A 72,089-nucleotide genomic window follows, 5' to 3' on the forward strand; every position below is an offset into this window, starting at 1 on the left:
ATAGGAAAATCAAGACCATGTGTGAGTAAACTGTGCTCCACATCTCTTTATGGGAATTGACATCCATTGATTTTTGAAAGTATACACTTTACCTGAACTCAAGAATGTTTTTAAACAAGGTTTCCTCACAGTCTCATCAGCATCAATCACTCAATAATTAGATTCAATTAACATGTCCCAAATGCTGGAGGGGCTGTCAATAGTGACAACATTTAGTGCAGCTAATGTACAAAAATTAAAATGTGTGCTCTCCATAGCATTAAACTACATATCATATTCATCTTTACTTCTCTAATGTTTCTTCTTAGGAACCTTGAGAATTATGTTTTCCTGTGGTGGGTCATACCTATGAACCTGTTTTAAAGGGAAGTTTACTGGTGGACTACACAGTATGAAGACAAGACAATCAGCTCATAATAAAAGTGAAAAGTTTCCATACCCAAGCCCTCTTTCCTGTCATGCTTGGTTGAAATTAGGTTTGCTGGAAGAAATCATCTTTAAGGATGAGAGAAGGGTAGTTTGAAAGATGAAGTGTAACATTCTTCATGATATGAAAGTGTAACCTCTGCCTCTGTCAAGTAAGGGGCATAGGATAAAAATAAAACCTAAGTACAGTCATGACTTTAATATTTAGTGACTCCCTGTGCATGAAGCAAAATGCAATGATAGGAGTGAAAGACAGAAAGCAAACACCAACACAGTAGTGTGAGGTCTGAGACGATGCTTGCTAGTACAACATATTGCCACCTTACTTTCAGAATAAAGTTTGCACATGAATTACCAGTTCCAAATTGACTAATTCACTGACAGAAATAAATTCACATATAAATATTAATCAATGTAAGAAAAACACAAAAATAAGGAAAACATAATTCATCAACATAAACATATCGAAGTTACCACAGGGTAAACAACTTCGACCAACGTCCCACCAAGATTAAAATAGGTATAAACACCAATTTAAAAAACCTGTTTGAAGGTATGAGAGCTAATAAGATAGGAAATGTAGATACACTAAGAGGTCAAACAAGTGTTGGGGGCTACTTTTCCCCAATTTGGAATTCTGGAAATGAGAGTAGAAAGGATTAGCTGCACAATCGACAGCCTTTTAGGTATGGAATACAGTGACTGAAGTCTGGCACATAGTAAAAATAAATGAGACTCGAGGATAAAGGATGACCTAAATGAAACCCAAGAGAAGAAAAAAAAAGGCAGTAGGGTCAGATCCATATGGGCTCCAGATATTGGAGGATCCGTCTTTTAAAAGAATGATTACTTTTTTCAGTAAGATTGCAAACACAACTGGTAATTATCATTAGAGAAATAGACAATCTCAAAATAATGAAAATGTCAGAGATAAAAGATACAGTAACTGAAATTAGAAAGACATGAATCAGTTTAGCAGCAGAATGAACACAGCTAAATGAAAAGAGAATAACTGAACTGGTAGACCAAAAGAAAAGGTTCAAAATAAAGAAAACATTATAGAAAATATTTGTGAGAGTAAGCAACTCAGAAGGCACAAATGAAGGCCTGAAGTGTATGTAATTTGGACTTGAGAAAAAAATGGGACAGAGGTAATATTTGCAAAGAAAATGGCTGACAGCTTGCCAAACTTGAGAGAAGATACTGAACAACATATTTAAAAGTACTATGAAACCTAAGTAAGATAAATAAAAAGAAAAATGCATGTAAACACAACACATAAAACGCTGACAACTAAAGACAGAAAATATTAAAATCAGCCAGATTAGGAGTACTTTCAAAGGAGCAACAATAATACTTACAGTTAATTTCTCAATGAACACAATGGAATTAAGAAGAAAATGGAATGATAATTTCAAGATCCTAGAAGTAAATAACTGCCAGAAGAGAATTTCATATCAAAATTTAAATATCTTGCAAGAATGAAGATGAAAATCAAAACTAAAAGAATATCTGCTATGAGCCCCACTAAAGAAAATGTTAAATGCTATTTTCAGGCAGAAAGGAAATCATAGCAGATAGAAGCTCAGAAATACAAAAAAAACTATTGAAGAGCAACAAAATATTAAGTATGTGGATGACAACTAATGAATATTGACTGTGCAGATGAAAATAATGTTTTATTTCATTTAAGATAGACATAAATTTCACAACACCAAAGATGTTGTCTGGAGTGGCTTGCATTATCTGGGGATAGGATAGAAGTAATAATAAAATTAGGTTTGATAACTCAGGCATGCATGTTGAATTTCTACTGCAACCACTAAAATAGTAATAGTAACAGTGTCTAAAATGCCCAGTGCTTAAATAATAGTAACAATGCTTAAAAGTGTATAAAAATGGGAGTTTTATATTTTATATTTACATTCTAAATGTAATAATAGAGAATAATAAATCCAAAATAAGGCAAGAAAGAAAGAACATCAAAAATGTATTCATATAGAAAGTGTTCAGTAAAATTAAAACTTTAAAACCAAATATATAATAAATCTCATTTAATGTAAGAGAAAGGATTTTCTGAATAAATAAAGCCAAACTCTGAGTACAAGAAAGTTATGTTAAATATAAGGAAATACAAAAGTCACAAATACAAGGATACAAAGAGATAACCTATAGAAGCACTAGCTTGAAGAAATCTATTGTAGCCAAATGAAAATCTGATAAAACTTTATAACCAAAAGCATTATGAGATAGAAACCATTGCAACAATGAAAGTTTCAAACCATTAAGAAAAGCATAATTCAAAGTTTTTATAATTGAATAATATAGCTCAAAATACATAAAACAAATGAAATTGACAGAACTTTAAGAAGATATACTCCTAAGGGAAGAGAACAGTATATGCAAAACAAAGGTAAAGAAATTTCTCTAGAAGAAAAGCTACCTTAAGGAACACAGAAAATTTCGTAAGCAAATTCTTTCCACTTTAGAATAAAAATAAATTCAATAAAATAAAATTTAACAGACCGCATACTAGAAAATACAGACTTTGATGAAAATGGATGTTGCAGAACTAAGTAAACAATTTAAGGACAAAAATATACCAGTTCCATGTTAAAAAAATAATTTGGAAATTAAAAGGACTCAAAAAGATAAATGAGATAATCAGTGTAAATGAAAAGGAAGGGGGTAAGGTACTTTAAAAGTTAGAAAGTAGATAACAGAAATAGAGGACAAATTAATCAGATCAAATCACTGATTTTTTTGTTAATCATAAAAGCTAATCTATGAAACAGGGAAAGTATCCAAAAAGAAAACAGAAGAAAATCTTCTTCACCAAAAAGGAGTATTTGAATCTAAACATAAAGGGTGTATATGTTCTAAGATAGATCAATAAGGTATGACTAACCCAGAGACATATTCGCATTAGATTCCTGAACTTCAAAGTCACAGAATAAATTCTTCAAGTATCAGACAAAAAGAAATTACTGCTTGAATGGAGGAAAAAAATAAGCTAGTTTCAGACTTCTCTACAGCAATGTTAATGCCAGCAAACAATAGAGTGATGTCCATAAAGGTCCGAGGAAAGGTGGACAGGCAGTCTTTTCCTTCCTGTCCTCTATACTCCTGAGATGGATTTGACTTTTCAATGGGAACTTCATTCAATACTAAAGGAGAAGAAAATAAAATTAATGAAATACAGGAGAACCTAAAATCAGACAAGTTGCTATATTCTCATGACAAATGGAAAAGAAGAGGAAATGTTATGCAAACAAACAATGACCCTTAAGAATTTCTGACCAAAACATTAACTTGGCCAAAGCAATTTCTATGGCTTTGACACACAAGCTTAATAATTGGGGATATTCCTTCAAAGGGCAGCACTCGAGTCAGTTTCAACAGGTGAACCCCATCACTGGGAAGTAGAATGCAACTCGCTGAGAACAATAATAGGACCTACCGCAAGATATGTCACGGATTCCCTGAAATGTACTACTCATCAAGGTTCTTATGTCAGTAACGAACACTTTATCCAGTTTGCAAGAGACAACAGGAGATAACAGCAAAATACAGAAATAGATTTTGTACTTCAAGAGTACAGGTTATTAATAAACCAAAAAGGACACAAATGTTACCTTCTATAAGGAGGGCTCACTTAGAGGTTTACACAGAATTGATTAACCAAAAAGTACTTTATTAAAAGTTCACAGAAATTGATGTGATTTTAGACATTTAGAAAATGTTTAATTGATAATGACAAGATTACTAAGACATACAATGGTTAACAGAGGCAACCCTCATTAAAATGATGAGGGTGAAATATCCATCTTCCTAATTCCTAGTCCTTATTTCCCAACCACCATTTCTACCCCCTGTTTATGCTCCCCCAATGTCCTTTCCAGTCTGAGTGTTCTCTCTCTGTCTCTTGCCTTCTCTGGGCCAGGACATGTATCTTCCTCCAGTCTGCTCTTACCAGAAGTGGGTTTTTTTTAACTTTACGGAAAAGTATGGCACACTTATGACCCCCTTCAGGTTCTACTCTTCTACACTCCAAGGGCAGTGACCAGTCTGACTTCCAACACCATAGACTAGCTTTGTATGTTCTCCTGTGTGTCTAGCTTCTTCCGCTCAACATTACCTCTATAATGGTAGATCACTCATCCTAATCAATGTTAAGAATTGCACTGTGTGAATAGGTCACAATGCATTTACCCATTCTACTGTGAATGGCATTTGGGTAGTTTTCAGTTTGGAGCTGTTATGAATGGGATTACCATGAACATTCTAATTCATGTCTTTCAGACAACTCACTTTATGAGTTTATTTAGATCTATACCTAGGACTGAAATAACTAGGTCATAGGCTATGTATATATTTAGCTTTAATAGTTTTCAAAAGTGGTGTGCCATTCACATTCATCCATAAAAGACTTAACAGTTGGCACAGTATTTCCAAAAGAAGCAGGCTTTGAACTCTGATCTCTTACGACACTCTGACTTTGATCTTCTAATTCTAAGCACAGTGCTTTTTTCACTCAGTGAATTCTAAACCCTGCTACACAACTTTTCCTCTCACCAATACTTTGTAGTCTTTTCTTCTAATGCCACCCAGATGGTGGACAGCCTTTCATCCATGGCCTTCTCTCCCCAGGATATTTTTGCCTTAAAGTGGTTCAGTGGAGACTCCAAATAGCAACTGATTGTAGGGCTTTAAGTATCCCTAAACGTTCAGTCTACAGGAAGGAAATGGAAAGAGGAGAAAAGGAAATCATTTCAGTCACAGCAATCTGAACTCGGCAGAATCACTCAAATCCTGGACAACTGTAGATCTGAATAGAACCATCCCCCACAGCTAACATCACACTAATGGTGAAAAGCTCAAAGTTCTTCCTCTAAAGTCAGGAACAAGACAAGGATGCCCACTCTCACCACTTTTATTTATCACAGTGCTGAAAGTCCTAGCTATGACAATCAGACAAGTAAAAGAGATAAAAGCATCCAAATTAGTAAGAAAGAAGTAAAAACTGTCACAATTTGCAGATGACATATACTATGTATAGAAAACCCTGAAGATTCCAAAACAAACTATCAGAACAAATAACTGGATTCAGCAGTTGCTGAATACAAAAAATACACAGAAATCTGCTGCATTCCTAAATACTAACAATGAACTAGCAGAAAGGGAAATCAGAAAAACAATTTCATTTACAATTGCATCAAAAGAATAAAATACCTAGAAAAAGCCTAACCAAGGAGGTGAAAGACCTGAACTCTGAAAAATTGCATCAAAAGAATAAAATACCTAGAAAAAGCCTAACCAAGGAGGTGAAAGACCTGAACTCTGAAAACTATAAGACACTCATGAGATAAATTAAAGACTATACAGATAAATGGAAATCTATCCCATGCTCATGGATAGGAAGAATTAATATTGTCATAATGACCATGTTGCCCAAAGCAATTTACAGATTCAACACAATCCCTATTAAAATGTCAATGGAATATTTCAATGAACTAGAACAAATAATCCTAAAATTTATTTGGAACCACAATGACCCCAAATAGCTAAAGTAATCTTGAGAAATAACAAAGCTGGGGGTATTGCACTCCCTGACTTCAAGCTATACTACAAAGCTGTAATAATCAAAACAGTATGGTACTAGCACAAGAACAGATCCATAGATCAATGGAACATAGTAGAGAGCTCAGTTATAAACCCATACACATATGGTCAATTAATATAGGATAAAGGGTCATGAATATACAATGGGGAAAAGACAGTCCCTTCAATAAATGGTATTGGGAAACTGGACAGCTACATGAATGAAACTGAATTACTGTCTAAGTCCATACACAAAAGTAAACCCAAAATGGATCAAACACCTGAATGTAAGACATGAATCCATAAAACTCTTAGAAGAAAACATAGGCAAAATTTTCTTGAATGTAAACATGAGTAATTTTTTTCTGGACACCTCTCTCTGGGCAAGGGAAACAAAAGTAAAAGTAAACAACTGGGACTACATCAAACTAAAAAGTTTCTGTACAAAAAAAAAAAAAAAAAAAAAAAAAAAGTTTCTGTACAGCAAAAGAAACCATCAACAAAACAAAAAGGTCACCTACAGTATGAGAGAACATATTCATAAATATTGTATTGGATAAGGGGTTAACATCCTAAATATACAAAAAAAGCTCATATGCCTTAACACCAAAAACCAAAAAACCCAATTAAAAAATGGGTAGAGGACCTAAATAGACATTTTTCCAAAGAAGATATATAGATTGCCAACAAACACATGAAAAGATGCTTCACATCACTAATCATCAGGGAAATACAAATTAAAACCACAGTGAGATGTCACCTCACACCAGTCAGAATGGCCACTAACCAAAAGACAATAACAAGTGTTGGCCAGGATGTGGAGAAATGGGAAACTCCTACACTGTTGGTGAGAATGTAAACTGGTGCAATGATGTGGAAAGCTGTATGGAGTTTCCTCAAAAAACTAAAAACAGAAATACCATTTGACCCAGTAATTCCACTCCTAGGAATTCTGAAGAAAACAAAATCCCTGATCTGAAAAGATATATGCACCCCTATGTTTATTGCTGCATTGTTTACAGTAGCCAAGATATTAAAATAACCTAAGTGTCCATCAATAGATGAATGGATAAAGATGATGCGATACATATACACAATGAAATATTATTCAGCCATAAAAAGAAAAAGAAATCCTGCCATTTGCAACAACATGGTTGGATCTAGAGGGTATTATGCTCAGTGAAATAAGCCAGGCAGAGAAAGACAAATATCATATGATTTCACTTATTTGTAGAGCATAAATACAAAGCAAAACAGGATGAACAAAACAGTAAAAGACCTATAGACACTGAGAAGTGACTGGTGGTTACCATGGGGGAGGGGTTTGGGTGGGTGAGTGAAATAGGCGAAAGGGATTTAAAAAATAAAGAATGAACCATCCCTGAGGAAACATAGCAGGAAACAGAAAGTTGGTATTTTTTCACATGAACTACAAGGCAAACTCTTCGGAAAGGTATAAATCCTCAGTCTCTTAAATAACGCACAGGAGCAGAAAGTGGGCCTGAGCAGTGAAATTAACCCACAACCCTCCGTGTCCCAGCTGGGAGACCGGGAGCACGTATCTGCCGCTGGTTCTCTAAGGTGGCTGGTTACCTGAGCCCAGTGCATGAAGACACTGAGCAGAGGCTGAGAAAGGTGATGTGGACACTGAGCCGGCCTCTGATGGCGCATTCATGTGTGGATCTGTTCCCCACTCCTGTGTTAAATTCAAGAGAGTGATTTTTACATATTTAGATATTTTCCATTTATCCTTGTCAAATGCCTCATTCTGAATGCAGCTGAAGGTAAGAGTACTAATTAATTGTGAATCACTCCAATACTTGGATATAAGGCCTCTCGAGCCTAATGTGCAAATTTATGTAAAAACAATGTGAAAATTAGAAATTCATTGGCACAGTTTTTTAGCCAGAACTGTAGCACGCTGTCTAGTCAAACAGACTGCTCATTTGCAAGTTGTCTATATGCAAAGCATTCTGCCCCTGGGAGCCTCAAATCTCCTTAGCAAGTCTGTCTGAAATTTGAGAAGAGCTTTGTTCCCAACCTCCTTCCTGCTCTTGTCACTGTCTCTCCTCTGCTTTCAGCAGTGTGGACACAAGGCTAAGTACAGACTTCACCTGGGGGCCCAAAAACAAGCAGGGCCCCGAACAGGAAGCCCACTCGGGGAAGGTCTGGATCGCTCCTGCCGATCCACAGGGCTCAAATTTCCCTTTGCACAGCAGACCTGGTGAAGGAGAGAGGCTGAGGCTGAGGTCCCAGGCTAGCTCTTGGACTCTCAGGCAATGTTTGAGAGGAAAGCAAGGCAATTGCTTTGAAATCACAATACGGCATGTGTGCTCAGCTCAATTCCAGTTCTGACCCCGGCCACACCCAGGAGCTGGGGAGAAGAGCCAGCCTGGCAGGTGGCACAGCACAGCGGCAGGGGGAGCGTTCAGCTCCTTGCCCTTGGTTGGCTGGCACCTGAGCCAAGAAGTGGGCCAGAGGCCAGTCCCAGGAGATGCTTGGAGAGGCCAGCAGGGCAGGGCCCAGTCATTCCAACCTAGGAGTGGGAGGGGAGCCCTCCTGGGAATTGCCGAGCTAATCATTTAGCTGTGGGCACAGGAAGGATGAGGGGATAAACAGATTTCCCAGGAACCTGCAGCAGCCAGACACAGCCAAGGGCAGCCCACCCCGGCAAGCAAAGACAGGCAGTGGGATGTGGCAGCTGGAGAGGACACTCCCGGGACAGAAGCTGCGCTGCCAATGAGCAGGGAGCACAGTCGCCCCTTGACATGGCTCACGGTTTTCCCAGCAGCACAGTCCAGATTAAAGGCCATCCCCAGGCCCCTGGTGGCTGGGACGTCTGACTCGGTTGACTCCTCTGCTTGGTGGCCCACAGCTCATGTTTACTCAAGTTATGAAAGGTTAATTTCCCATATCTAGTTGCTCTGTAAATGCTGCATTGACTTCTGACCAGTAAGTTCAATTTTCACTAGCTTGGGTATTCTAGGTATTGGTTAACATCAGTATTCTAAGGCCTTGATACTCAAAGGTGTGGTCATGACCATCAGCTCTGAATGTGTCAAAAAGGCAGACATCCCAGGGCCCACCCTAGACTTCCAGAATCAGATTCCGCATTTCAACAAAAACACCCAGGGATTCATCTGCACACAGAGTTTAGAGAAGCTCTGTCGTAAGGTATTCTCTCCATCTCCACCAAGCCAGACTGCATGTCAGGATTTCCAGTTGTCAGCTGACTTACCTTGAAGAAAGTACTTCACTTCCTCCACCCTCAAGTCCTCATCAGCAAAATGGGGGTGCTAATTCTACCTGATTTAACATCTAAATGGAATGATAAATTAGAATTTGTCCTATACATTGTAAATAATGATTGAAATATTCAGTTTTGTTCTTATGCAGTATCGTGACTCAATAGTTGGATTATAAATGCCTGAACACAGGAACAATCTCTCCTCTACCTCTTTTTATATCTTACCTGTACACTGAGTACAATGTACTGTCCGTAACGAGGTTGACTATTCGACATTTACAAAAATCAACCTTCCTTGGAACCTCTGACTGCCTCCCCCCCAAAAAAACCCTGATTTTGATTGCTGACTCAAAGCACAAAGAGCTCCTGTCACTTTGACCTAATCCTCTGAGGTTCACCCCTCTAAACAATTGTATTTCTCTATCTAGAAAGCACTTTGTTTCTATGGCGACACACATAATTGCTTGTGTAAGTAACTGAGGGTGGCTCTACTACTCAGCCACCTGCACTGCAGAAAACACAGAAAACATTCCACAGATCACTCTTACATAGGTCTGCATCTAGGTGGTGCAGGCTTCCCAAATTTACATGTATTTTATGAACCATAGACCACTAGGAGCAGACAGACTGATAAGGTGGGAAAACTATTTGGGGGAGTAAATTGGAGGTCTGGGTTCCAGTTCAGAGCCCGACACTATTTTGTAGTTTCAGTTGGCACAGGACCCTTGACTCCAGGACCCAATCCCCACCCCCTATTTAAATGGAGATGAGTGAACAACATGTTTTTCTACTGCTTAACCCCTCCAATGTTCTGCAATAGTCTGAATTTATTTTAAGTATCACTTATCTGAAATTATTAACAAACCATCCCAGCATTAAACATTAACACAGGTCTTTGTATATGTCACGGTTCATTATCATGCCAATCAATGATTAATTACAATTATCTGTCTGGACCAATAAGTTAGCAGGACTTTCATGATTCATAATTTGTACTGTGTTGTAATGTTACCTCTCGAAACTGACGTACTAGCACTTATTGTTTTTTATGGCCTTTCTGAGATGGCTTTTAAAAGAGACAGCAAGTGACACATGTTTAGGAAGGATTTGAAAGTTTGCTGTGGTTGGAGTAGGCATTATTTATCTGGCGCGGAGCGGAGGACTGGTGCCTCGCTGGACTTCTGCAACCATCTCAGCAGCCAAGCCAGCAATGAGTCATCCAATGGGCTGTGAGGCCAGTGCGACAGTTTGCGATGGGGCATCCTGCGTGGTACCTGAGAGCAATTTCAACGCCATTCTGAGTGTGGTCCTGAGTACCGTCCTGACCATCCTCCTGGCTTTAGTGATGTTCTCCATGGGATGCAACGTGGAAATCAAGAAATTCCTAGGGCACATAAAGCGGCCGTGGGGCATCTGCATTGGCTTCCTCTGCCAGTTTGGAATCATGCCCCTCACAGGATTCGTCCTGTCGGTGGCTTTTGACATCCTCCCTCTCCAAGCCGTAGTGGTGCTGATCATGGGGTGCTGTCCTGGGGGGACTGCCTCCAATATCTTGGCCTATTGGGTTGATGGCGACATGGACCTGAGGTAAGGTGTCCAAACCTGCACATACTTTATCATTGAATTAATCTTTTCAGAAGCCTCTGTCATTATGAGTGCCCATCGGAGCTGCCACCGATCTAGGATCCAACTAAGGAATTAAAGAGGAGAGAATAAATGCATTCACTCACCTTCCTTGGAAGCCACCATAGCTCTTGGAATTGGGGGTTATATTTTGTATCTGTGTTTCTAATCTAACTAAGTTAACAGGGAGTTGGAAAATACCTTTGGAAAGAGATTCAAAGTTTTTCAAAAATGAAATCCTTTCCAAGCTGTATGCTGCAACTGAGACACTTTTCCTTGTTGCTACCAACAAAAAAACAAAATAAAAAACCTTTCTTTGCAGTGATGAGGAGCTCTGAGCAATTATGAAATCAGATTGTTCATTATACGTTAGAACCTAGTGAGACAATGATCAACACCAAATCCATCCAGGTCTTTCGACAAGCTTTTTCTCAATATAAAGCCTAAGAAAGAGTTTGTGCATTTGCTTCACTTCTCCTGGCATTAAAATAAAGAAAAAAGACACAGAAGCTTCTTTTTTTTTTTTAATTATGCTTACCTTACTTTTAGATGAACAGAAAATAATTTCTCTGCTTCCCACAGAGTGATCTAAATTGCAATGTTTGCCCAAGTCATCCTGTGCTAGTCTGAACTGGCACTAGAAACAAACTAAGGGAAATAAGACGAAGCATTAATGTGACGAGACTGAGAATTTAATGCTTCAAGTTGAACAGACAAATATCTTTCCCTTACCTCACAATTCCTCATTTCCTGTGAAAGCTATGCACTTCTGCACACCAGCCAGGTGTTAATGGAAGGTGAGCTTATTAAATATCGTATAGTGGGCCATCAGCTCTGTTAATCACCAGGTACTATACTCAAAAGAGAGAAGCTCAAAGTGGAGAAATGTAACCACTGCAAACGTAAACGTGTGTTCCAGGTTGAGCCCAGCCTAGCGGGCACCTGGGAGCCTGCCACCTCAGCTGGGCTGATGCTGATTTCCCCAGGAGCTTTAGAAAAGCCATACAAACAGTGTATCTTCACATGTCATGTTTTTTGCTTGAGGAAATACTGTGTCTTTCTTACAATAGATTTCTTTTTCTCTAAAGAAAATCCTGTAGGGAACACAGGATGGCAAGCGCTGTTCAGGTTTAGTTACGCTGTGAACCATTGTATAGCAATAAGGTCGTTTTAGACATCACAGGACCTGGACAGAAGCACACAGAGGTGAGAATTCTAGAAGTAGCACCTGCTGAGCTGAGGGCCATGAACTAAAGGGGATATGGGGCTTTGACTTCCACTGAGTGAATTTTACATAATATTTGCAACTTACCAACAAAATGGAACATTCTTGCACCCCAACGTAATGCCCCATGTGTAATCATTTTGTAAGTAGGAAAGTGCATATGATGTTGCATTGTTAGGCCATTGAAATGGATTCCTTTTTGCAGGAGGAATCTAATCTGAAAGCTCCAATTGACAGTTTTGTGTGATTTTAAGGAAACCTTATTTGTCTTGAAGCAGGAGATGATTATGTAATCCTGTCTACTTCAAATAACAATTCCTGTAAAAATTATTAGAAATTAAGAAATAGAACCAAAAGCAGAATTTGAAACCTTGGTGGAAAGCATCCAGTGGAATCAGGGCATAAGAACCCTTCAGAAGAAGTCAGAGTAAGGCCTTTCGTGGGACATACGGCATTGGAAATTTTCCTTTTAATTCTGGAAAGTGTGGGATAACGCCAACACCTCTGCAGACCAATAGCTACCTCTCTAGAAGTTTCTCCTATCCAGACCTCAGCCAGACTCTGCACACCCAGCATAAATACCACTTAATCTCATGAATGTTCCTCCCACGGAACCTGCGTATTCTCCTAGCTCTACAGCTCAGTCGTGTTATTTCCCAACACACGGGATGATGCGCAGGAAGTGGGGAGGGGAACGAGGCGCTAGCGGGGCAAGTGTGCACCTAAAGCTAAGACGACAGCTCAGAAGCACAGCAGCCTCTGTGCTGCTCACCTTAGGGGACAAACAGCCCTGTAAACACAACCACCCAGAAGACTGGGCTCTATTTCAGCGGAACAAATTACAACGCTTATCGCAATGACCCATAACCATGGACGTAAGGTTAAATTTGCCACATTGTAAGATGAAGACATGATGCATCACATAAGTTAGAGGAAACACCATTCAAATATTTCTTTAAAGCAATTAGGAGAGTCACACCTCAGCTATTGGGAAACAGTTTTCTAACACTTGATATTGTTCTGGAGTGAGCACTGGATATTTAAAGTCTCATGATAATCTATTTAGATATGATCCTATCTACTAAATATATTTCTAATTCCATACTTCTGGAACTTGACCTTCTCCATTTCCACTTGAACTCTAGCAATGGCAGCCAGGATATGACTGTTTACACCAAAAGCTATGGGCACTAGCTGGACGGATCCCACACAATGTCAGCCCAACAACCCCAGCTGGCTCTGACTTTCCTGGATATGGTTTCTCAGAGAAGAAACCAAATCATCCCCCGGCCCTATCATCTCTTCTGAACCTGGGAAACTATTGCCTTTTGCAATCTCTAGTGACTTAAAAAAAAAAGCACAAATAGAATAACAGAGAATTACTTTTAACAAAATGACACACCTTGCTCATTGAACTATAGCAAGGGATATGTCAGCTCCTTCTGGGACCTTCCTGGCCTGGCAAGTTGCTGCGGGCACCTGATCTGTGCACATGTGTTCTCACCTGTTCTCACTATCCCCTGGCATCTTCTGCTCCAAATGTCTCAGGGCTGATGTTGTCGGGTGAGTCTGCTGGTGGCTGAGACCCCAGTTCGGACCTCCTCTGTGTCAGCTCTTCCCCTGGAGTTCCCCATTTACAGCCTCTCCTTTCCCAGCAGCGGCCTCAGCCGCACATGCAGGGGCTTTTCCTCCTCATTCCCCCTTCTCTGACTTCCTCTTGGGGGGATCCCTGCCTAGGCACCTTTCCTCAGTTCCCCGAGTCCCCTCACTGCCACCCACTTACACTCTCCCTTTCATTATTTCTCTAGAGTTAATAGTTTCTAGATTTTCTGACCACATCCTTTCTTCTCTGGCTACATAATTGCCTCATTTTTCATATTTCAACTCAGCACTCCCTGCTATTTTAGTTGCTCAGGATCTCTGGCCCTCTGGCTTATCACAAACACAAAGCAGCGCCTCCCATTTCAACCACATACATGTCCAGCTCTGCTCCACCAACTCTACAGAGTTTTTCCTTTACTTTCCCTCAGAGTGACCAAGCTTTATTTCTCTCATGTAGCATTTTATTTTTATCCTACTAGTTAATATTTCCTTGGTACCATTATGAGTCACTGATAGTACAAGCAGCCTACATTCCTTGGTGGTGTAGTTAATCCTCAAAATAATCCTTGGTCCACTTATGTGTGGGTTCTTTTCAGTAAATTATGTTGGAAAATTTGGGAGTGGACTTCGAATGATTTGAAAAACGTTTTCCTTTCTCTAGCTTGCTTTATTATAAGAATACAGTATCAATTCCTGTAACATACAAAATATGGATTCACTGTTTATATTATTGGTAAGACTTCCAGTCAATAGTAAGCTACTAGTACTTAAAGTTTGTGGGGAGTCAAAAGTTATACTGGGATTTTTGATTGCATGGAGGGTCAGTGCCTCTAACCTCTGAGCTGTTTGAGGGTCAGCTGTATTCCTATCACCTGTCACATCTCCACTTTTTAGCACCATCTGTACACATTTCTTTGCAACTTGGTGTTCCCCTTCTGATTGCAACCTTTTGCACTGCTTATCACCGACTCTATCAAACTCCTCGACGTTCACCACCTTCTTCTTTACTGCTTTCATTTCCAAAAAGAAAAAAAAGAAGAAAAATTCTTCCTGGGAGTTAAAAGAGCTAAAGCCATGAATTAAAGACAAGGGATATTTTTTCTTTCCTTACATTTTCTCTTATTCCAATATACAGGCATGGTAGCATTTCTATTGTTGACATCCATGCTCTTTATAACACTTCAAATTTCTTCCATGCAAAGTGGTTTTTTTTCTTTTGCTACTATGTTCCCCTAATTGCTCCCAAAATTTTTTATCTGTGAATTGTTCTCCATCTCAATTCGAGTGGCTTGATACTGTTCCCATATTAGTTCAAATCGACTTCTGCCCTCTTCTGCTCCTGCCCCTCCGCTGGGCCCAGGGTCGAGGTGGCCCAGCTCCTGTCTTGTACCTCCTCCCAGTCTTTAAGAAACTGCTCTTGTCAAACTCAAAATCATGATACAACTTCCTAAATTGCGTTGCCAATAATTCAGAATTGAAGCTTGCATAAGGAAATTGGAAAGAAAAAACAAGGAGAGAAATAGATTTCCTTCTAAGAGTTGTTTCCATAGTTTAAAAGAAAAAACTCCTGGCCTTCTCTTTCCTAGGATCCAGGCAATCAACGCCGCGCATTCGCCCACCAGCTTCCATCTTCTCCACTCTAGAATGCATATTGGATGCCCTGGAATGGGAGTGATTTTATTATGGGCATTCTAATTTATTTTTTAAGTTAAGAGATGAAAAAGAGAATGGCAAAGGAAGGGAGAAGGGGGAAAATCATTTACAAAGTCCAGTATTTTAATGTTAAGTAGAACAAATCACTACCTTTAACAGAGTAGGATGTGCCTTAACATCCTAGCTTGCATCTAAATTAAGCTGTCAGCATAATAGATTGAACTTAGAAATGTTTCACATGTTCTCTAGCATTGGTTATTGTTTCACTATTTTAGCTCTGCTAAGACAAGTATTTTCTTTTTTCTAAATCCTTTAAACACATTTTAAGTGAGGTCATTCCTGGCTTTAAAAAAAAAAAAGATGATTAGGGGAAGTTAAGCACCTTGACAAATATCGCTCACCCCCACCCGCTTTATTATACCAAAACTGTGCCTAGTTAGACGCACTGACAGGGAATTCCTTACCCCAGCTATTTTCCTTCGCATTGTGTAGCCCGGTTGTGGTGGGAGCTGCTGGGTTGTTTTCGATTTTGGGGGAGTGGCAGTGGGTGTAAAAAATGGAGCATTTCCTTCAAGTCTTGAAGAATGTAATATAATATCTGGAAAAAAATAATCTCAATGGTTTAGCTATTGGAAATAGGGTCTTCAGAAAAATTTCTCTAATTTCTGATTCTGATTACGCTGGAACCAATTCACACACACATACATACACACACACACCTTGGCTGGATAGAAAACAGAGTAACTGGTTTTTAACGGGCACCTTGCATTATTCTCAGTCCTGGCACTCTGGGGGTCACTAGCCCTCACAGCCTATGAGGTGGCGGTGATGATAATCTGCATGTCACACACAGATCAGGAAACTGGTGAAAGTAAGCCAAGGACACTACCCAGAGTCTGGTAGCAAAGTGGCCATGCCTGCCTCCAACCCAGGCAGTTTGGCTCTAGCCTCGGGCCCCACCGTTTAATGGCTCTGTTCCCTGGGAAGGGAATGTGCCCCTGTGCACAGGGTGCTTAGAAGGGACCAGGAAGCCCCACTACCCCAAACCTCTCTTCCGTCTGCTGTCGCATCATTCCATATTAATTCCTCCATGTCAAAAGCAAAGTCTGCTCACCCAGCCAGGCCCACTCGCTAAAACACAGATGCCCTCGGGAGGAAGAGTTTCAGAGCCTGGTTCTTCTGCACACACAGTTGACAAATTTCTTGGCAGAAACAGAAGCCAGGCTTTCCTTGCCTGCTGGCGCGTTTCCGTGGGGTTTTGCAGCCTCCTCTTCTTTCCTGAGGCTCAAGGCACTGGGGCAATGACCTGTCACTTTAAGGAAGGACGTTGAGGCTTCCTCCCATGGATACACATTTTCCACCAAGGGCCCAAGGAGGCCCATCTCATTCCGACACAGAAGGGCACAGCAGAGCCCCCAAGTCTTGGCTGGTGTAAATGCATTTGTTCTTCTCTGGTAGGAGTTTTGAAGGGTGGTGTATCCAAGCACCATGTCTCTTGTTTAATAATGAGTTTAAACAATTATTGAGCACCTTCTCTGATCCTCAAGAACCAGTGCAGGGGGGGATAGCGAAGACAAAGAAAGAGACACCAAATAGGTGTCTCACTGTTTTGCCCAACGGGCCCTGCTCAGACGTGGGCACGCAGGTATTTCTGCCCATCAGATCAGATGGTGCTGCTGCTTGAGAGAGTCTTTTGCAGGACTTTCTAAGCATGAATTGAAAAAAGGAACAGTCTCTTCCCGAGAGAACCTAGGTGGACATATCAACCTGCCCATTTCCTTTCAGCATCAGCATGACCACATGCTCCACGCTACTTGCCCTGGGAATGATGCCGCTGTGCCTCCTTATCTATACCAAAATGTGGGTCGACTCTGGGATGATCATAATCCCCTATGATAACATAGGTAAGTCATTCCTCTACAAGATTTCTGAATGTCACCTTCCTACTCCCTGCTTGTGCCAGCTGCGTCTCAGGCCAGGCTCAGACCCTGATAGTTTCGCCTCTTGCACTAGTGGCAAATTATGGGCAATCAGATTCTGTGCCAAGTCACACCTCTACTTGAACAACGGTTGGCAGAATCTAAATTCCAAATCTGACCCCATGGGGGAGCCTGTTTTCTCCTCCACTGAAATCACCAAGGAGAGGGCCGACTTCAGGAATCCCTCGGCACAGCTGTCTGGACCCAAGGAGGCCAAAGTAGCTGGTGCCTGGGAGGAGGCCCCGCCCTTTCCTTAAGCCACAACACAGCTGGTCCACGGGAACAACAGCTTGCTCCCCAACAGTCAAACTGAAGAAATACAGAAGACATGCCACTAACAATTTAAAATGTGGGCACCTAGTAAGCAATCATGAGAGCGACAGTAGGAAACTACCAGATGAAACCTGCTGTTTATTACACTCACCTGGGTTGGTTTAGCAGCAGTCTGTGTATCATGCATGCCCCAGGAGTTACATTTACTAGGTATGACTTTGTCCCCACTCATTTCAGCTCCCAGGTGTTCATCCCCATCCCAAAGGGGCTTGTTTCCTGCTTCCAGAAGAACAGGTGATGAAAGGAGATTTCATCATCGGTGTATCATAGGGCAGGGGAAAGACAAGACAGCTCCTGGCCTTTCCAGGCGTCTTCTGTAGAACTATAGTCATAAAGATGAGGCGTAGGAGGAAATAGTACATCAGGGCCAACCAGCAGGTACATTACAAGTGAAACAGTGTTTTTTATCAGCTGACCTTGGAGGCACACATGTCCCTGATCGGCTGCCCCAGGGAGGTGTGGCGTCCCACAAAGGGAGCCGGCACGCAAAGGCTGAGGGGCGGCGCAGAGGATGTGTGTGAAGGTTGGCATGGACGCTGACCGGACGACATGTGAAATCCCTTCCATTTCTAAGATGGTTCTGTGATAAAACATTATCTGGGGGCAGCTGAACTAGAACAAACTTTTGGGACACTAACTGGGGATAGTCTGTATTGCACCACTTTCAGACAGTCTCTGCTCTCCCCACTCCCACCGAGGCCATTAGACCAAAAAAAAAAGGGGGGGGGTTCTCCTGGGCACAGCCTATTCAGTATGGAATTTCCCTAGACAAGGTCCTTCCGCTGACCACAGGCAGCTCATTCATATCAGATGTAATCTCCTAGACTCTGCACAGCCACCTGCCTATGCCTCATGCTGCTCAACTCCCAGGCTCACCCTCAAAGGACACCTTCGTTTGAGTTAAAGCACGCCGTTTGCTTGAGGGGTGTGCACTGTAGGCCTCTCAAAGGACCCATCTGCTGAATGAGGAGTTTTAATTCTATATGTACACAATACAGCTATTATAAATATATATATATTACATATATAATTCCATATGCTTAAGAAAAGAATTTAAGCCTTTAAGAGTCTCGTCTTTACTTATTCCCTTCTGGAAAATGCCCCACAGCAATATTGGGTGATTCTAACTAGTGTGAACGACTTACAGCACATCCTTCAATGTGAATACATTTTAATAGGAAGAGAAAGTAGAAAGAATAATTAACACGTCAGTAGAAGAGAAGGTCATCATAAAAGAGGCCAGAGCAGAATGAAAATAGGAGAGATGACCAAAAGATAAACATTTTTAAATGTGAGTTTGAAAAACAAACATATTAACTGTTGAATCACCATTGTGCCCAGGCCTATTTTCCAACCTAACCTTTTTGCTATCGGTTTTTCTAGACCTTTAATGTAGAAAACAACCAGATTACTTCACAAGATATATCAGTATGTTTTACATTAGGAAATGAGGCTCAGGGTAACTGTTTAATTTGACCAAGATGACCAAGGGGCTGGAAACAGGCCCCTGGTCTGGTTTCCAGTAGCTCTATGGGCAGGACTGCTTGGTACAGGTTCCACGGGGTGCCCACCATGCACTGATGATTCAGTAAACAGGGCTGAGCCCCTGCAGATGCTGACATCAGGGCAGAGGTGAGGCCCACCCAGCTGGTGTCACTGAAGACCGAGTGCAGTGAGGTACAGCTCCCGGGCCTCTCTGCCCTGCATTTGGGAACGCCTAGTACCATGCACTGTAGATCCACTTCACCATCTAATTCTCCCAACAGCCCGTGAGACAGACATAATTCCACACATTTCACAAATGGGGAAACCAGGAGCAGACGGGGTGAACGACTTACACAGCTGCCGTTTGTGACTGAGATTCAGCTCTGAGCCTACTGGCTCCAAGTTCCACTGTGACCCCATTCCCACTCTATTTAATTCTCTTTTTTTTCTTTCCTCCTTTCTTTCTTCCCATATCTGCTGGGTGACCTTGATGAAGGCCTAAGTTATGGTTCAGATGGTGTGACTATAAGCAGGTGCTTTCTCATAAGTAGACACAGAGCCCAGGCATGTGACGACTAAGGACAACAGAGCCTATGGGAGGAAAAGAGACTGTAGCCCCCTGAAGAGGAAAGCATTATGAGCTCACAAGGGCCAAGCAAGGGCCACACACTCAGAACGTGAAGAAGGGCAACCGGTCAAGTTCAAGTCCCAGAAAAACTTCATCTGGTCTCACCTGGTCAGGAGCGGGAACCCCATCCTGCCATAGACTCGGCCAGGTGGGCCTGCTGGTGGACTTGGGCTGCCCCAAAGACATAGAGACTCTTGGTAGGGAAACCAAACACGGGCATAGGCTGCCTTTTCACAGATCCAATGCATTAAAAATATTTTACCAAAACCTAACTACACTTATCTTTCAAGCATAGTATTTGCACCAAGATTTAAGCTGCCATTGTACAATCAATTCCTATCAAGATGGTTTTAATTTCAGGCCTGCAAACTTCACATAATTTGGGGAAGAGTCTAAATGGTCTAAATTATCCAGGGTAGGGAGTCTTCCCCCAGAGGAACAGCACGTAAGGAGACCAAAAGGGATTTTTCTGGGGGCTGCTAGCAGTACCTCCATCAGTGACTCTGTCCCAAATCGTGTCTTCTCTCCTCCCCATCATTTGCTTTTTCATGCCCTTGGTAGCCATAGCCAGTCCTGAATCTCATTGAGTAATTTCCAGGAAAAAAAAGTAACTGCTGATGCTTATATTGCCAGGAGGGCCAGAAGGCTACAAAGAAATTACATTTTCATCACTACTATATTCATTTTAAATTCATATTTAGAGCCCTGGAATCTCAAGTCTGTTCTCCAGGCCTAGTTCAATCTACTCCAATACTAAGCAATATCAGCTCTCAGAATCCCATTATTCAATTCCCCTTTCTCCTACTGCTTTAGAAGGAAGTTTGAGAAAGACACAGCCCATGAGAAGTTAGAAGTTGCTGGTGCTGTATTATATAAAAGCAGCTATTGGACAAATGGGTGTTCAGTAATAGGGAGAAACAAACCACATGTCACGAGAACAGCAGTAAATTTAACACAGTGAAATTGAAGTATGGCTCTTTTATCTGGCTGGGTGAGCACGTTCCTGCAAAGAATTATAATTGCTTGAGAGGTCACCAAATATATTATCTCATGGAAAATTTAAAGCCTGCCTTTTCAACCTATTCTCTCACCTCTCTGCGGTAGATTTGAATAACTGAAGTCAGTCTTTTATCTGGAAACCATTAACCCACAGGATGCCTGAAGAATTTTAAACTTTATCTTTTCTTTCCACCACCATGAAGTAACAGACAAACGTAAGATATCTATGTACTCCTCGGGAACACACACTATTTTTCTGAGGGTATAAAGATCCAAAGACCAAATAAGCCGAGATTCTGACAAATTGAAACTGAAAGATCTTGCTTGGCAGGAATGCGAACTCTAAAAACTTAACCCAGGATTTAGGGGAAGGATTTATGTCAACAATATAATCAATTCTCCCCAGTTCCCCAGTAGCGTTACATTATTTACTGGAATTGGTAAAGGAGAGTTTTGTGTTTTTTGTTCAACTCTGTTTTGTGTATTCAAGAAGGAAGACGGACAGCACTGCCTAGGACTCTCTCTGACTGCTACCCATAGTCCTCTTTCCTGTGCCATGTGTTCTGTTGATCAATTGCTCTTCTATCATTTGTAGGTACATCTTTGGTCGCTCTTGTTGTTCCTGTTTCCGTTGGAATGTTTGTTAATCACAAGTGGCCCCGTCAAGCCAAGATCATACTTAAGGTATGTGTCCCATACCGGAGGCCGCCCCATCTAAAGCTTTACACTGTGAATTGAAATGACAGGTCTTTCCAGCTACAAAATTGGTTTTCTCACATTGTAAGGCCCCTTCTAGGGGGACTTAAAGTTATTAGATGTGCAGTCCAGTCTAGCATGGCCTTTCCCTGTCGCATCTACAAGGCAAATTTCTACCCACCCTTTGATACACTCAGTTCAAACATCACCTCTTGATTTTACTCTACTCTATACTCCCAACACCTCTTAGCTCTGATCTCTGCTACATGGGTTTGTATTATAGAATGTACCTAGAAAGAAAATCAAATCTTTCTTAGCTCTGAATCCATATGGCCAGTTCAATGCCTGGCAATTGGCAGATGATTCTATACATATATATAATTAGTAACCATTCACTGCCTTCATCAACTATATGCTAACTAGATGATATGGGTATGGATAAAAATGGTATAAACAGGCACAGACACACACATATTCCTCTAGTCAGGGGGCAAAAGAACTTGTTCTTGGTTTCTCTGGACAAAAAAATGGGTGTTTTAAAATGTGAAAAGAGAAAAACAATAACAGTGATGACTTTGTTGGCGTATGCCTTGTTAGGCTTTATCATTTTATAGCCATTTTGTCCTTATCATAAAAAATCTTTAAAAGGTGACTAGGGAAAGATTTTATCCTCAATTACATGAAGAAGCTAAGGCTAAGAGAAGTTTCATGATTTACCAAAGAAAGGGGAGCAGGAAGATTTGCATCTGGAAGCCAAGTCTTGTAGTTCTTATCGGGTACGTTTCCTTCCGCTCTGACAAGGCTAATTTTGCAAGCTAGAATATCATCTTCATCAGGCTAACTGAGTGTGGACACTATATGTCCTGGTGTTTTCTTAAACATGGAAACGTGGGCCGAGCACCAGGGTTTCTGTTGGTCTGACCTCGGCCATCAGGTGAGGGATACACAGGGAGGTGACTCCATTTTCATGACTGGTGGGTCTGCCTGTGTCTCTGTTCCAGATCGGGTCCATCGCAGGCGCAATCCTTATCGTGCTCATAGCTGTGGTCGGCGGTGTGCTATACCAAAGTGCCTGGATCATCGCCCCCAAACTGTGGATCTTAGGAACCATATTTCCTGTGGCCGGTTACTGCCTGGGCTTTTTTCTAGCTCGAATAGCTGGTCAGTCCTGGGACAGGTATGGCGTTTTGGTAAACTGGACTGGGAAATTTCTTCTGTAATAGTTATTGCATTTGTTTGCGAGAGCTGCTGTAACAAAGCACCACAAATGAGGCGGCTTTAACAACAGACATGTACGGTCTTACAGTTCAAAGGGCTGGAAGTCCAAAATCAAAGAGCCAGCAGGACTGGTTCCTTTGGAGGAATGCGAGATGGGATCGGCCCCAGGCTTCTCCCCGCGGCTGGTAGACAGCCATCTTCTCCCTTTTCACATTGCCCTGCTTCTGTGCATCCTCGTGTCCAAATGTCCCCCTCTTACAAAGACACCAGTCTTTCTGGATTAGAGTCCCCGCTAATCACCTCATCTTGAAAAATGCTCTTTGCAATGACTCTATATTCAAATGACATCCTGGGTGTTAAGACTTCAGCATATGCCTTTCAGGGGACACAATTCAACCCATAACAACTGCAAATAATGATGACAAATTCAAAACCTTTCCTCTGTAATAACATTCAACCTATTTCTGAATATGTCATCATAAATATTCATTAATTCCTCAACTATGCAAGTCACCCAAAAAGAAAAATACAGCCTCTTTTGTTCAAATTCTTCTGGACCATTTCCCATACAGGGCAGAGTGAGCGCTTCCATAGTGTTGCAGCCTGATGCTCCAAGCAGAGTAACTTCAACCAGAGTGGTCAGGTGGCCTTGTAAGATATGAGAGCTCCCCCAGACAGCAACAGGATGAACTTGTCATCCAAAGTGCTGATTATGAGATCTGGGTTTAGCATTTGTGGGTTTGGTGCTGAGTACAAGCATTTCCTTTCCTACCAGCCTATCTACATGCACAGGCAGAGAAGAGAGCAGGTATAGGAGCTGGGGCACCTATGCGATTCGCAGAGAGGCGCACCTTGGGTGCATGGTGGAAAGAGAGCCACCTGTGAGCCAGGCGGGCCTGGGCTTGCACTCTGACCTACCAGCTACCAGCTGTGGGACTTCATGTCAGGCACTCACTCTCTCTGACATTTCTCATGTGCAGAATAGGATCTGTGGCACCTACTTGACAGGTTTTTTTTAATCAAGTTTAAATCAGAAAAACAACCAATTTAACAATAAAACAACTATAACTAACACTCTATCTTGAGTATTTTCTCAGCCCCCCCACTCTGTGCTTTTGCACTGTTATCAAGGACATAATTTAAGAGTGAAATGAATCCCTTTGGCCGTTTATTGAACATCAACATAAATGAACACTAGCATAAATTCATATATATAGATCTGCTTTTAATGTATGTTGGATATTATTAATTATACTTATTAATAAATATTACTTATTAGAAATAATGCTTATTAATAAATATTAGTATGTTAATACAAATATTCTGTCTATGTGTGTATACATAAATATACATATGTGCATGTGTATACATGCACATATGTAGATGGTATAGATACACATACATCTCACTACTCAGGGGCAAAATAAGCTAGTTGCTGTTCTTTGAACAAAAAATTGTTATCTCAAATTTTTTTAAATGTGAAAAAGAGAAAACAATAACAGTGGCTTTTGTGTGCATATGTCTTTTTAATATTTACAGAGCTTTATATCCATTTTCTCATCACAGCAATCGAAAAAGGGCAAGATTTTATCTATGCATATGTATATATACAGAGAGAAAGAAAATATTTATTCATATTACACATAACATAGATTTTAATAAGAATAGATTTTAATAAGTCATATACTTTTTCAATATAAATGAAAGTATACAGTAAGCAAATATATACATTAAAAGTAGATATACATACACACACATATGTACTTGTTCTCATTGTATCTGCATTTAAAGCAGATTCTTGCTGTATAACATTAAAAGTTATACAACAACAAAGCAAAGGAAACAAGAAACAAAAGCATATATTCTCTTAACATTTCTTCTAGGTGCCGAACAATTGCTTTGGAAACAGGGATGCAGAACACACAGCTGTGCTCCACCATCGTCCAGCTCTCCTTCACCCAAGAGGAGCTCAATCTCGTGTTTACCTTCCCGCTCATCTATAGCATTTTCCAGCTCCTCTTCGCAGCTATATTCTTAGGAAGTAAGGAATCATGCTAATCACATTTCATTACACTGTTCGTCTTTGAGAAATCCTGACATTGCTAATACGGCATTTTTAAAAATTCCCTTCTTCTGGCAGTTAAATAAATGGGTGGGAAAAGCCACCTATAATATTATCATGGCTTCCTAACTGCTGATAAAAAGATTGTAATTTTACCAAAAGGCTCTAGCAAAGAATTTTTTTAAGCAAAAAGTAATGGAGATCGGTTCTCTCCACTGACTTTCTTTTCCTCACTAATTAAGGAGGCATCATTAACTTGTTAGAACCATTTTACTGTGTGCCTTTTTGTATGCTTCCAGGAACCTGGAACTGGACATTTTTTTCAAAACATCATCTTGATGTGCTTTGTAAATATAGAATATTCATCAGAAAATTGGTATACAAAGCATACTTATCAGGCTGAGTTATACTGAAAAGCAGATATGTGTGTATGTGTGATATTCTGATATTAGATACTCTGATATTATAGTAAAAATCATAAAGCTTTGGTCCATTAGCCCTCCCCACCTACTAGGTCTTATGCTAGTTGAAATTTGTCTTACATTTTGCTTTCCAAGTACTGATGATGTTTAACCTCTATTTTTAAATTCTTTTTTTTTTTTGGTAAGAATTCCTTTTTCTCCAAACTTTTTATTTCAACATAATTAGAGATTCACAGCAATGTGCAAAAAAAAAAAGTACAGAAACATCCCAGGTACCATACACCCAGACTCTCCCAACAGTGACATGACATAACCAGAGTATAATAAACAGGAAAATGACATAATGACACTGACACAATCCACCTACCTAATCCAGATTTCAACTTTACATTCCTTTTTTTTATTGAAGTATCATTGATATACAATCTGATATTGGTTTCAAATATTTAACATAGGGGTTCAACAGCTACCCATAATATTAAATTCTCACCCCACTAGTACAGTTACTATCTGTCAGCACAGGAAGATGTTACAGAATCATTGGCTATATTCTCCATGTTGTACTACTATTCCCATGACCAACTTATATTATGGTTGAGATTGTGTGCCCCTTTTCCCCTGTCACTCTCCCCAGCCATCCACACCAACCCCTCCCCCATGCTAACCACCAGTCACTTTTCAGTGTCTGTGAAGTCTACTGCTATTTTGTTTGTTTTGTTTTGTTTTTTATATTCCACCAGTAAGTGAAATCACATGGTATTTGTCTCTCTCCACCTGACTTATTTCACTTAGCATAATCCATCCATGCTATTGCAATGACAGGATTTCTTTTTTTTAATGGCTGCATAATATTCCATTGTGTGTATGTACCACATCTATAGACATTCATATTTTGATGGACACTTAGGTTGCTTCCATATCTTGGCTCTTGTAAATAATATGGTGATAAACATAGGGATGCATATACCTTTTTGAATCAGGAATTACTGAGTTGAGTGGTATTTCTATTTTTCATTTTTTGAGGAAAACTCCATACTGCTTTCCACAGTGACTGCACCAATTTACATCCCTACCAAGAGTGTAGGAGGGCTCCTCTTTCTCCACATCCTTGCCAACATTTGTTATTTCTTGTCTTTTGAATAGTGGCCATTCTAACTGTTGTGAGGTGGTATCTCATTGCAGTTTTGTTTTGCATTTCCCTAATGATTAGCTACGTGGAGCATTTTTTCAGTGCCTGTTGGCTATCTGTATTTTTTCTTTGGAGAAGTATCTGTTTAGGTCCTCTGCCTATTTCTTTATCAGGTTGTTTGTTTTTTAGGTGTATATGAGTTCTTCATGTATTTTGGATGTTAAAACCTTTTCAAATAAATCATTTATGAATGTATTTTCCCATACTATAGGTTGCCTTTTTGTTCTGCTGATGATATTCTTCATTGTATAGAACTTTTTTAGTTTGATGTAGTTACACTTGTTCATTTCTTTTGTGTCCCTTGCCTGGGGAGATGTGTCCAGGAAAAGTTATTCAAGCTTATGTTCAAGAGATTTTTGCCTGTGTTTTCTTCTAACAGTTTTATAGTTTCATGTCTTACATTCAGGTCTTTGATCCATTTCAAGTTTACTTTTGTGTATGGGGTTAGATAATAATCCAGTTTCATTCTTTTATATGCAGCTGTCCAGTTTTCCCAACACCAGCTGTTGAAGAGGCTGTCATTTCCCCATTGTATATCCATGGCTCCTTTATCATATATTAATTAACCACATATGTGTGGGTTTGTATCTGGGCTCTCTACTCTGTTCCCCTGGTCTATGGGTCTGTTCTTGTGCCAGTACCAAACAGTTTTGATCACTGTGGGTTTGTAGTAGAGCTTGAAGTCAGGGAGTGTAAACCACCCCCCCCAGCTTTGTTGTCTTTCTCAGGATTGCTTTGGGCTATTTGGGATCTTCTGTGTTTCCATATGAATTTTAGAATGATTTGTTCTAGGTCATTGAAAAATGCTGTTGGTATTTTGATAGGGATTGCACTGAATCTGTAACTGCTTTGGGCAGGATGGCCATTTTGACAATATTAATATGTCCTATCCATGGGCAGGGGATAGAATTCCATCTATTTGCATCTTTTCTAAGTTCTCTCATGGCTGTCTTATAGTTTTCCAGAGCACATGTCTTTCAATTCCTTGGTTAGGTTTATTCTAGGTATTTTATTCTTTCGATGCAATTGTAAGTGAAATTTTTCCTAACTTTACTTTCTGCCTGTTCATTGTTAGTATATAGGAACACAATAGATTTTTGTGTATTAATTCTGTATCCTTTAACTTTGCTGAATCCAGTTATTAGTTCTATTTGGTGAGGCCTTAAGGTTTTCTATGTGTAATATCATGTCATCTCCAAATAGTGACAGTTTCACTTCTTCCAAAGTTCCATTTTTCTTTTAAATAAAGATCACTATCTTAAACTTCATGGCATTGTAAGGGGGATTGTAAGGCTAAATGTTAAAAATAATGTGAAGTTAAATTGTAAAGTGCCTGGAGGTTCAGTTTTGTTTGAGCTTGGTTTTACCTTTTTCTTAGCTCCAGTAGGTATCCAACTTGCCCATGCTAATCAAGCTCCATCTTGAAAGTCGTTCTGGAAGCAGAGTTTTCCTTTCTAGAATGGGACTCTCTGGAACCACTGGAAATGTTCCATTGATTTATCACTGGTGCAGGAGACAGTAGCCCATGGCTTAATTACCCTGCTTTCTTGTATGATGGAGAGATACCCAGTTCGGTGCACTTCTAGATTTTTCCAATAATTAGCTAGTAATGTCTACAAGACAAGCCAAAGGAAGTAGACTTGTTGATAGAACAATCAAGTAGATTTACCAGCTGAATAACTAACACAAAAGGGGTTAATAGATAAGGTAAAGAGTGATAGAAAGGTGGGCACTAGTATTGTTCTTATATTTTCCTGCAGTGTTAGCAGTAAGAGTGAAAAAAAGGAAGACATCTTTATATGTAATGCCTGGAAACATATTTTGGTGAAGGGATTAGAATTCCAACTGTCTGGGGGAACAAAGGAAGGAAGGAAAGGAGGGAAGGAAAGGGAAAGAGAGAGAAAAGTACAAGGAAGGAAGGAAGGGAGAGAGGGAGAGAGGGAGAGATGAAACCAATCAACCATTTGGTTAAATAAAATCAGTGGTGTAAATAGAAGTTGAGGGAGCCCCAGCTCAGAACGGTTTATAATAAAAGTATTAGGTATTTTAATTAACCACAAGTCCAATCAATAGTTTCAATAACTCAGTGGCTTCAAAATTAATTACTAGATGTGCAGGGACTACTCCAAGGAGATATTAATCTTGACATACTGAGATCTTTGAAGCAGGCCCCTGTCTCTCTCCGCTGTGCACAATAATGATCGTTAACGTTTACTGAGCACCTACTGTTCTCCCAGAGCCATGCTGGCACTTCACTATTTTATCTCATTTACTGTCTGCAATTGCCCTATATGATAGACAATATTATTATATCTGTTTTAAGTATAAGATATTGGAATTTGAGGGCTCTAATAAGTAATACCTTCTCTTCCCCTGTTGACTTTGGAACCAATTGAGAAGTAAAGGAAAAAAATCTAAAAAAGATATTTATATAAGAAAATGGCACTTTTATTAGAGATAAACTGAATTAGAAAATATGGCTCAAAAGTGCAAACAAATGGGCCTGTTAATCCCAACTCTCTCCCCACCTCACACGGGTGTGCACAGAGACCTGCAGAACTGCAGCTGTCCTGGTGCAGGGCCATCTGTCCAGGTGGGCCGACCTCAAAAATATGCCGAGAAACGGCTGCCAGGAGAGACCGGCAGCTCTGCCGGAGAGAGGGAGGCTGCGTGCCGATCCCCCTCGCGGGAAGCAGTGAGGGAAGGCAGGGAGAGATGGGGGTTACTCCCATTCCCACACAGACCAGGGTGCTGGACAGCGCACTTCTCAGGCAGCACGTTTAGTGAGGACCGCACCACCTGGGAGACAGTAGGTTCCAGACAACTGCTCGCTGCTGTTACAAGGAGCACCTGCCGTGCTGATTCTGCAGGATTCATGTGAGCAAATAACCCTGACAGCAGTGTGCAGGGTCTCCCTGGAGTGTGATCGCCCCCCCGCTCCTTGGAACTCAGAATGCACATGGCTTTCTCCACGTAGCCTCCAGCCTATAGAAAGTGCAAACTGCTTTTTGAGCCGTAGGTTAAAATCACTGTCCAGAGTACGTTTGCAGCTAATCATGATGACATTTGCTTCAGCGCCTGTGTGTTGTTTTCTAGTTTACGTGGCATACAAGAAATACTGTGGGGGAAACAAAGCGGAATTTCTAGAGGAGAGCAAAGAGAAAGAAATAGTCTCCGCGCAACCGGCCTACAAGGAGAATGGAGGATTCCAACCAGATGAGAAGTAGACGCCAAGAGGACAAAAGGAATTCTAAAGAACATGCTTTGGCCGCAACAATACTGAATTATTTGTTGTGATGCGATATTTGGCAGAAAAAAAGGTGAAAGTGAACGTTTAAATTCCAATTGAATCCACACATTGGTATCGAGTGACTGGTGGTCCAAATATGTAATGTGGCAAATATTTATATATATCTATGTATATATGTTAAATATACTGTCCTTGAAATATGCTCCCAAAATGTCCTCAGATCTCAGACTAAATCTAGCATAGATAACACTGAGGACCTCCTAACTCCTGAGCACGATTCTTATCCAGGACCTCATGACCCAGAGAGGAGCACCTGACTTCTGGATGTTAAAATAGATGCAGTGAGTTATTATTACAAAGTGATCAAGATCGTCTCCAATATTTATGATTGTAAAAAGACTGAAATGATTGTCTTCCACTGACATTATTTTGAAAACATTGCAAGCTATTTATTTGTACAACTTTGTAGTATAACATGGGCAAATATCTGACTTCCTGTATTTAAAAAGAAATTAACCTTCTCCAAGGACAGTTCAAAAGCAAATAAGAGAAAAGAAATACCAAATAGAATTCAATAACCAAATTAAAATCAAGCCCATAACTCATCAGTGATATTGTACATCGGTTGCTCTGCCTCAGGAGTCCAAAGACACCCACTAGATTTTTTAGGAGAGACTGAAAGAGCTTTTCAAGGTCTGCAGAGGGACTTTCTCGAGATTTGCCTGCATGCGGCAGATCCACATTGACTTATACGATCACTGCTCCATTCCTAGGAAGCCCCACAGCAGGCATGTGGCAGGAAGCACAAAGATAACAGAAGTATTGGAAGAAACACCATTACTCTAGTGGGTGAATTCAATCCAATGGGAGAGAATAGGAAATACATAGAAAAGCACAAATGACAGAAGTGCACTGGAAATGCGTGACTAGAGTCAATTAGATGTGCAGAAGTGAGCATGGCAGGAGGGAGGGAGTCCGAGAGCCATGGGGGTGGTGTCAATCAGGATTTAAGGAGGACGAGAACACGCCCAGGGCCCTGAAGTAGGAAAGCATTGCCAAGCGAGTCCGTGATGCGGTGAGCAGGGGTGACAGGAGGAAGCAAGGGGGGTGCAGCGGCGAGGAGGGACAGCAGGCCAAGTACTGGTCGCTCCATTATGAGTCCGATTTCATTTCCTCTCCCTCATTCTGCAGCAAGATGAGGGTCGTCCATCCTTAACTCAGGTCATGGTGATTTAGGTCCATTTCCCACTTGGACATCTGCACTGCCTTGAAGGCTCCCTTTCAAACGTTTGGTCCCAGAGGGCCCTTTCCGTTTGGGGCCAGACCCCGCTGGGAGTCCTCCGCACTACGGGAACGGGAACACCAGCTCTGACCTTAGCTTTGAGTAGATGGTCAAGGGATTCTGCTTTTCAATGTCCTAGCATTCATACCTTTTTATACAACCTTCACATTTACAACTGAATAGGGCCCCTGTATTTCTCCATCATTAGATAAATATATTAAAAGCAGCTAAGGATTTTTATTCAGAGGTGGTAGGGGTGAGGTGGAACAGATTTTCTTTTGAGGGAGTGTTAAAGATTATGCTTCTAGTGATGCAAAAGCAAGAGTTTCAGTCTGTCTGTTAAGCACCACGTACACTTCTCCCGTCACGCAGAAGACAGGCAGGGGTGTAAAGGCGCACTGTGAATTTGCATCATAATTCCAACACACCCAAAGTCAAGGGTCAGCATGCCAGCAGCTGTAGCAAGCAGTTTTTCCCTCCCTGTTGATCCACAGATGTGTGAGAGACAGAACTTGTGTTTCCTACATGATGTGGTGTCTTGTGGGTTGTGGTTTTTTTCCCTAATGTGCTATAGGGAAGAAAAATAGCTGAGCTTTTTTAAATGACAGCTATTTTTAAATGAGTTTGAAAAGCTGATTAAATTATGTATTTTATTGCCTCTGTGAGTATCATATTAAATGAGTGTTTTATTTTAAAGGCTTGAATAAATGAGAATAATTTTTGTAATGTTTGGTCTTTTTGAGTCTTTGTGACAACTGTCAAGATTTCTTTACTGCTCAATGTCTAGAGATACCAATAAGGTGGAGTTTCTCAACTGTTCAATTGTGTTTTGAAAAGTGCCCAAAAGTAACTCTTAATTAAATACTCTAATAATTAAGTCTCCCACGGATGCAGATTGAGGTTCTCCCCAAAAAAATCATACTGGGGGAACATTAATCAAAGACTCTTTAAAGAGAGTGTGACAATGATAGCTGATTTAAAATAATAATAAAACTATTATGTGTGCTACCACCACCTTCTATGTATATGTTTAGAGAGAGACAGGGAAGGACAGAAACACCTTAATCATGGTCTTCATGCAGTAAAATATCTCACCACGAGAACTGAAGAAATATAGAAGATGAACCTTGCTTGACTACTCAAAGACGTGACCTTGCTCGCCCTCTAGAAAACTGGTACGCTCTGCCAGCAGGAACAATTCCTCTTTCTTAGGATATTTGACATCCCTTGCCTCGCAAGCATTTACCCCTTCAAACATTGCATTAGTTAGAACAAGAGTCTTTAAACTATGCTATGGATACTCCTAGGAGTTCATGAAATTGTCCAAATATATTTAAAACATGATAATATAAAAGGCAGCTTATAAAACTAACTGATCTGAAATATATAAAGACTCTTAAAACTCAATAATAAGAAGGCAACTCAGTTTTCTAAATGAGCAAAAAATTTGAGCAAACATCCGCAAAGAATGGTAATAATGCCAATAAGCACACGGCAACAGCAAATAAATACATGAAAGATTCTCCACATCATTAACAGTTAGGAAAATGCAAATTATAACGACAATGAGGTACATGCCAATAAAATAGCTAAAATGAAAAATTACCAATGGTAGCAACAATTGACAAGGACATAAAGAATAACTATGCTAGATTTCTGGTGGTACAGTCACTTTCAAAAACAGTTTTTGGTTTCTTATAATGTTAAACACACACTAACTATATAACTCAGCAATCTCACTCCTAGATATTTACACATTTGCTAAAAGTAAAACACAGAAACAGGAAGATTAGGGACCGGGAACCTGCAGAGGGAATTGACCACAAAGGTATGAGGAAGCATTTGGGGACGATGGAAACAGTCTAACTCATGATTTCAGTGGTGGTGACACAACTTTAAACATTTGTCAAAATGTATGGACCTGTGCACTTAGACTTGGTGGATTTTATTCTATGCCAGTTATACCACTAATAAAGCTGATTAAAAATTAATTGGCCAAGATGTAGCAGGGAAATGTATTCCATTTTCCTCAACCCACTACTGAGTTAAATTTGGAGCCTCTCAGTGAAAGAGTAACAGGGTCTAAGAGCCATCTGACAAGTCTCAGAAAGCCTTTTGTAATGTACTTCCTAGAAATTGAGACAATGAACAGTCTGAGCTCCAGAAACGTTTTGAAAAACAGGTGTTTCTAATTCTTTGCTTTCAACAAAATAAGAGGGTCCCATCAAGTTGTCAACCTTGCACTAAAAACACATTTTGATAAGAGACCGCTGTGAATTTTTTATCCTGTAACTTGAAAGGAGTCCAAATTTGAGGGACAGTCTATATCAGAAGTCCCTCCATTGTCATCTACCCCTTTATGTGAAACAAGGTTGATCAGCACTTAATCTATAAAAACAAAAAAAGATGAAAAAAATAGATGCTGAACCGTATCTCAGTCTACCGATGACAGCAAGATTTATAGGGTTTATTGCACTCCAGGCTTCCTTCAATTTCTGCACACAGGTAAACTCATTTCAACAATTCTTAAGTCCTTACAACAATTCTGACAGATTGTAATATGTCCCCTCCTTTTACAAATGAGGAAACTCAGGCACAGACAGTTAAGTAACTATTTCAGTATCACATGGCTGGCAAGTGATGAACCACTGACCACAGGGCTAAATGTCATAATATTCATCCACAGACCCATGGAATTTCAATTGTACAGGAATGCCTTACGTTAGAATAAAACTGTACTGTGGGAATGGAATTAAAACATGAATTCAAGCAAAAAGGAAAACAATGTGAAATTCCCAAGCAGAACTTGTCTGTATTTTTTAATTGACAATGGGCATCATACCTGAGATATGAAGGTTCCACTGGATGCATTTAAAAGTGATGTGACAATTTACTTGAAAATATTCCGTACTTTCAAAACTGTATTTCCAACTATTGTCAAAGATTGAATTTGTAATTATTTAATCTTATGATGACAACTGCCAAATATCACCTTAAAATGACAGGATATACATGGTTTTAAAATTATGAGATATACATAGGTTATTTAGGGAGTGTGCAATCCAGTTTTTTTTAATTCCTGTGTTATTTCTATTCACTTGTGCAGTTGCATTTAAAAGCCTGATTTATGTTTATATTGTTGTAAGGGAAACTAAGGGAAGACTGTCTTTCCTGAAAATAAAATATATACACACACATAATTATACTGTGCTAAAAATAAGAAGAAGAATAGCATCAATGTTGTACCAGAGGGTCTTTGGCTAAATTACTGATCCATATATTATGAAGAAATTATTAAGTCATCATGGTTACATCATCTTCAAACCAGGGGAGTTAAAAAATAATATTTTTTTTAAATAGCAAATACGATTCTCTCCTTCTGCTACTGTGGATATAACGGCTCTTTAATAAGGAGTCTCTTAGAACTAAGGAATATCGTAACGGCCATGGCTACAAAGCCAGCATTACCCTAAAGGAATCAACGAAGACAGTACAGATGGTCATCAAGAATAAAAGGAAACAGCCAATGGGAAAGGGGTATGAAATAATGTTAAGTGAAAAAATTCATTAGTATTTAATTGTCTTTATACTGAAATGCACGTAAATGATCAGGACAAAAAGAAAATGGAGACATGAAAAGTTTTTTTAAAGAAATGGACTCTGAGGGGATTTTTAAGTATTTTTCTTTACTATTGTATGATAGATGAGACCTAAATAAAATCAACAGGAAAACAGGAACATTAAGGATAGCTTCGATGGTTAACATAGGTCCCCCCAAGTCAATACACAGATGTAGGCGAGTAAGCCCAGCGCGGGAGAAACACACCTCTCGGATGGTTCTAACCCTGCTGCGCCTGCGCCTTCTTCTCTCTCCCCAACCAGCCCCGGGAGCCTCTGCCCCTGCCTGGTGAAGCACCGGCTCTCCCCGTGTGGCAGGCACCACTGTCTGGTTGACCCAACACACATTTCTAACCCTGTTCATCCATCCCCACCTCAACCAAGGAGTCAGGTTCCCCCCTTCCCTGGAAAATAGCGGCCATATGCCACCGAGCCACAGAAGCAGCTCGTGCAGGGAGCGATCTCCAGGAAGATCCCAGGAACGCCTCTGGTGATTTTGCTTGGTGTTGCTGTAAAGGTAACAGGTGCATCCACGTTACTCCTTCCTCCGCATCCTTCTGCCTGAAGGACAAATGGGTGCCTGGTGCTGCCGCAGTGACTGAGGAAATGAACATCGGCGAGCACAGACACCGACCCTGGGATCGTCGAACCACCGGACCAGTGCCACGCTGCCTGCTTGTGGACTTACTGATGTCTAAGTAGAGTCACACCGACTCATGGAAGCTGCCGGGGCCCAGGTATGATATCACTTGCAATCAGAAGCGTTCCTAACTTACAGCCCTGGTGCTCACTATACCTGGAGATGCCTTAGGTGTAAGGTCCCCTCACAAGCACCGGAGGGTGCAGTGGTGGTGGCCGAGAGGAGACTGCAAGTTTCGGGGACTTTCAAGAGGAAGCTTCTTCATGTGCTTACGCTTGAGGCACAGCAGGTGGCAAGGTCCGCGGGGGGTGCTGACCACGCACAGCCTTTAAGTTGCCACGTCTCTTACCACAAAAAAAACTCAATACATACTTGTGAAGCCAAATACATTCATTGGCCCTAAATCACATTATGAAAAATGCTGCTTATTTTCAAGCCAAAAACTTCTTTTCCATAGTCTCAGATTAAAAAATAAAGAACATCAAAGTTGCAGATAGAGGGAATGGGAATTTTTTTTTTTCCAAATAGTTACTGCCAAGCAATGTGTTGGTATATTTTACTTTGTCCACAGCTTGGTTATAATTTTTAATTCTCCCCAGCCCGTGCAAAAACTTTAAAGATAATTACACTCTTTATTTGCTGTAATGAAAATGAAATCTTTGCCATATAGTGATCAGATGGGATTGATGGACAGAAAACAAAAATAAAAATTATATTTTGTAGTACTTTTTAAAGCTTTTAAATACATATTTATGACATTGGGTTTCCAACTGCACCATACAGTCCTCATTCCGGCTATTCTTTGACTACCAAGTAAATATGCATTAGGTGCGATTTTAAGCACTCATATAAACTTATATGAACTTACATAATCTTATATTAACTCATATAAAACTATGAACTCAGCTTATCTGGTTTATCAAGCCAATCTAGACTAGGTGCTCAGGAATGTGCTTAAATATAGGGAATAGGAAATTTATTCATTAGACCTCACTAGAATCCCAAAGTAATATATTCATTATGCCAGAGATATTTAATGTACCATGTCAAATGATGTTCACCAAAATGCTGAAGTGCTATGTTACCTTTATAACCCAGGTGTTAATTTTCGTGACATAAAGGGCCATGAGTGAGTCACCAACACTGTAAAGAGCGTCGCTACCTTTGGCCTCTAACCTCCCCCCACCCCATCCCCCCAAGCTTCCCGCCCTACGTCTCCATTCACACTGGAGACTAAGTCTCTCTTCCTCACTGGGAGATGCCACCATAGAGCCTGAGAAATCTCCTCAGACCAAACACGATGTCTCCCCCAGGCCGCTAGCCTCCTGCTTGAAGCTGCTCCTAAATCCAACCTCCCCTTGACCCCTCCATGTACTTAAAGCCCAGAAAAGTGAAAATAGAATCCCTTGTCCAGCATGAGCAGGTCTCTTCAAGGGAATCATTCTCTCTTACAGGGCACACGCCATGTCAACCAAGGTGGTGAAAATTATTAAATTTCCTTCTTATTCTCTCCTCTCATAGTTTTTATTCTCTGTCAGCTGCTACTTCCCAAAGCCTTGTTTGGTTAGTTTTCTTTGTCCTTCCCCAAGCCTCATAAATAGCTAGGGTTTGATGCACAGTCATTGAATAATGGATACTTTAAAGTATTACAAATCTTTAGAAGGCTCTAAGTGTCCTTATTCTTCTTCCATTCCACTTGGCCAAAGGCTTTTTTCTTGTGTTTCAAAAATGCATGAGTCCTATAGCACAGTATTATAATGCACAAAACACACATTGTTTCCATACATAGGTATCAGCAGCCCACTTACAGCTCTACCTTCCTGTTCATACCCACTGTTTCCCGGCTAAACAAATAAGCATTTATCTAGGACTCATACTTCACACTTAACTGGATTAGAAAATCCTTGGAAAGAACGACAAGTAATGATGTAGTTACCAAAGGGCAAACTGTGTGTGTATGTGTGTGCACACGCGTGCCTTTGTGCACATTTCAAGTGTCTAATTTGTACAAACAGGTTCCTGATTTTCTGGCAAAGGTGTTTTCCATGAGAAATAACACAATCCTTGCACAGGAAAAATGAATAGTTGCGAAGGCAACACCTTTGGATTATAACTTTAGTCTGTGTTGTCCTCTGAAGCTCGTCCCCCTTCATTGATTACACTCTTTTCTGGCATTTAAGAAAAGTCCATGTCTTGGAGTTAAAATCTACTCAGCAGCTTCATTTCCCAAGTGATACGCCTGAAGTGCCAAGTTCCTGCCCCACCTCTTCTACAACTCCCTTTTTCAAGGACTTGAGCATTTTATAGACTTGTAAAGAATCTTTTCTATCTGATGATGATGTGCATCAGTCATTCACCTGAAGTTCTGTTCATTCCACACTCCATCTTATCTTTTTTTATGACTCTATTTTATGGTCTTTCGGATTATTGAATCATAAACTTAAGGGGGAAAAATGTTCCATTTAAAAAAATCTTTCATACTCTTTGGGGCTTACACCCTTATTTTGAATCTTCATAACCTATTGAATACCAATTATTTAAAATCTCTGTGCATTGTATCACATGGCATTAACATATTTCAACTTCCCTTGCATTCCTCCCACCACTGCAGAGCCTCCATGAGGTCAGTGACTTCTATACTCAATCCTATATAAGCTTAGCACCTAAAATAATGCCTAGCTCATCACAGGTGGTCAATAATGTTTGTAAAATAAAAGTCTGAAAGTTTATTGTTGAAAATATCGACACGTGAAACATTCTGTTTCTCTATATTCCTCCCACTACTCTTCTTATAAGTCTTCTCTTCGTCCTTCAACGATCTCCTAAATCAGCTGTGGTCATCTACAACGTTTAGTTCTTAGTTCTGGGATCTTCATCTATAGTAAGTAATACGTGCCATTAGATTGAATGACTTTAACTTTACACTGTTAACAATCTAATATCTATATTTCCAACACCGATCTCTCACCCTGTATCTGCAGTCTTATATCTTTAATTGCATGTAAGGCACTACTGATTCAAAGCACTTATACCTCTTTTTACTAAAGTTGTATCTACTTACCTAGTTCTAGTCTATCAATAACATAATCCAAGTCAGCCTGGCTTGGAAATCTGCAGCCATCTTCTACCAGGTTGCCTCTGATGCCCTATAGCCAACCAGGTAAAGCAACCAGTTCAGTATTAATTCTAAAAGCCTCCTAAGTTCAGGCCCTTCTCTTTGTCTCCATCACCATACACCAACACTGACCTTCATGCTCTTTTATCTGGACAACAGCATTAGCCCCTCAGTTTCTCTTCCTCCAGTTTTTCTTCCCTCCAAAATCCTGTATACCCAATACTTGACAGCATGTCCAACCAATACTAGGAGTCAGTACTATTTGCTCCATGAATGAATGAAAGAATGGATTAATGGGAAAATGCTCAATGTGCCTTAGCTATTCAGTCCCAAATACATCTCACCTTAGAATTCTAATCTGTCTGTAATCCGACTCTAAATTTTGTCTCCTGCTTCCAAATTACCCACTCTCTCTGTTAGCTTTCCCTGTGCAGGCCAGAATCAAGTTTCTCTGAGAAGCATGGCTCTCTTTATTCACACATGCAAAATTTGCCTTGAATAGATGTCATGAATGACGTATGCCCCTCATTAGTAGTCCATCTTCTTCCAATTCCTCTATCATCCCCTAGACAATAGTGATAAATTTTGCCATTCTGATTTGCACTGTCACTTCACTATTTCTTACACAAATGCTTTTTTTCCTCAGGTAGATTTACATAATCCTATAAGATGGACACTATGTCTTAAGGTCTTTACTTGACTGACTATAATGGTTTAAAAGGACTAAGCATTTCTTTAAGTCTCTACATACTTCATTTTACCTTTATATACTTCCTGTAATAATAGAAAGGAGACAGATTTTAAAGGCAGAACAAAATCTACACATAACAGCCTCTCAAGAGGACCTTTATAAGTAGAGCTTCCTAACTGCTTACATTTATCACTATGAAATAGGGGGGAAAAAAGTAAAAAAAATCAGAAGCTGAAACTTTTACTTTTCTATTATTCCTTCCTGAAATGCCAAAATTGACTTACTAATTCTGTTTATTAGCAGTCAGTTGAAATGGGAAACATACATATATAAACTTACTCCTGTTCTTATATAATAAATGTCTAGAGAAATTTATTTAATTTGATGGTTTTTCTATATACTTAAGAATAACAAATCTCTACAACCTAGCTTTTAAAAGCATCTAGTAATAAATAATGTCAAAAGAAAGACAATAAACAGAGATAGAAATCAGATATCAAAGAAAATACCATATAATTTTATTAAGGATACTGGTTCCTGCAACCCAAAAGTTGAAAATACTTTATCAGATAAGTTTCAGAGATAAAAAGAATGACTGAAGAATAGAGTTTATTTTTGACCCTCCAAAGACTAGCAGGCATTTAGTAAAGTATTAAAAATAATAAAGGAAATAACTCACATTTTTTGGCCTCAGGAAATACACCCTGCTGTTTATGGAAATAATACCCCAATCTTTACCCTGTTTTTTTCTGATAATTATTTCAGCATTCATTTGACTTTGGTGGTTAATAATAAAATAAGAGTTTTTGAGGAAAAATCCCAACTTAAACACTAATATGTGAATGGAGCCGCCGCCAGGCTATTGTGAGATGAACTGTGTATCTCCTCCTTCCCCCGAATTCTGGTGCTAGCTGTTGGTGATAATACATTTCCAGTTTGATCTTACATCTCTTCCCCAGAAAACTGATTCTCCAATAAGGCCAATCCACCCAGTATTTTATAACTACTCCTCATATACACTTGACTGTACACTTCAGTGTGAACCATTTCTGTTTATGGTCTCTCGCCTATCTACCTGTCCAAATTTCACCCATCCTTCAAGGTCCACTCAAGGCCCACCCTTTCTGTGGAGCACCCCCATCACGTCAGAGCCCCGGGCAACACTGCAGAGCTGTAACATGCACGCAGATGGTATGGCTATGTCTTCTCTCCTCCAGAAGGTTTGCATATCCTGGGAAATGCTTCCAGTTTTATTTCAAAAGACAAGTGATTTGGGCCAAAAACAGGAGCCTACCTTGTTTAAAATGCCTCACTATTCCTCCAATTCCATCCTTCTCTTTCCCAGTTGGCACTCCTGTGAAGTCTTCACGTCTTGGTTACTGCCTTCTACTTTGGTTAGTCTTTGTTTAAACATTTCTCATCTCCCTGACTATGTAACAAGCCACAGAACAGGGCTGTCTTATATTATATGACCCAACCACCAAGATGGGCAGTATCATACTTGTACTAAGAAATAACTGGGAACTCAGTAAATACTGGTTTAATAAATGCACCATAATGGTCTACAGTTAGAGGACCTGGAATCAGATGATGCCTTTTGTCATGTACAAGCAGTAGCAGTGTGACCTGGGCTTTGTCTCTCCCCAGTGTGACTCCCCACCAGCCTCAGCTGTTACATCTGTGAAATGTCCTGTAATCAGCTATCTTCAGCATTATTTTTGTTACTGTCAGGGCCTTGGTGTTGTTAGTCATCTCCTTCCATCCACAACTGGAGGAAAAACCAAGCCTGTGGTGAGAGACCTCTAGGTAAGGAATCTTAACTGTCCCATTAAACTCTCTGCAGAAAATTTACTGACTCTTATCATTGTATTTTTCTGAAACTTTTTTTCCAAACTCATAAAAGCAAAGTATGGGAAGGCAATAAAAACAAAGGAAAGGAAACATTTATAATATATATGTTCACTTTAAAAAACCCAAACAAATGATACTGCAAATGTCTTGACTGTCAAATATCACTTTGTGATCCTTTATGGGTGTCTGACCTCGGTTAGGAACACTACGGTGGGTTCTGGAGGCGATTTTATGGTTCACAGCAGCCTGGGTTGAAGTCTTTAACCCATGACACTTGCTTCATTGAAAACGGTCAAAACCACCTCAGTCATTTCAAACATAACAACATTTACTTTCCTAGTGCTTTTGGAGTCTTTTCTGCAGCACAGAGGTGTACCCAAAAGCGGTCTGAGCAACCAAGTGCCAGTCGTCTGGGATGTGGAAATTTGCAAGCCGGAGTGACTCTGATTCTCACATGCCAAAATAATTAAAGAAGCAGGGGTGGGTTAAAAACTGTCACAGTTTTTTTCTTTCAAAGTCATTGCACACAGTTCCTATGCATAATTTGTTTGCCATTATGCAGACTTCAACATCTTGTTTACCACCGCTCAGATGGAGTGTTTCTATTTAGAAAATTTCCTGAGTTTCTATGATAACATGTGAGATTTCAAAATATAAAAAGTAGTTATTATGCAGTGTAAGAATAATAGTTGCTGATCAACTATGAATGTGAGCAATAAATGCTCCTGCCCAGGAGGTGACCTGTGTTGGACCTCTCGTTCACCCATGACTTCCGTGTTGAGCCAACCGTATTCCAGGCATTGCGCTCAGCACTGGGAACAGATCGGTTGCCTTACTTTGAGGTCCTCATATTGTCTTTTATATTTGTGACTCTTAATTAAGATGATCTGATTAGCCAATCAAAGAGGAAAATGTTGCCACTCCAGAAGATCTATCTGAACATAAGGAAAATAATTTAAAATCAACTTCTCAACAGTCTGATATGTGAAATGAACTTCCTGGCATGGTCTTTGAAGGTATTCCATAAAAACACCTCTCCAATGTCATTATCTAACTCTCACCACTTTTCAAGAAATTGGATATATTACATTAGCTAGAGTCAGTTAGTCAGAGCCTCTATGCCATATACACATTCTTGATTTCACCATCTTAAACTTTTATCTCACTCTTTGGGGGCATACTCCCTCTCCCTGGAAAATGTTCTTCCTGCTGTCTCTACCGAATCAAGACTGCTTTTCTCAAACTTAAGCCATAGTCATTTCTCCTAGGAAATCCTTTCACACATAGTTTCTTTTCAGTCATGCTGTTCACTCAAATAAAGGACATTCCAATCAATCTCATACAATATTGAGATTACTCTAAAATATAAATGTACGTACGCATTTACTATGCATCTTGCACAAAGCAGCTATATAATTAATACCTAATAAATAAAGTTCCCTTTAATTTTTCATCTCTATACATCGAGTCTTTCCAATATACTATCATTTTCTATTAGTGCATTTTGGCACACCAATGGTTTGTGGTAAAGCGAAACCCATCACAAAGTTATAAAGACCACTAGCAACACTAGAAAAATTATGTGGGGTTTGTAAAAGAGGAGAGTAAAGGTTTAGTCGTTAAAAGTATGAGCCACTTTGAAGGGGTCTTTGATTTTTAGTCGTCAGTCCTGGGAGAATACAAACTAAGTCTAATATAACAGATGCTTAGCAAAACTAGTCTCGGTTTTCTAAGAAACACACACACAAAAAAAAAAAATGTCTCATCAAATCATAAAATGGTGTTTTTTGTCTAGGAACTTCAGTGATAGATAAATAGATTCAGGAAATTTGCCCAGAGAAAAATAGATTTCCAAGTTAGCAGTAGAGTCCTTACTGTTCTAAACTGGCCTCCCAGAGGTCTCCTTGGCCAGAAATGGTAGAGACCAACAGAAACTTCTCAGATTATGCCAGAATCCTGGGATTGACCTGGAACAGAACCACAGGGAGGCTGGAACAGAGGGTGTTTGTTCAAAAGCCAGCATTACCTCAGCACGAAACTGCCAAATAAAAAGTGCCAGCAAGTTTTTAAAAGAATTACTCTTAGCTGCAGAATAGTCAGAAAGCCGAGTGAGGATTAACATGCACAAATTCATCATGCCATCTCCTGAGCTTGGCACACTGAATCTTGCCTAATGTCAGTAGAAAATATCATTTCACTGGTTGGTGTCATAATCAACTGAATAATTTTCTGTGTAAATGCATCTCAGGATGAGATCACTTGGGATAGGGGCTCAAGTTGGGCACTTGAGGGATTTCAGTAGAGGTGCCCTCTTTAGCATTGCAATAAAAATTAATAAGTTAATCAAATGCCATGAACTTGTTCCTGGATAATCTATGCCGCCAACACTACATTGGTGAGTAGCTGTTTAAATTTGCAGCTTCAAAGCAGGGGAAGTTTGCTGGCAGCTATGACGCAGAACATCTTAGTAAAAAAATACCCTTGAAAGCAAGTTTTTCATCGTGTTCTCAACATCCTCTTTCCCACCTATGCAGGCAGCCCCAGGAACCACCAGTTCTTCAGCAATGGCACACAGCCTATTAGCTCCAAACACTGAAGTCGCTGAACAGCAACCACCTTTGGACTTAAACAACATAATCTGTCTCCTGTGTGACTCTCCACACATGCCTTTTGTACCCACATGCTCAGCTGTCCCCTTTCAGCATGCCTACCTCCGAGTGTGTTGACAGTGAGTGAGGAAGGCTGGGTTTGGGGATGCCCCAAGGAGTTTCTCTGTTGGTCTTAACCCATACTATGCGACTCAGCCCTTAAATGCAAAGTAGACAAGAGAGAAAGCAGGATGTCCTCGGTTGCCTAATTACACTGTTATTTCAGCACTTTCTGTTCTTTTCCACGTTTTGTTTTTATCTTCTACTCTTATTAAACTTAATAATGTAACACAATACCTGATTTTTTTAATTCCATATGTACACATAAAAAAACGAAGAGTTGAGTAGGTAGGTCAGACACATAAAAGTGTGATATCTCCTGTCAGAGCCAAATTCCTAAAGCGTTACCCCATTAAATGGCCAAGCAAAATAAGACACAATCGGTGCTAACTTCATTTTCAAAAGTTCCCACGTATAGGTTTTATAAGTGCCTAGAGGGATGAGTTACCCTCAACTGTGTCTTGTTTAATTTGGCCATTGAAAGGGCTTACCCTTTTCTAACTTGGCTCTGATTAGAGATATCACACCTCCATGTGTCTGAATTTGATTCTTAACTTGGCTTTTTCAATGCACATTTAATATTTATGATTTGGTATCACTCTAAAAGAATTTGTAAGTGGTTTCTTTGCACTAATGTCTGGGCAGATTGGGGTCAGGTGTGACTGGTGGGTTTCCACTATTAAATTACTTCACACTCCGTTGCCCCCGCCTAATGGCTATAACCTCAGAGTTCATCTTCTGTGTGGGAGGCCAAAATATTCGGAGATCAGGCACTAGACAAGCTGGATCCACACACTATAACTGTAACAAAACAAAGACAACATCTTGCTTTGTTGAACAAATGTGTTACCTTTACCAAGAGCTTCTTGTTAACAGCTTCTTACTTGGAAAAAATAAAGAATTGCCTAATCCAGTTGATGGGATGCAGAAATAAAGTCCTTGTTCTTGTCAGTTTCTTCATTTATCAAATGCAGAGATTACTATTTATCAGAGAATCACCTAATGTATGATTTAGTGGGAAGAAACTCAACTGGAATAAACTCTGAATTTCATGGAACTGTGTTTTGTTTGTCTCTTTCCCAAAAGGAAAAATAATTAAATTTAGCCTGTACAGATACATAAAACACAAGATACCCTAAATTAGAATAAGTCAGAAAGAAGAAAATTCACACAAAGATTCATAAAATAGAAGTGAGGAGCAGGTAGATGTGCCATGACTCTAAGAGTAAGGAAGCAGTGCTGGGTCCTGACAAACTAGTTTTATCACCATGGTAAGTCATGTTTCCTTACAAACTTCAGTTTTCTTATGTGTAAAATAGAAATTCTAATAATTTCTACTGCACTGGGCTTTTGAGAGAATCACATGAGACTATAGAAATGAGAGTATCCTGTAGAGTATAAATCCCAAAAGGATATTTTACTAATATTATAAAAGAATTGGGGAATAATTAAGAGCTAAATTACGATGCGACTACAAGCATAAGAGTCCATAGGTAGACGATATTTTAGTCTGAATTGGAGAAGATTAGAAAGTATTCTTTGGAGCAGGTGCAATTTGAGGAGAACCTTGAAGCATCTGTCCCAGCTGAGAAGGTCCAAGGGAAGGAGAAGTCCTCCAGATGAGAGGAGCAGCAAGGAGCTGGGGAGAGGGGGCTGGTGAGCAGCAGGCGGAGAAGCACCCCGGGGGAAAAGTGGGTATGTGGGAGGGGTGCTGGAAGGGAGAAACGAGATGAGGGTGCACACCCAGAGGTGGCACAAATGGGACAGAGGAGACCACAGGAGTCCTGCTGTGGCCTGGATATGTCCCCCAAATTTCTATGTTAAGTCCCCAGATCCCAGTGTGCTGGTTTGATTTGAGCCTTTGGGAGGTGATGAGGGTGAGAGAAGGAAATGAGGGTGGGGCCCTGATCTGATGGTATTAGTGCCCGGATGAGAAGAGACGCCAAGAGCTAACTCTCTCCCCCAGCACACAGAGAGGTCACGTGAGCACTTGGGGAGCTAGCACCATCTAAACACCTCGAGAAAAGGCCTCAGGACAAACCCCACTTGGTCAGCACATTGATCTCGGACTGTCCAGCCTCTAGAACCATGAGGAATCAATGTCTACTTTCAGAGGCTGTGGTATTTTGTTGTGGCAGCCAGGCTGACTTAAACAAGCTCCAAATATATACAACCTCAAAACTCAGACAGAGGCACGAGGCTGATGAGTTGAGGCTGTAGGTTCCTGCAGGCAGGGACACAGTGAAAGGAGTATCTTGGGAATATCAGCTCAGTGGTGGTGCACAGGGTGAAGTGGAAAGGGCAGAGAGGCAGGCTAGGAAGCTCTTTCTACAGTTCACACATAGTGTGGTGAAAATAATGATGGGAAACTGAGCCACGAGAGGGAAAGAGTGAACTGACAGGCATTCTAAGACTCTACCACAGTACCCAGTGACTGGGAAAGACAGCAAGGCAGGCATCTGCCTGAATCCTCAACTTGGCACTTGTCTTTGTCATTTAAAAAAAAATGGATGAGGGGCTTGGAGCGAGCAGGTTGAATTGTTCAAAGTAAGAAACTTCAAGCACTGCTGTGATACTCATCTTCATTACTAATACAAAGCACAAAGTCTGCACTTATGGGTTAGCCAGTCCAAGATCAGGAAGCTAGAACTGTGTTCCACTGGCTTTGTTTCCAAATCCTACCTCTGACTTCAACATTTCTAAGAGTCAGAACTATATGCTCTTCTTCCGCATTCAGTAGTTGCCAGACCCTCCCTTCTTTATCCCAGAAGCTCATTTGTAAATGAGTGAGACAGCATTTGCAAATAGTTGGGACCCACAAAAATACTGTCACACAAACATAAAAATTAGTATGCTGAGACACACAACCATTATTAATAAGTATTCATGGTCAGCAAAACAACTAACCTTTAAAAATTAAACCTTTTTAGTCAGGAACTTCAGGAACTCAGAATTTCATTACTGGGCAGTACACTTCGTCATTCAAAGAATAAATTTAATATTTAGATATTAAAATTCTCAAAGTCTACAGGTTAATTAAATCATTTTAATAGGTATTACCTCAAATGTATAAAGTAACTTCTTCCTTCTGAGGGTCTATGTTTTTGTTATAATAATTCAACATACACCTGAGATGCAAGTAGAATAAAGTATTATATTCATCAGAACAAAGGAAGTATTTTAGACTTTCCTCCACTACTAAGAATTTATGATCAACTGTTTATTTATAAATGTTTCATATAAATTCATATACACAGGGGTATACATACATATACATGCAAATACATAAACAGATATAGATAGATATACATACAAATAACATCTAACTCAGAACATTAGAACTAAGAATAATATGGTCATCTGGTGTAATGATTTTACGGGACAGATGAGACCGTGGAGACCCGAGCTTATATATTCATATTTCCACAAAGAAAAGGCCTGAGACACGAGAGTTAATGTGGCAAAAGATCACCTCCAGGGTAAGTGGCGGGTGGAACTCAGACAAGCCCCTGTCTGGGATCCAGAACCTGTCCTTTCTAAAACCACCTTTTCATTTCAAAACTCTCCACCTTTTCTTTCTGACATGCTGCTGGCCTTTTTCACAGCCTATAATCCGGGAGGAATGTCAGGAACTCTAAACCTGCCTAGAAGAACAGGATGAAGCTGCCCTGGGCCTAAAAAACAACTCACAAGAAGCTTCAGGGCAAGCCACTCTTCAAGAGGCGCAGTTGATTTGGAGAGGATCCAATCTCTTCCCTAACCACACCTCTTCAAATCCGATTTCTCAGCTACTGAGTTGAGCTCAAAGCCAGATCTGAAATCTAAGTCCACACAAATGCTCGACTCCTGTTTCCTTGACCAGACCCCTCCCCCTCCTCTGGCTCAGGGTAAACCTAGGAGCTAAGGAGCCCTTGCCTTCTTGCCCTCTGAACTCTCCTCTCCCACCCCTGCCCGGCGCTCAGCGCCGCCTTGCTGCCGACCATCGAGTTTACCTCCACAGCCCCGCGGACAGGCCCGACCTATGTCAGAACCTGGTGTCCCACATCCCCTCTCTTGACCTCCAGGTGTGACAACCTAACTGCTGCAAAGACAAACTTCTCCAAGCTGTGCTTCTCGGATCACACAGATAAAAACTTTTCAAGTTCACATAAATTTTTGGCAATTTTGGTGACTATAATCCCTTCTTGGAAATTCACTCTACACATACTAAAGCCATTAGGAAATTGGTAGCTTAAAAAAAAGAGAAGAGCAAGAGATGGAGGAAGAGCAGGGCAGGCGAAGAGAGCAGGAAGAATTTGTTTCTATTTCATGCATGTTTGTCAAGCTTACCAGCCCAGAGACCCCTTTGTTTACATGTATTTCTCAGAGATGGTATTCTGTAAAATGTGTCTTAGGAAAATTTGCATTATGGTTTTTATGCCTGTAATTGGATTGATGTGTGGCTTGTCACTGCTAATATGTTGTAGGTTAACTTCACCTACCTAGAGATAGCTTCACCCTAGGGAACAATCCCTGGAAGGAGAATCCTACGCAACTGACAGAACCTTGAGGGAGCAGAGCGCGCAGAGACTTCCAGTCCTGGAGGCGTCACCAGGAGACACAGCCAGCCCGCAGCTCCTCCCAGCCTAGTCCCACTGTGCACACCTACCAGGGACTTCAGACTCATCATGGCAGTTTTTTTTATTAATCACATATTTCCACATAAGAGCATATGGATACAAAATCCCTGGAGAGAAAATTGAAACGATACGGCTTATCACACAGTTTTCTTTCTGCGGCGTTTTTTGAAAAAAGCATTATCCCAAAGAATCCTTTTGAATTGCATTTTGATTTTGTAATTTTATTTATTCATGGTTTTTTATATCAAGGTGTTGTGAGAGCTTAAAATTCTATTTCAGATACACCTAATTGTATTTGAAAAGATCTATGGAAACAGTTTCTGCCATGTGAACCATCCGTGCTGTCTGTGTCCTGGGTGACGGCTTGCACAGCTTCCTGTAGGATGCGGCCCAACACGCAACCTTTTCTCTTACTATCACCATCATCTCAACCACTGGCTCAAACTGAGCCAAATCAAGCCTGACTGACATACCTCAGGAAGACCTGTCTCCCTTCGTTTATGCTCAGTGACCTCTTTGGAAATGATATTGTGGCAACCGTTTCCTCTAAACCAATGCTGGATTGATTGGAGGAGCCTACAGGAGCCAGGACTTCTGTTTCTCCTCCTGCCACATTTACTGTCACATCTGAGTGACCATTGCATTGCCCCATGTGCCATGACATCTTCAGCAATAGATGAGCTGGAGAATGAAGGGAGGTCGCATTCCTTCTAAGGCACCTCATTCGCAGAAGCAGCAGGAAAGGAGATGCACAAGGGCTCGATGAAGCCTCCAACCCACACACAATACTGTCTACACATCTCCTTCTAGTGACCTAACACTCATTCATCCATCAGAAAGGGAAATCAAGGGTCTGCTCTGCTTCTGATGAGGGCATATGAGGAATCACAACTCCCAGTTCCTTCCCACAGGGCATTCAAGGCAGCTGGGTGCACACATAGCCTTATCCCCAACAAACTGTTCATGACCATGCCATTGCAAAAAACCAATGCAAGCCAGGTCTCAGGATAATATCGCATGAAATACAGTTACTTTTTTAAAAAGCATTATTTAGCACCTACTGTGTGCCAGGCAATCTGCTTGGCACTGGGATGAAGAGGTGGAGAAAAAGTCCCCCTGCGGACGAGGTGTTCACTGGAGGTCTAGGGAGACAGAGGATTTGCCAGCGCCTGGGGAGAGTGGACAATGCTCTCCAAGAGGTATTCTGGGAATGCTGTAGGAAAACAGAGATGCCAGCCAAGTAGGGTCTGGGTCAAGAAAAAGACCACAAGGTGACATTTGAAGACCAGAAGAAGTTTTCATGGAGAAGCAAGCAAGAAAAGAGCTGAAAGCAGGGAAAGCAGAAAAAGGAAAAGGTTCATGAATGAGAGAGAAAATGCTGAGCACAGGGAGGTGGGTTCTTCGGTCATTCGCTGAGCATTTGGTACCCACGATGCGTTAGGAAACAGGGACAAACAGGAGGCGACAGCCCCACCACGGAGAGCGTGATGGGATCCCCAGAGAGATCCGGGCTTCATCCTCAGGGCGGTGCAGAATCAGAGCAGCATTTTAAAGAAATCAGATCATTTGAATAGTACGGAAATGACTGCAAGCAGCAATACAGGAGGAATTCAAGTAAGAGCACACAGAAACCGAGGTCGCCCTTGGAAACAGAGGTCACCCAAACCAGGACAGGGCAGCGAGGAGTGTGGGGTGATGTCCAAACTTCTGGCTTCTGAGGAGGAAATGATGCTTCACTCACTAAATGAGTGTAGGTTTGAGGAGGACTGAGTTTGGTGATTGAGTTCGGACTGAATGAATTCAGGTTTCCCATGGGACATGCAAGTAGATGTGTCCAGTAGGACATGAAGGCCAGAGATACAGGCAGGGGGGGAACTTTAAGTATTTTCTGGAGGCAGGTAGCATTGGAAGCCATGGAAATGTAAGTTTGTTCAACGGTGTCAGACCATCCAAAGCAGAGCATAAGGAAGAAGGGGAGCAGAAAGATGCAGGAGGGAGGCCACGCCACCCCGACACCCACTGGTGGGCAGAGGAAAAGAAATCCAAAGCAGGTGAGGAGTGGTCCGGAAGAGCAGCAGAGAACTGGGGTGTCACAGGAGGTTCGGCCTACTCCGCAAGCCTCCGTGAAAGCGGGATCCTCGTACCCTGCAGGCCGCGGGGACCTCTCACTTGCAGTGAATACCACATAGAGTCTTTGCTCTGCTTTTTTGCTGGTTTGTTGGTAAACCAAGTGGAAAGTATTGAGGAGGAACAGTTTGCCTCTGTCTTTCAGGGTTCTTCTAGCTGGTCTAAGAATTGCATGAGAAAGATTGACAGGAAAAAACACGACAGTTTAATTATGTACATACGGTGAATTCACAGACACGAGATTCTAAAGATATCCAGGCTCAGTGAGGTCTGTATGTCGTCCAGAACTAAGGCGAGAGGGCCGGGGAGGAAGACAGTTCACAGGAATGTGGAAGAGAAAATGTTTGGGAAACAAATGTTTTGTGGGCCACACGGGAATTTCAGCAGACTTCACCTCATTCCTTCCTGTCTGCCACGCCCAGGTCACGTTACAATGCTATTCTCTGTAGAGGCAGCTCTCCTGCTGGAGGAGGTCCTCCACCTAAACGGTTTTTATGAAGTGGGGAGGGAGGAGGGTGAGAATTTCTTTCTAAGTGTTTTGGGCCTTGATTGTCCTCAGCTCTGACATGACCTGCAGCCGAAGTGGCCCATCCGGGGCGGCCTGCTCCTTGCCCCTACAAGAGCGATCTGACTCATCATCCTTATCGGCAAACTGGAGACATTTCTGCAGTCTTTCCAGCCCTTTTCATACCCCTTTCATTTTGCAGATAAGAAAAAGGAGACTTAGAGAGGTTAATCTTGGCTACTTGCACAGGTAGTGAGAGCCCCACAACTAAACTCTCACCTGGCTTCAAAGCTAATCACTTTCCACTAGATCCCACAGAGTCAAATGATACTCTGCATTTGTGCTCTTTCTGTTCTCTCAAATCTTTTCTTCCAAATGAATCCAGATTAAAATTGGAGACTGTTTACAAAATTTGACCTTGCCATCCGCATGTAAATGGGAAATCTCATTGCACATTCTAAGAAATGGCCCATAAAAAACACAAATCAGTAGAGATTATCTGTTCTTATTGGGTGGCTGCTCAGCGTTTCCATCCTATTTCTTCCTTCTGCTATTTGAGGAAAAAAAATAGAAACGAATGGATGAAAACTTCAGTAAATTTCATTCAGAAATAACTGCCTTAAGAATACCATTGATCAAATTTTAACTTGAAAGTAACCTGGGGATGGGGGAGGGGGTGGTGGTTGGTAATCAATCTAGGTGAAGATATAAAAAAGCCATGCAAATAATATGTTCATAGAATTTTCACAACTATGTAACACATCCAGGAATAAGCCCCAGGGAAACCCTCAAAACAGTTGGTCTAAAGATTAATATTTTGTGAGTCAAGACTATTGTCATTTTGGGTAAAATAGACTGAGAATGGGTGTGTAAGATTAGGTTGAGGTAAGGAGGCTATTTTTGTTTAATCAAGGAGAATAACTTCTTCTAAAGGTTTTAGGATGTGTCCCTAGTGATTTAAATCACTACACTGTGATGAGGGAAGAAATTGGGTCAAAACTCATTACCAAGTGGTAGTTCCACAAGTAGCAAGGGAATACGCGGCTTCCTATCAGACATTACATCCAGAGTCTAGGTAGGTTTCTTTCCTGAATCTGAGCCTAAAAAACTATTCCATTTCCTCACCTTTTCCCAGTATTCAAAAGTATCCAAGTTTCAACAGTGACCATGAATAGTAGACCAACTACTCCAATTCCCTGTGCTGTAAAACTTATTTTGAAAAGTGACTTGTAAATTCAGCAGCTTGGTTCAGTTTCTTCCTATGAACCAATAATGGCCGGCCATACTCATTCTTAAGGAGCAGAGAAAAACTACCACAGCCAAAAATAATTTTCTCTATTTTTATTTAGAATCAATCATTTTTGGCACAACTTTGCTTCCATGTCTTCCTCTCTGGAGGATCACTATGGAATTTAGTACCTTGGGCTTGAATTATCAGCTTTGGTTTTTGCTTTAGGGCCATAATTGTAAGTTACTGAGAGCATTAATTGTGGTGTTCTTTGTTCCACTGGCATCTGTCTTCTGAGAACTACAAGCAATACTGTTCAGTGTTTTATCTCTTGAATCCTCACAGAAGCCCTTGAAAATAGAAATGCCACCATGATTAATTTGCTTTTTAAAGTATATGCGCCAACTTACCCAGTGAAGTAAGATGCCTACCTACTTATACAGCTTCATAAGGAAATGAGAGTCATATCAAATTTCTGATATTCAGGTTTTATGAGGGCAGATATTTTATGTTGTTTACTGGATGGATGGATGGATGGATGGATGAGGAGGTGAGTAGATGAATGGATAAATAGATATATTTGTTCTTGGTGTATCTTATCCTTTCTTCCATTTATTTTATTTCTAAAAACAGTGAGTGAATGGAAAAATAGATGAACAGATAGATGAATGAAGAGAATGGATGTAGACTATATAGATGGGAGGATAAATGAATGGACAGATGGATGGATGGATAGATTGGCGGATGGATGGGGGAATAGGTGAGTAGATGAATAAATGGGTGGATGGCACTGCTAATTATGACCTAAGATGGCACTTTATGCCACAAGTGAGTTCACAAAGAGGAAGAATGTCAAATTACAGCCAGTAGGAGCTCCAGCTGGGCAAACAGGAAATCCATAGAAACAAAAGGAAGAACTCAGCTGGATTTGAAATGAGTAGTGTTAGCTGGAAGAAATCTTCAAGCAAACAAAACATATTTGTTTCACCAGGTTTGGGGTTAAATCAGAATTCAGGATTGAGTATGTAGTTGTACAAAGGTGCCCCAGGGTTTTCTGCAGGACGATAAACAGGAAACCGAAGGGGAGGCCAAGGGAAGCTGGCTCCCAGACACCCCCTCCGTCCCCTGATTGAGCCAGAGCTCCACTGTATCACTTTCATGCATTGTGGCTCCTGGTAAGTTTACTGAAAGGGCAGCTCCAACTGCTTAAGATGACGTTTAAAGCCAATCTCTGAACTGGGAAGAATAAAGTAAAGTAAGTCATGTTTACATCACAGGATTGTTGTAGGAATCAAATGATCTACTGTAAGCAAAAAAGGTTTTAAAAATCACAAAGACCTTTACAAGCATAAAGCATTACCAAAATTATAAGAAATAAGAAAAGATTTGAGGTTTGAGAAAGATCTAATTCATCTTAATTATGCTTTTCCTTTTTCTTTTCTTCCTTTCTCACCCATCCATCCAGCCGTAGGTCTTTGCAGGTTCAATCTTTTTACAAAACCATAATCTTAGTATATCTTATCCCTCCCCCTATTCCTTTTACTTCTGACAAAGACTGAGATTATGAATATTAGAACAAGTTCAGAAGCATCTGGTTGCAAGTATGAGGGCTGGGGAAACACACAGCACTGGGACAGAGTCTGGTTTCCAGGGCCAGCCTTCTGATGGGAGAGGGAGGTAAGGGGAGAGCCTCCGGAAGCACCCTCTATTTCTGACCTACATGGTCATCTTGAGGTTCTCAGGACCCTTGGAAATCAGTTATAGGTTCTTTTCAACATAAGGTTCACCTTAAATCAGAGTGCAGCCACCTCAGCCTACCCACAGCAGCTGAGGCCTTGTGGAAACCAAGAACCTTTTTTTCTAACATATATTCTGTACCAGAGATGTTGTGATATGATTTTGATATTTTGATACAATTTTGGTAATCTATCGCTCTGTAACGAATAGCTCAGGTGGCCTCCCTTGGAGTCTTCCATGAGACTGTCATCAGACATTGGCTGGGACTCAACCAGGGTGCTGGGGGCTGAGCCCCTCTCCCTCTCCTTACAGGCCCAGGGCCTCTCCACGTGGTTTCTTCAGTGAGATGGACAGACTTCTTACGTGATGCTTCAGGGGTCCCAAAAGCAAGTGTTCCAAGAAGAGAAGCTGCTAGCCTGCATCCCATGGTCAACATGAGTCCCCAGCCAGCCCAGACTTAGTGTGGGAGAAGACTACAGAAAGATGTGAGTACCCCAAGGCATAGACGTAGAAACTGATATTGTAAGATCATACTCTATAACCTCAAACTACTTTCTCAATCCTGAAATGTTATTGGCTCCTAAGAAGTAAGAAATGAAACTGTGAATATATATGGCATGATCCGGTGCCATGATGTTTGTGTCCTCCCTAAATTCAAATGTTCAAATCCTAAAGCCTAATGTGATGATATTAGGAAGTAGGACTTCTGTGTGCTTAGGTCATGAGGGTGGGGTCCTTATAAATGGGATTTGTGCTCTTATAAAACAGACCCCACAAAGTTCCCTCATCCTTCCTACCATGTGAGGATACAGTGGGAAATCTGCAGCCTAGAAGAGGGCTCTCACCCGACCCTGCTGGCAGGCACCCTGATCTCAACCTTCCAGCCTCCAAAACGGTAAGAAATAAATTTCTGTTCTTTACAAACCACCAAGTATGTGGTTTTTCCTTATAACATCCTGAACAGACTAAGACACAATGCCATTCCTGAACACAAAAATTTAATAACCTTCTTTAATTCAATTTCAGATATTTCATTTACTTGAAATCATTTGCTTTTCTCAACCGTTCTCTGAAGAGGACAAAGTCCTTATGTGTTTGTGACTCCTAAACAATTCTATGGACATGCCCCATCCTTGATTATCTTACTATTTTCATGCCCCAATCCAATGGCCAAGGGATGAGAAATGCTCTGAGTAGTATTTACTCTTATACATAATCTAAGAAGAGAGACAGAAAGAAAAGGAGCAAACTTGAAGAAGCTTGTCCAATCAGCATGACTGATAGAATGCTAACTTTGGAGCTTCATATAACAAGAGCTGCAATATCCTCTAACATCAAAACTAAAACACAGAGACAGTCATAGACTCCAGCTCCTGCCCTTCATCCATAGCTCTGACCTTCCAATTACCCTGCTTTCCTGGTTGTGATAATGTAGTCATACATTAAAGCCTGCAATGAGTCAACGAGTACATGATTTCTCTCAGAAATGAGAAAACGTAGTTTCCACAAAGGCTGCATTCTTGCCAACAGCAAAGGTTAGTGGTAATCTAGGTAAAATAACCCATGTTCTTTATATGACACTGTGTTTGCTGTGATTTTCTCTCTCCTACTCGAATCTATAAATCCTATTATCAATGAAGCCACTTTACTGATAACTTAGTGAGCATATTATGATTCGTTAAAATTTAGTGTTTTGTAACAGCATTTACCAACCTCTATCCCCATCTGATATTCCTAATAGCATTTCATCAAAATATTGCTTCTAGTAGACCTCAACAGTGCAACCAAATTTTTTAATGTTATAGAAGAATACAGTTTTCAAAATGAATAATATATTCTGTAACTTAAAGAGAAAAAAACAGGGCATGTTGCCTTCTTTGCTGCTATTTTGGGATGACGTCTAAAAAAGCCACATTAAAGTAACTGCCGCAGAACCCTGTGGCCCTTCATGCATTCCTTGACAGTCATTTGAGTATGTCCTATGCCAGGCACCGTGACAGATGGCTACTGCTTCCAAACATTTCATATTCTACTCAGGAGACAAACTAGCCATAAAAATGTGATGCTTGGGACCATGGTGAGATGGCCAAGTGTGGCAGAGACGTGAGAGGACACCCTCAGTTGGCCTCAGGGCATTAGGAAGAGATTCACAGGCAGAGGTCATGCCTGAAGGAACACAGGAAGGCTGAGGACTTCGCCATTCTCATTAGCAGGGCAGAGAGCATTTCAAAGAACAGTATAAGCAAATGTGCAATACTGCAGAAACGCAAGAAATTCTCATGTGTTCAAGGCCTCCAAGAACTCAAGTAGTGGAGGAGGGAAAAATGCCTGCGGCAGAAGCTGAAAACAGACACATGGGGGGGGTCTTGTTTTCCTTGCAGAGAAATTTGGACTTGATTCCACAGGCTGAGAAGCACGAGAAGAGAAGTGTGGTTACCACACTCGCCTGTGAGCTGCTGCTGGAGGCCTAGTTCAGGCCCTTGACTATCTGAGAAAATGCATCCCAATTGCCAAAGCCTGCAGAACATGTGGTTTTTCTCCAAGGAGATGCCAGCTCACCGTGACTTCAGCAGCCCTGGTATCAGCATGGTCAGCTGAACAACCGGGGCTGGGCAAAGACCCAAACAATCAAGGGAAAGTCTATCCCAATATTACTCTAATACTGTTAGCTGGTCACTTGTACTTATGGGCAAGAAATGAGGATATCGCTCGGGTTTGAACAGATAAGCACTAAATAAGTTTCTCAAGCTGGGATATAGAGTTTCATTTAAGTGTGGTAAATCTTCCTCATGTGTTAATTTTGCTCAAAAGTGTGTGGCAAAAATCAACATGTAGATAGTTTTTAAAATCAACATGATCATTTAAGATAAACAAAATGTGACTTCAAAATGATGTGACCTGCGAATCAAACTCTTTCCCAACCCAACCCGAACGCCCTCTTCCCAGGGGAAGCCATTCCTGGATACAGCTATGGGCTCCATAAACTGTGTGCAGAGAAAAACAATCCCCTTAGGAGAAACATATCCTAGGGGACTCATACATATTTTATACTTGCCATAACTCCATGTTAGTTCGCACATAATTTAACACCAAACATTTAAAGGCAGGAATAGCAACACCCTGGATTTTCTCCTCAACTGTTTAGCCTCTTTCAACAGCCCTGCCTATTTCACAAGGTTATTTTAAGGATTAAATGAGGAAATGAGAGCACTTTGTAAACTGTAAAGTGCTACCCTGATGTAATGTTTCATTAACAAATTAATTTGCAAATGGCTAGGACAAGGTGCCTTTTGAATGAAGGTTTCATTCCTCCAAGCACTAGGAAAGAATGCTCTGGTGTGGTCTACTGAGCAACATGAAGGGCTGAGGCACCCCCTGGTGTCAGGGCACAGATGTACAGACCTCCGATTGTCTTCATCAGACAGTAGCAATCCGGCAGTGTGTGGAGACCCATCTGGTTCTCATATTGTCTGAATGAGGTGGTGAAGTGGAGGAGTTTTACTTGCCTGAATTTGAACAAATCCCCCTGAGCTTACACCAAATGATTAAAGACAGGGCCAACTGTCCTCAACCTGGTCCCCAGTCTTTGATGTACTCTGTCAGCACAGCCAAGGCTATCCCCTAAGACCAGTCAGGAGTGGTGGATGTCAGAACAGTAATTCCAGCATTCCAGAGTGATTTTGCTGAATTGTTCCTGGTTCATTCAACTCCGAAGTTACATGTGAGACATTGGAGGTGAACCAAACATACACCAGACCTACCCAATTTTTAATGTTCTCAGCTGTGTGTTTGTGGAAAGTGTATTTCTTGGAGGTTTGCCACTTCTTTGTTGAGGGCCGGGGCTGGGGTTTCTGCTTAATAGTGGCGGTGGGGCCGCTGGTGACAGAAATGCTAAAGCCAAACACAGAAGCCTGCCTAAAGAAAACAAACTTTCTCTCCAGAAGACATGCAATTAGCTTATGTGTTAAAAGAAGGTTATTAAATTATTTGGTCAGGCATCTATGTCAGATGCAAAATATTTTACTTTAACCCCTTCTAAGACCATGGTGTGTTCTTATTACTGGATTATTCTATGGGAGTAGAATGATGGAAAGCTGCTGATAAATGCATAGATGCACTGACATTTTTGAAGGATTAATCTTGGTTCTCAGATACCTAGAGTTTTTCACTAGGGTTATCCAAACTGAATCCAGACATGTAAAAATAAATTCTTACACTGTCCCTAAAATCCACCTGATCACTCATACATCTGCCAAGATCTGGAGGGTGTGAAAAATGAGGTTTTCCTTATTTACCTTATTTACTCAATGATGGATCCCAGGCAGCATCTGAGGGAGTGAATATAGTCCTTATAAACATGAAAAATGGTTGGGGACATCTAATGACATTGGAAATGTTTCTCGTTTATATAAACCAGTCCTGCGTGAAGACTGATGTTGGGAAACCCAGCTGTTGAAATACCCTGTCTTCCAATTTACCTAAACTTCAGAGGGATGCCATCCACCTGAGAACTCATCCAAGCCAGGTAGAGATCTTGGAGTTCTGCATACCTGTAAGCGGTTCTGGAACTTGGTTTCACACAGTTCTTTATCTTGACATCATACTGAACATAACAGCTACTAAACTGGCGATCTTTAACTCACGTATCTGACGTGTACCGGCTTTCATGTGCACATTTTTCTCTGATGCTTACCCAGATGCATTCTTGTAGTGATACTACGGCCGCCTTAAACCCTGCTCTTCACTCACTACACACAACGAGGATGACATAACTACTAAACTGAGCTTTGCACAGGCAGACAAATGGAGGAGATTAAACTGAGTTCTCAAGAAACAGATGTTGGTGTTTATGTTTGGTCTAAAAAAATAGCAGCCCAAGGAGAACAGACATTTCATCACTCAACAATGCTCAGTTTGTCTCAAAGACTCTCTTGATCAAATTTTATCATTATTATTATTAAGAATTAAAATAGCTAAGATTTTAGAGGATATCCTATCTTAGAAAGCACCACATACATATATACTTATTGCTTAAAATATATTGTGTAGTGGATGTTATTAACATATTTCACAGAGAAGAAAACTGGGGTTCTGTCGGGTGCTGGGACATTCTCAAGAACATACAATCAGTAAATGACCAAAGAGAGATTAAAACTCAGATTGTTTTTTTTATTCCTAACTCTAGGGTTTTTTCCACCACACCCATCTTTCTCTTCTCATGTAACCATGTGGTGTTCTGCAGGTTCCAGGATAAAAGGACCCAGGAATGGGCTTTTCGACTCTGACACTTCAGCGAAGTCCCTGAGCGGCATAAAGTGTTTCCTTGACATAAAGTAGTTGTCAGCACTGGCCTTTCTCATCAGTCAGCACACTTCTAGTTTGGCTACTTCCCACTGACCCATCCTCCCCCTTTCTTATTTTGCTCAAGAGGCCCTGGGCAAGAGAACAGCAGCAAGAGTGAGGTTTCTGGTCCCTAGATTTTTGACCCCATCATTTAAGTGGCTTCCTACACATTTCATCCCACAGGCACTTAGTATTATGCATTCCTTCTCAGGAAGGGGCACTGGTTCATCACATTTGCTCACATGATCATAAATGTGAAAGAGGAAGTCCAAACTGAACAATAAGTTGCCTGCTTATCAAGTCATCATCTGTCAGCTAAAAAGCATTGGCCAACATGGCTCACACAGTAAGAATCTCTTTGGCCTATAATTTCATCAGGGAAGTTGAAATCAGATGCTTCCTGTCATTTGATGGGCTGATCTCCAGGGGGCGGACATAAGCAAGGAAGTACAGGAAAGTGAAAATCTCCCAGATCCTTCATGGAGCTCTGCCCCTTCAAGACGCACTGCAGGCTGGGAGCTCCCAGCCGTCTTCATTCAGGATTAGCAGAGGAATAAATAATAAACAGCCCTGGATAGAAGGCCTTCAGACCCAAGAGCTTCTAAGACCTGTCCAGAGTGGGTAGAGAAGGCCAAGTGGAGGACCCTCATATGACCTGGGGTGCTCTCGTAGCCCATAAAGGCTGCCAGTGACCCTCATCATCTTCATGTCTAGGATCTATGCTGACTCCTTTGGAGGACACTTTCAGAATTTAAATAGAGACAAAAAATAAATGAGTTCGTCATTGATACTTACACTTGAACTTTCCACCTGCCTTAAAGTAGACTCTCTACTTGTGGCAACCCACAAGGATGTTAATCATACACTCATTCTAGAGAAAAACACCCATAAACTATGAACTATGGCCATTCCACACACCCCAAAGCCGATGCTTAAGAAAACATCAACCACAGCACTAGAGAGATGTTGACCACTGGCTCCTTCAGAAAGTCTTGAGGTTATTATTCATGATAGATTGCTGTGACTCTATTTGATCCAATTTCTTCAGTGTATATTAGCACTTAAGTCTATTCAAATACTTCACATAGGATTTTTGGCAGGCTGTTGAGCAAAGTGTCCATTTGATACTTAACAACCCCCTATCTCAGATTAGTAACTCAGTTTTAAACATCCACACTATTTCAACATTCACTTTACATCTGCCCATAAACCATAATGAGCAGAAAGCCTTCCCTTGGAAATTACCAACTGCACTAAGCCTGGCACACAGTAGTTGCTCAATAAATAACTGTTGAATAAAAGTAGAATGGAATGATGAGGCAGGATTTCAATCCTAGGAAGGATGGAGAAGGGGATTAGACAAGCCTATCAACTATCACAAGGGAATCTTACTCCGCACAACGGAGAAGAGCTCCCACACACAGACTGAGATGAGGCAGGTATTTCTGTGAGAATGCTCAGCAGGCAGACAATTTCACATTTTAGGTCTCCCCCCAGGAAGGCAGGTCTTTCTGGGAAGTAGCTTCAACCCCTTTCCTCAAATCAGAGGCCTATTTCGGTTATTTGCTTTCCTAACAGAAAGTGTACCCAAGGGAATACCTTTATTTCTTTTTTTCTTATTGAAAGACTGGGAAAGTACATATGCTTTATGAAAAAGAAGAAAAATCTCATTCAGGTGAAGGCTGAGGAGGCAGACTGGGGTTCTTGCCGTCTCAACAAGAAGTATCCTTGTTATTCTTTCCCTTTTTCCTTTTGGGTTTAAAGTTCTGTGATATGAAAACAACAAAAAGCTTTTATATAGATCAGCCAAGTGCTGAAGTGACAGACACACTGAGAACAGAATTCGTGTTTCTGGCTCTGCAGCTTCGACAGAAGGAAGCCTTTGTTAACCTTCGGCGAGGAACCTCCTGCAAGTCATTGTCCGCCTCTTATACATTCTTCCCCAGAAAAATTAATTGGGGAGCACTATGTAGACTCCAGGTCATTCCAAAACCAGGGCAAAATCATGCCTTATTGAATCCCTCCCAGTACTGTTTATTTGAATACGCTGCCGAGCGTATTGAGCATTTCCTCTGGCACCGAGGGACGGCCGGGGGCTCTAGCCCAGGCTGTGGCCTGAGGAGCGGCACCTGTCTTCATACAGGGGAAAGAAAAGGCAAATCTGGATAAGACAGCCTTAGAAACCAAGAAGCTGTTTAAATATGTCAAATCCATAAGGAAGAGGTAAGGCAATATTTATATTTTTTATGAATGCTTCTTCACAGCCTAGAAAAGTACCTGGTCCATAACAGCCATTCAATAAATAACCAATGCATGACTGAGATCCAGCCTGTAAAGATGCAGACAGTCCCAGCAATTGCATATGCTCAGGATACGAAATGAAGCAGAATCGCGTCTGCGGAGCACGCCCTCGGGGAGGACAGCAGTGAGAGAAGGGGCTGCGGGGGAGTGCTGGCCAAACGGCACCACTGCCCCTCTCCACAGCTACATTCCAGAACACTGGCCGGGTTTCTGTGAATGGCAGACGGCCCTGCGGGACGCCTAGTTCCGTCAATGAGGAGCTCTCTTCCTGGCTGACTGCCCGTGCTATGTTGCTGGGCATCTCCTACTGCCTGGACTTGTGCCCTCCGTCATCAAACCGACCACCTGAGTCAAGGCCAGTAACAGGGTCTCTGTGCATCAGGGAGAGCAGGAGAGGGTCGCCAACAAGAAGGACAATTGAAATCCGTAGGCCACAGAGTTGCTCCCCTTTCTCCTTAAAGAGTACCAGGGAACATTTGGAAACTTCTGGCATAATAGGTGGAGTTGATAGACTGAGAAGAGGACCAGACATGATGCCAGGACCTGGCCCACTTTGATTACTGAGTCTTCCCTTTGTGGACTTTAGGGTCCTTTTAAGAGACGTGTCTTTCGTCTGGATACTGGCTGCCCTCCAGTATGTTGAGAGTGTTATTCAAGCAGAAAGAAGGAATGGGGTGTAATGCCAAAACAGTGCTCTGTGTGGATGGGGTGCAGCTAAAATGTTATTTTGTGGTAAACAGGTAGGTGATTCAAAGGTATAATCAAAGTAGCGATTTGTCAAGTACACACTGTATGTGCTTTTCTTGGTCATTGGTTGTGGATGGCGAGCGATAAACAATAAGTACAAATGTGGGAGGCGTCAAAGAGTGCCCTCCCACACCAAGGGTCTGCTGTTGGAAACCTGGTAATACAGGGTAGGGGCACGGGAGCTCACAGGAGAACGGACCCATGCCTGCCTGGTAGGCATCAACTGCCGCAGGAAAAAGATCCCATGTGGGCGTATGAATTCCAGCCCCCAAAAATCACATGTTTAAGAAATGGCACATATCTTTTTGTTCCATGAATCAATTTAATTGCAATGATGAACACACCTTCTTTCATACTTGCAGGAAACCTCAGTCATCCCTGGGAGACCCCCACCAATCCAGGGTCACGCATGGTTCGGTGCCTGACATAGGATTCTGGCTGAGGCGTTCCCTTCACGTCTGTGATTCTCCAGCAGCCTGGAGCTCCAGTACCCGCCCCCCGGGCAGGGGCACGTGTGAGGCGGCTGTGGGTGAGTTCTCTCTGCCAGGACACAGCAGGCAGCCACTCCTTGGGGATTTCCCACACCCTCTGGGTGCTCCTCGGGGAGACCAGGGAAGCTCTGGCTGCCCTCCTCACCCTCTCATCCACCAGCTGCAGGAACTTCTTTTAGTCTGGCGAAAATTCTTCTCTGGTTTTATTTCTTCCCAGCCACTCTGCTGCTTTCTGGAAGGCATTCCCTCCCCCCTGTACTTTGGCTCTTGGACACAAAGGAAACAGGAAGTTTTGCAGACACCTGCATTCCACCCTGCCACAGAATTTCCCTGGGGCAAGAAACACAAAGGCAGGCAAACCCTATGCTAGGGTTAGGGGAGGGGAGGCGAGCCGCAGCAGGCAGATGAATAGGTGAGCTAATACTCGGCTATACATGTCAAAGGGATAGACCAGAGAAAAGTCCAGATTCACAGTATTCCCGTGGTGTCTAGGAAGTCTGATTTCCTCACTACAGGCCCCTAAGCAGGCCACAAGTATAACAGGTGGTACATGATACAGCATCGCAAAGCCGCCCTAACACAGGGCCAGGACAACGCCCTGTGGCCGCGACTACCCAGCGGCCTTGAAGGGCCACCGTAACTGGTCAGGTCATAGTCACCCACCTTACAGAGCAGGCCTTGCCTGCATTCTGCCCTCTCTAGGGCCGATGGTGTGCCCCTGGAGCTGAATGTGCCAACACGTGGATGGCTTTTGTTACGTGCTTGTGAACTGAGTAGCCATGTTTTTCCAGAAGAGCATCTGCTTAGAGAAGCTGTATTAATTTCCTAGGGCTGCCATAACAAATTACCACCCCGAGAGTCACATTAAATGACAGAAATTTACTCTGCACAGTTCTGGAGACCAAAGGCCTGGAATCAAGCTGTTGGCATGACCTGCTCTGTCTGAAGGCTCTAAAAAAGAGTCTTCCTGCCTCTTGCAGCTGCTGTGGTTCCCGGAAATCTTCGGTGCTCATGGACCTAACAGATGCACCACTTCCGGTCTCTGCCTCCATGCACATGGCACTCTCCCTGGGTGTCAATGTCTAACAAGTCCAGATTCTCCTCTTCTCATAAGGACACCAGTCACATAGGATTTAGTGCCCACCTTAACCCAGTATGACTTCATCTTAACTTGATTACCTCTGCAGACCCATCTCCAAACAGGGCCACATGCATGGGTTCAGGTAGACATGAGTTTTGAGGGAACACTATTCAAGCCAGTATGGAGTTTGGAAACTCAAAGCAATAGGAGAAGTGTCTCCCTTTGTTATGAACTGTGTTGTCCAGCTTGCTGCAGCTGCCTGGGGCTACAACAGTCTGGGGCCCTGTCACTGAAGGTCAACGTCCTTACAGCATATCTAGGTCTCAAACGCAGCCTTGAAGGTAAGTACTGTTCATGGGGCTAACTTTGGGGAGAAATTAATACACCATTTAGGGTTCCCAGGTTGGGATCTACCAGCCACTAGACTGCCCTCCCAGCCTTGCTTGATGGAGGCGGAAATTAGAAGCCATTCAAGAAGTGTGTGTTGGCAGCCACAGTTCTGTCCTCCAGTGGTTGGGGGAAGAGATAAGGTTTGGAACCAGATGCTCAATCTATCAGTAAAGATAAATTCTGGGGATTGAATGCATGGTGTAGTGATTATAGTTAATACTGTGTTGCCTACTTGAAATTTGCTGTGAGAGCACATCTTGTGTTCTCATTACAGAGGGGGAGAAAAGGTAACTGTGAGCTGGTGGGGGTGTTAATTAACTTGATTGTGGTCATCCTTACACAATGCATATGTATATCAAATCCCCACACTATATACCTTAAAAAAATGTACTTAAAATATATACAATTCTTATTTGACAATCATACCTCAGTGAAGCTGGAAAAGAAAATAAATACAATGCTAAAAACTTAAAAAGAAACTCACATCCATTCATTTCACAAAATGGCCTTGAATAATTCCTGACCAAGACTGCAGAGCCAGCCATCCCATTCCAGCTGCAGCCACTCCCTGAAGGCCCACAACCCAGATCTCCCCCAAAGGTCCAGCACTGCTGCTCGCTGCCCTGCAGATTTGGGGTGTCCTATGGACTGACACAAACTCATTTTCCAGAGACTAGATGTGGCAGAATAGGATCCCTGGGTCTGCAGTGGGTGGGGTTGATGCAAATTCTGCTGGGTTCTAATTGACAGCAGCAACTTGACTGAAGGTGGATGACACCCCACAGTGGTCAATTTGGAGTAAATCAGGGAAGGAGGGGTCAAGATCCAGACCACACTAGAAGGCGCTGCTCTTCTACAATTGGCTAATACTGGATGCCACCACAAGGGGTAGGTGGACCAACACTTGATGGAAAATCCAGAACGTCTCCTTTGCCCTTGAACAATTTACACCCAGCACCCACTTGCAAATGGGAGTCAAAGCTATGGGACCCCACAGATGCTGGGCATAGAAGCCACAGGGCATAAATATGCAAAGAAGTAAAAAGCTAACCTTTTCAAACAATATGGCTTCTCTCTCACTTACCAACTTTACGTTTCCCTGTATGGCCCCGGAAGATGACTGGTTAGCCAGAGACGGGTAAGATTCCTCAAGGGAGGAACAACCTAAGACAGGCACAGTCGCAGGGGGGCCATCAGGTGAGAAATTGGGGATCCACAGAGGTGAGGCTTAGAACCTCACCCCCCCCTGTTTTGAGAGAAATCTTCTGCATCCGTGGATGTATTATTGCCCTTGTCTAGCTTGGATTAACACTTAGTCTACAGGCACACACCTGACCATCTACATTTGCCCTCTTACAGCACTAAACTATGTTTTCTACCTTTATCTTGCATCTACCTACCACTTGAGCGTTTTATTAAAAATAATAATAATAATAATAATAAAGGGAGAAATGTGGGATTCACATATAAATCAAGTATAAAAATCAAACAAGTATTCATATTTGACCTGATTGTTTATAGTTCATAATGAGTGATCAAAACTGAACGTTTCTGTGATGACTGCCCTTGTACTGTTCACCATGTAAGAACTTATTCACTATGTAAGAATTTGTTCACCATGTAAGAACTTGTTCATTATGCTTCAGAAGATCGGAGACTGACGAGAATTAGGCTGGGGGTGGATTAATGATTGTGCATTGAGCATTGACTCCCCTATACAGAATTTTATTGTTGTTAACAACCATTTGATCAATAAATATGAGAGATGCCCTCTCAAAAAAAAAAAAAAAAAGCTACGGGACCCCATAGGAGCAGAGTCTCCCTGATGGCACCATTGCTGAGGCTCTGGGATAACCTCAACACACTGAGAAAACCCTGCCTCCCTCTCTGTCACCTTGGACACTGACACTCAAACAAGAGGTAAGGTCAGAACTGGGAGCTGCAGCACAGCCCTGAGACTGCAAAGGAAACCAAAGGCCAAATCTCACTTAGGGTGGCCTCTGGAAGCAGGAGGTCATTCAAAAGCCAGGACGGTTATATGGACCAAATTCATGAGGTCAGGTACTTCCTTAAGGGAATTCACACCATCGGGGTAACACACTGAGTGGAGGAAGATGTCCTTTCCTTCTGTAGCCCTGGCCTGGGGTGCGGAGCCGGGGGAGCTGGCAGGAGGCACAGGTTCAGATGCCTGGAGAAGCTGAGGGCAAGCTGGGGTAGCCATAAGCACTTCCCTTAGTTCTGTAGGGAGACAATTCTCAAGCTTAGAGGTTATGATCAACTAACCGGCAGTGGGGGAAATCATATGTTGATTTTGTCATATACTTATATTTATCAAAATATGTATGTCAGCTTGCTCTGCCTACATGCTTTATTAAGATGTGGCAAGAAGCAGTGACTCTGATTTTGGTGAAACTGACATTTTTTCACATTTAATTAGTACCCTGAAGTAAGGAAAAAGAACAATAATGCCATAGTTTTTCAAAAAATATATTTTTTGCAGTGGATCTCTACTTCTGGATCTTTGGTGAGTAGTTCTTTCCTGCCCAGCCCCCAGTTGTCTGCTCCAGTGAGTCATAATTCTGTTAAGACTTGAGTTCTCTTTCTAACTTCAGGATTTCTCTCCTCTCTGGGAGTTAGTCTGGGTCCCCAAGTGTAATATTAACTGGCTTAACAATCTCACAGTCACGCACGAAAAATTGATAGAGATCTATTCACTAGATATGAAATCATGTTACAATGTAATCCTTTTCTATCTGTCTGCCTGGTGCTTCATATGTTAAGCTGGACTCAAGAGCCTCAACACAAGTGAGATGTGATTTTTGGGAAGCCAGGCAAATCAAAAGATATGATAAAGAGTTCTCTATTCAACCAAGAATATTGATAAGGCAGCGGGTTTCTACTAATGTTGCTCAAAAGCATGACTTTGTTTAAATTCTCTATAAGTGTCCAAGAGGAAATGCTGATGCAAATGAATATTATGTGTTTCTGTAAAAAATCTGCAATGTAACTTTGCAGGAAATGTAAACTCTGTAGATTAATCAAGTAAAACTTATCAATATATCAACAAATATTCATTGTGCATTTTTTGTGCCCCAAGCACTATACAAGGCCTGTTTATGGAACAAACCTAGTAAAAATTACATACCACCATATCCAGACCCTCAAGGAGTAAATTTTTAAAATTTTGCATGAAAAGATAACTAGCATAAAAGCAATGAAAGAAATCACAAAGGATAAGATTGACTGACTTGAATGCATGAAAATGCAAACCTTTTCTCAAAATACAAGCTTATCAGATGACAAGCAACAAAGTAAAAAAATACACATATATATATAATTATGTTGCACCAAGGATAAGCTCCTTGATATATGATGAAGGTATGTAATATAAGATACTAAGATACAGCAGATAAATGGTCCATGAACATGTCATTCACCAATGAGGACATACATGGCTTGCAAATATTTGGTAAAAAATTAACCTCAGTAATTAATCAAAGAAATGAAAACAAAAACAGCAACAACTAAATTTGATTTACCAGTTTAGCCAAGACATTTTTAATGATACCAGAGAAAATACAATCTTCCCTGTACAAATCTTAGAAATGAGGGAAAAAAGCAACTTAACTGCTCTGTCTCCCAAGTATGGCAACAAAATGGGAGGGAGAATCCACTTCAATAATGGAAGTAATGGAAGAGAGACTCTCTGAGAAAAAATAATTTTTTAATTAATAGAACTGGACAACTGCAGGTATTTGGATGAGGGCAGACTATAGCCTGAGAATCTGTTCCATCTAGAGAAAATAGGGAAGAATTTTGGCTGTGGGGAGCTGGGAATAACAAAGGGGATGTGGAAAGGCTATAGACTATATTAAACAAGACATCCAACTACATTCTTACAGTTGATATAATTTAAAGTTTCAAACGGCTGTTTTTCATGTCGGTGATCATCATAAGCTAAGATTATCATACTGAAATCATAGCATAGCAATTCTGCAGAAGTCCAATTCTAGGAGGTTTGGACACCCAACTCTGCGGATGTGACTTGACCTGGTAGATTTTGGAATACCAAAAAGAACAGATGGATTGCATAGTCTTCAAAAATCCCCCCAATCGAGTTTCTAAAAATTATTGTATATTGCTTATATCAAGGCAGTCTGTGTTGTTGATAAGGTACAAACCTACGTGCCTCTCCAATCATACCGGATAAAGCTGATGGCTCCTCTGAAAACTGTGGGGCTTAAGGAAGACTCACATGGATGAGAAAGTCACTGCTCCTCTCTGAAGAGCGCAGGCACAAAGGCCGGCAGGGCCAAGAGTCTCCTTAAAGTATTATTATCATCAAAATAAATTAGCGTCCCAGAACCCAAAGTTCTGCTCTTCTCTCATACTCACAACATTACAGCCTAGAAAACTTTCAAAGTGGATGTGAATATAATTCACTGAGCTCAAAGAAGGCCATCAACGAAGCCCAGAGCACCACCTTACTGAGGGCGATGAGAAGGGCGCTCCGAAACAAGACACAAAGTGAACACCCCCGTGGATGAAAATCTTTGTTGAATTGTTTTTTGTAATTAATTTTTGCTAAACTGGACCAATTGAATGTTGAAGAATGAGTACTCAGAATAGTAACTGTGGTGTTAGAATATTGATCTGCGACCCTCTTTCTGATGATAATTAGCTTTAGGGTCATTATGTAGCTTTTTGGGGTGCTCTCAGTTCTGGATATAACAGCCTCACACCATGCAAAGTTTTCTGTCTTCTACAAGGAAGTTATCCAACACACTCAGGAGTAATATGTGCTCTGAGAAACTAATTTAAAAGACACCAGAAAGCATTCTTTTTTAACATACATTTTAAAAAATGTTCCATTTCCATTTGGCAGGATTCCTTAGCCCTTTTGAAGATAACTGTGGGTTTATATTCATGCAGTTCATGTAGTTTAGTCCAAAGCAAAAACCTACAAAATTAAAGCCTGAGGTAAAGTCGATAAAAGCCACATATATCTATCATTGATTCCAGATTATTGTTTTCTAAGACAGTGAAGGTCTATTAAGATGGAATCCACATATCTCAAGTCTACACACCCCTCATGAAAAGCACAGACCCAAGAAACCAGACTTACAGCTTTTGACACCAGCAGCCAGCATGCTATTCCAGTGAAATGTCCAACAAATAAATGAGTCTATAATTTGACAGGATAAAAAGTGTACTAACTTTTAATAGGTAAACCACATTTCAGATAAACAATTTATTAGAGAACAGAATCCCAACATTGAGTAATTCCCTAAAACCTCTATAGACAAAACACCGGCTCTTTCTGAGCACATTAATAAACTTGGCCTTTTTCATCAGGAGATGGTCAGAATCTCAAACTTTTCACATTCAAAACAGAATTCCTTACCTCTTCATCTTTGCCCATAAATATTCTCCTCCTCCATCTTGCACACCTCAGGAAATGATGCTATTATAGTTGCTCTGTAGGGCCAAAAAACTGTTGTCTTATCTTCCCACACCACATCCAACCCCTCCACAAATGCTATTAGCTCTACCTTCAAGATTTAAGCAAAATCTGATGTTTTCTTAACATTTCCACCATCCTACTTCAAGATGCCAACTCCACCCACCTGGACTGTGAAATAGCCTCCTACCTAGATTCTCTGGCTCCACTTCTGTCCACCTTCAGAAAAATGATATGTTAGTTTGCTTGGAGCAACTTTTAAAAGCCCAAATAAAATTATGTCACTTTAGCCCACCAAATCCTCTGTGGCTTTCTATTACTCTCAGAATAAAATCCAAACTCTTGACTATGACCTGTAATGTACATGGTCCATCCACCACCTATCTCTGTAAACTCATGTCCAACTACTGGCTTTCTCTACTTGAACTACAATATTCTACACCCAGGTGTTTATCCAGTTCACACTCTCACTTACTAAGTCTCTATTCAAATGTTCCTTTAATGCCAGACACCTTTCCTGGCAACCCTCTCTAAAATATCCATGTGTAACTTCTACCCCATCACTCTCTAGGCCGTAACCCTGCTTTGAATATCCTAAGAGCCCTTTTAACCACTATACATGCCCTGCTACTGTTATCTCTTTCCTGCTAGGATGTTAATTCCATGAGTGCAGGATCTTGGTTGTATTCACAGCTGTATCCCCAACCTTCTGAGGTGTACCCAAAATACAGTGCCCATTCAACAAATATTTGTTGTAAATCCACATTCTTTACTGAGAAGGACAACTACAAAGAGTGGGTGCGATGACTACAAGCTTTACTGTTATTAGCTGAAATCCATTCCAGGTATAAGAATGACCCTTCGTCTAGAAAGCAAGAGACTAAAATGTTTATTAAGTCACTTTTGTTATATTATGGTCAAATGTTACATTATATTATGTAACATAATTATTATGTATAATATCAATTGCATTATACTTTTCAATAGCTATCCCTTGACTTTTTATAAAGTATTGTGCATGTGCTGGCTCACTTAAGCCAGAAAAATAAATGTTTATTTTCACATTAACATAATGAAATGTTTATTCTACATAGATTTGGTATTTCAAATTCTGGGTTTTGTCTTAAGGAAATCATTTAAAACGGGCAAAAATGTAAGCACAATAAAAAAAATAAATGTATGAACAATTCAAAAAGAAAGCCTAACAATACCTCAGAGGTTTAATCTCAATCCTCAAGAGTCCAAGGTGTCCCAACAGGATTTCAACTGCTTTAACTGGCCAGGGAGTCCCCGACTACTAGATCAATTCCTCATCATTCCACTGAACCTAAATCAGAACAACTACATCTTTTTCCTTTTAAATTTTATGTAAACATGAGCTTAACAAGAAAGAGAAAATGTGAGTTGATTACATGAGTTCTAAAGGGCTTTCATTTTGCTATTAAAGAGAAAGACCAAAATACAGAGGATGTTGGTGCATATTCAAGACAGAAAGCGTCAGAAATCTTAGGCAGATTTGCTAACTGGTAGTAACCCATGTTTAACTAAAGACTAACATTAAAAATATATCTGGAGTAAACATATGCAAATAGATTAATGGATCAGAAATGAGAATCCAGAGATAGAGCCTTAAATTTGTGGCCAATTAATTTTTTTACAAAGATTCCAAACCAATTCAATGGGGAAAGAATAGTCCTTTCAATAAATTGTGCTGGGACAATTATATATGCATGTGACATAAATTTTGATCCCTACCTCACACCATACACATACACAATTTATGCTTTTACAATCTACTTGATCCTCAACAAGAGTGTCAGGAACCCACAATGGGAAAAGGACAGTATCTTCAATACATGATGTTGGGAAAACTGGCTATCTCCATGCAGAAAATGAAACGGGATCCTTATTTCACATCATATACAAAAATCAACTCAAAATGGATTAAACATTAAAATATAAAACCTGAAACTATAAAACAACTAGAAGAAAACATAGAGAAAAAGCTTCTTGACATTGGTATGGGAAATGATTTAGGGGATATGATCCCAAAAGCATAGACAAAAAAAGCAAACATAGACAAGTACGATTTCATCAAACTAAAATTCTTCTGCACAGCGAAAGAAACAATCAACAGAGTAAAGAGAAAACCTACCTTATAGAATGAGAGATAATATTTGCAAGCTATTCATCTCACAAGGGGTAAATATACAAAATATACAAAATATATATGAATTCAAACAGCTTAATAGCAAAATAGTAATAATCTAATTAAAAATAGGCAAAGATCTGAATAGACATTTCTCCAAAACATACAATGGTCAACAGGTATATGAAAAGGTGTTCAGCATCATTAATTGTCCGGGAAATACAAATCGAAGTTACATTGAGAAGTCACCTCATACCTTTTAAGTCGCTATTATCAAAGAAACAGAAGATAGCAAGCATTGGCAAGGACAGTGAAATGTACAAAAATGTTGTACACTGTTGGTGGTATGGTCTTTATGGAAAATAGT

General features: G+C 41.0%; 1 protein-coding gene across 1 annotated transcript; it reads left to right on the forward strand.

Annotated features, from left to right (window-relative positions):
• Window positions 1-10,230: 10,230 nt before the first annotated feature.
• Window positions 10,231-31,624, forward strand: SLC10A2 (solute carrier family 10 member 2). Its single transcript, XM_017642002.3, has 6 exons — window positions 10,231-10,861; window positions 17,163-17,281; window positions 21,397-21,485; window positions 22,499-22,674; window positions 24,599-24,756; window positions 29,485-31,624. The coding sequence occupies exons 1-6, from the start codon at window positions 10,485-10,487 to the stop codon at window positions 29,613-29,615; spliced, it is 1,050 nt and encodes a 349-aa protein (XP_017497491.1). The 5' UTR covers window positions 10,231-10,484; the 3' UTR covers window positions 29,616-31,624.
• The last annotated feature ends 40,465 nt before the right edge of the window (window positions 31,625-72,089 follow it).

This window comes from Manis javanica, chromosome 9 (genome assembly GCF_040802235.1).
Source record: "Manis javanica isolate MJ-LG chromosome 9, MJ_LKY, whole genome shotgun sequence".
Classification (NCBI taxonomy): domain Eukaryota; kingdom Metazoa; phylum Chordata; class Mammalia; order Pholidota; family Manidae; genus Manis; species Manis javanica.

Bases quoted from the DNA above. Each gene is read 5' to 3' on its own strand.
- SLC10A2 (XM_017642002.3), top strand. From the start codon at position 10,485: ATGAGTCATCCAATGGGCTGTGAGGCCAGTGCGACAGTTTGCGATGGG. The intron at 17,282-21,396 runs GTAAGTCATTCC...TATCATTTGTAG, and splicing joins AATCCCCTATGATAACATAG to GTACATCTTTGGTCGCTCTT. The intron at 21,486-22,498 runs GTATGTGTCCCA...TCTCTGTTCCAG, and splicing joins AAGCCAAGATCATACTTAAG to ATCGGGTCCATCGCAGGCGC.